The sequence below is a fragment of the Ruditapes philippinarum genome, unplaced genomic scaffold, assembly GCF_026571515.1.
Source record: "Ruditapes philippinarum isolate M1 unplaced genomic scaffold, ASM2657151v2 ctg4086_1_1_1_1, whole genome shotgun sequence".
Classification (NCBI taxonomy): Eukaryota; Metazoa; Mollusca; class Bivalvia; order Venerida; family Veneridae; genus Ruditapes; species Ruditapes philippinarum.
Genome location: NW_026859877.1, coordinates 2,461 through 74,549, shown reverse-complemented (window position 1 = coordinate 74,549; position 72,089 = coordinate 2,461). Strand labels below are relative to the sequence as shown.

Genomic DNA, 72,089 nt, shown 5'->3' with positions numbered 1-72,089 from the left:
GAAAATTGGATAAAAATATGGGAAAAATCAATTTTAAAACATGCAAAACCAGATTTGCAAAGGGTAATAATCACTCACCACGTACCGGTGGATTTAATTCAGGCACAGGGACAATTAAATATGTCAGACTTGAAAAAAAAATTGAAGACTCTTGTACAGACGAACCCTCTATTACCCAAGGCGACATCTTCAGCCGAGAACTCTGACCAGGAGCCCGTAAATTACAAACTCCTTCGAAGTCCTCCCAAAGACGATGTGAAACTTCAATTTATGTCGGACGATGCACAGAATCAAAGGTAAGACTTATTCCGCAATCAGATATGATATTAAAAGTATCAAAAATGCATATATATATTTGAATTGTTGCAGTCTATATCACACTTTTAGCCATTTATTGGTGATTTTCTCACAAATTTTAGCTATAAAACTTAAAAAATTAATCATATATACATTTAATCTATATCTTATTGGTAATATTAAGGTATCAATGCAGAAAATGATAAATAAAAATGAATTTTAAACATTTTTTACCATTAAAAACACAGTTCAGAGCCTGATACTTTGGTGTCTCTAAATCAAAGGGAGACAACTCAAAAAAGGCACATATAATAAAAAAAACCCAAGTAAATATGTTACTGTATTTTTTTGGTTCCTTTGATTTTGCAAAATTGATACATTACAATATGTTTGATAAGTATATATCATTTTCAGTGACAAAAATGACTGCTACAAGCTGTTTCATATCAGCAAACTATGGGAAATGGTCAATGAAGTCAGTCGTGAACATAGGCAAAAGAAACCAGACTGTCAAGGAAATCTTTGCTTTGATTCATCTTCGTCCATGCAGTGGGGCTTCGGATGGCGTGAAAGTGCAAAGTGCCAGATCTGTACCTATGTTTCGAAACGATATAAGCTTTACGCCGAAATAGACACCTGTAAGCGGGGAGTTAAACCAGCTTCTGTCACCCGTGGCATTTCAATAGCTCTCACTCAGACACCAATAGCTTCCTCTGGTGTCAGAAAAATATGTCATGGAGGGAATATACCAGCTCCCTCAGTTGCCTGCCTCCAGAGGACTGCAAACCTTGTCAATGAGGTCATTTGCAAAGAAAATAAAAGGGACATGAAAAGAATCAGGGAAGAACTAAAAGAAATTAATAAATACAGGGGACTGCCACAGAATGTTATAAATGTACAGGCAGATGGCATGTACAACAACAACTTGTACAGCGGTGTGGGGAAAACACCGTTTCAGCCTGCAACGCAGGCATCATATACAGTTGCGGAGACAATAACCTCTAAAAAACAAATAGTTTCTGCTGAGCAAGTGAACAAACTTTGTTCCAAGCATGGCTTCCACACTCAAGAAGAAACAGAATGCGACAACAAGTCTGGACCTTGCTCGGCAACAGCTAGCATTGAAACAACTATAGGAGACGAATACAGATGGGCAAAAAGCTGCTTCCTGGATCTACTTCATGATGGGCTCGAGGTCAAATATCTAACCACTGATGCAGATTCAGGGGCTTTTCGTGCTGCCACAGACCTTTACGACAACAAAATCACAAGCACAGAACCTGTTCATCAGCTGGACACGAGGCATCTGGCAGAAAATCATCGGAAACAAGTGAACTCCTGTTCGCGTCTTTTGAATATGATGCCCGGTCATAATGTTGAATACCGAAAGTACTTAAGAAATAGGTTTGCCCTTGACCTAAGTCGCCGGTGTACAGCTGAATTTGAATCAGTATTTACAAAGGAAAACGGAGATTTTTCAAAAATAACAGAGAAATTAAAATACCTTGTTACTGCGATAAAACGCTGTTATGCTGGGGACCATTACGGTTGCAATCTTCATTCGAGGGTTTGTAAAGGCGCAAAAAACAATAACTGGTTAGTAAACAGTGCTTTCTTGACAAAAAATTTCAAAATCAGTCTCAATATCCCTGATAATCATGACACAATGCTTGATTGGATTGAATTTAGACTAGGTGAAGATATGTTAAACAAAACTCGTCTTAATTCAAATATCCAAAAAGTAGAAGGGACGAACCGCGCTATTAAAAAATGCTTACCTAATAACACCACTTTTCCGCACAACTGTTCTGGACGATTTTTCAGTGCTATACACGCTGTAAACAATGGGCCAGGGGTATTACTTATGAAACTATGCACAGCAGCGGAGTGCCCAATCCCAAAAGGTAGTCGGGTTGCCTGTCAATTACTTCAAGAACAGAAACGCGCTGAAAATAAAAAAGAAACAGAAAAAAGTATTGAATTCAAGCTTAAACGTTCAAAAAGAAAAAGTCTTATGTATAAATTACATGAAAGTACCAGAGAGAAAAACAAATATGTAAAAGGACAGTTACTGAAAGACCGTATTAATTATTTAAGTCAAAGACGACGTAAACAAAACCTGAATAAATATGAAGAGTCGATGCCATCTACCAGTGACCATGGAAGTTATACACGCCCTTTCTGTAGCCGGGCCGGTAAAAGACATGGGGGTTCATGCCTGCAGACATAGACACTATGACCGAAGCAGTGAATCCTAGACATGTTTGTCTCATGCTTCTCTAGTACTAAGTGCCTAGGGTTTACGCAACATTTATTATTGCATGTATGGCTAACATCTAGCGACGACCCATCTGGTGCTAGCCGTGGCACATCCTCTCTTAGCAAACGCTGGTCCAACATATAAGCCAGTCTATGAGTACTTTCAATGGTCTGAAGACCATTTGGCCATTTAATTTTTTTTTCTCCCATATCCATACTTATCTTTACTCCCTATCCAGATTTTACAGTCAATTTCCCCATCAGCATTCATAATAATTGAGTGTTTGTCCATATTTTTTCTGCAAATTTGACCAAAATTGGTTCAAATCAGCCATTTTGTACATTTTGTATATAACAAATACATATTCATAGCTCATTAGTCAATTATTATCAAAACAAAACATGTTAACTTACATCATTGGCACGAGATGTTTCCTACCATTTTCAGCCTTTAGGTCAGATACTCGTATTAATTTTCCATAGGCTCACATTATAAGAAATGACCTCAAAACAGACCTTAAAATTGAGTTTTCATCATAGAGATGTCATTTTTCTGGGAGAATGACATGCCTGACACATAAAACTCATCTCGTTATATAGGGGTAGCCGACCAAATTTTTCGTAAAATGACTTCAAAGAGGATTACCCCCCCTTTACACTGTAATTCACTGCTGATCACAGGACTGACATATACTTTTTTAAAATGTAAATATCAGAGTAAAAAATTATCCTACAGACTTACAAAATACTTCATTTTTTTCAGAAAACAATGTACTGTTAGTTTCGAGAATAGTTTTTATACTTATACACAATACCTTCTCGTCCAATCACCTAATGTCCCATTGAATCTTACGGTTTTCCCTGCACTTTTTTTAGCCAATCGCTGGCCATGTAACAATACGTTACCCTGACCTTCAGTCGATTAGAGGTGTGTCAAAGGCAGCTATTTCATTGGCTGTCTCACGATTTCATGAGGCGATTAAAACCAATCAAAACGCTCGTTCTGTACGACGTTCGGTATTACAGACACTATTGCGACAACCATAGACGACGTGAATAGTTCAACATCGAAAAAATTAAACGATTTACAGCAAGAAAGTATAGATAATTTACTTTTACAGCGTGATATTTTCCTTTCTGAAATGATATCTGTTTGCAGAAGAACTGATTTGGCGATATTTTTTGCCATTGATTTTAGCAAGACACGTACAACAGTTTTTAACCGTGGGCGCTGCCATTTTGTTTCTTATTGTTTTTTTACCTCCGCTGTTGAAGAATATAGATTTGATAAACGCGATGTCATTGGTAGATATTTTACGCACCTGTTGCCGTATATCGACGCAAATCGATTCATTTTACCCACGGTTGATTGCATGTTATGTAACATGTTTATCAATCGTGGGTATGCATGTTATGTAACATTTTTATCAATCGTGGGTATCCGATGATGAATTATCTGTTGCTATTCAAGGGGTATCTACCTAATTCGCCATACAATGCATTATTACTAGCACATTTTTTACTCCTAATATTGATTTTCAAAACTTCAAAAGGTGTACCCTTTCAATATCTTTAGATTTAGTAGAACCCCAAACCGGACATGCATAATTAAATATTGAGCCAATATATATTGAGCCGTGATATAATTCAATATGATATGTAATTTTTCGCACGCCCTAGCAAATTAAGTAGTGTCGTGCGCGTAAACAGATGATCTCAGATAAAATTCCGACTACATTAATCAGCAAGGTTTATCGAAGCTCTATTATAAAAACCGTACTAGGCTTAAGTTTTTATATGAACTGTTTCAACAATCATTAAACTGATCTCTTTATTTGCTATTGTTATATTCCCAATTTTTTAACCACAAAAATTTTAATGTCATGTCTATGATTGTAAGGGGGAATTCTTAAAAAGATATCTTTTTCATGCCTTTTTATGGCAAATTTGGCCACAAAGCTGTAAAGGCATTTTTGTTGTTTTTGTTAAAAGCTATTTTATAAAATTTTCCTCTTGTTACCTTAAACTAACTTGGCTTTGTTTATTTCTATGTAGGGCGTCGCTCTTTTTACCTACGCAGATTGCACGTGCGCAAGAAAGCACTACTTCCGGTCGATTTTTCATAGCAGCGGACCGTGTCGTACAAAAGTTTTATACAATTAACAAGATTTGACAATTCTACCCTTACACTGCGTTCCCTAAGCAAATAGTTATTGAGAATTTGATAACAAAATGGACGAACAAAGACCTCAAAAAAGGTCTTCTGGGCACGCCATCCACCATGTTTTTGTCGGGTTACCTCCATATAGAATTGAAATACTATTTCATGTTCGAAACTAGCTCGAAACCAGTGTGTAGCTAGAAGACTGATACGAAGTAAACAATTTTTGGCAAGGTTCCATTAAAAGAAGAAACATTACCTCTAACAAATTTTTTCAGGAAAAGTCTATTTTACGGAAGCAAATGGCTGAATGGCGATTTCTAGCCTTTTTGTAAATGCTAATACTTGTAAAATGTCTAAAATTGTACCTACGATTGACTATTTGACTTCCTGTTATTTTCTGTAAGATGTAAACAAACTAAAAACGTACACCATTTTCATTTTAAGACGATAAACACAAACTAAGAGCACAGACCCGTATCTTTCTATCATAATTATATGTGTTGTAATTACTATTTATTTTCAGATTCTAGAAACCTGTTTCCGTAACATTATAATTGATATTTTCTATTAACAAACCACAGGGCGTGAAGTGGTTTGCACACTTGGTTAAAGCGAGGAAATTGGTTGTAAACTTGGAAAAATGGTTCATCAATGTTTACAACACCGGCACGTATTTTCTAGAGTAAATTGGGTTTGCATGTTATTTTGAAATTCTTTAATATGTCCATTTCTTAAGACAATGTTTATGGCACAATCGGTTTTAAGTTTCATCTTCCTAGCTTCTGATTTAATGAAGTTATTGAAAATAATAAATAAATAAATAAATAAATAAATAAATGAATGAATGAATGAATGAATGAATGAATGAATGAATGAATGAATGAATGAATGATTGAATGAATGAATGAATGAATGAATGAATGAATGAATGTATGAATGAATGAATGAATAACTAAATAAATAAACTGGTCATGTGTATATTTTGAGATTTGACCAGTGACTGTTCTGGTCAAGACAAAATATATTTCTGTCAATCTTGTGTAAATGTTTTAATATTCATGTTCCAAATGCAAGTTTAATGCACAAAACTATCTTGGTCAAGCGCATTTTAGTTGCAACTTGAACCTATTCTTATTATTTCTGCGTCAATATTATTACTTGTAATTGTGTGGACAGAACTATCGTTTGATGAAATAATTAATCCTAATATTATGGATTTTTTTTAATTATTTTATTTTTATTTAATTGCACTTAAAATATTTAAACGCTAAAACCAATAAGTATTTAAGGAAACGGTAATGTTATATAACGTGAATGAATAGTAATAGTTAACTTACATCAACTTCATCCGCTTTCCAAGAACATCTTATAAATAAAAACTAGTTATTTAGAATATAATGAAAAAATGAAAAAATATTTGTCAAAAAACGCTCCTTAGAAATACCATAGACATTTGACATATTTGATAACATTACTCTACCTACTATCTTTAATGTGGTTTGTGTAAGCTCTCACGATCCGGACACTTTACAATTCGTTACAAAACCGTGGTCCGAATAACTAAAACAGCAGTAAAATATTACAATAAGATCAGTTAATATAGCAGGGAATCGAATTAACATAACCAAAAAAGCATACAAAGATAATAAGATTTGACAAACACAAAATGTGGAAATACAATAACTTAAATCCCTTATGATATTTTTGCAAATCTAACGCTTTTGTTCAGATTGTAATTTGATATTTTCCAACAATCAAAGTCACCTCATTCCAAATAGCACACAGATTGATCAATAATAACCTTGAGATCGTTTTGACATGTAAGGAGTGTTTTTCTTATATTCATGTGCCATTTGATTTAAGTTTAGAAACGGTGTCCTGTTAAGGCCATCGCGACACACATTTAAAACAACGGAAACTATTGCTGAGTCGGAACACTTGTTTGCGTCGTGTTGTCGCTGTCGACAGACAGCACAACAAACCGTCAAACAAGCGCATTGTAGTGCGTCGTGTTGTCGCGATGTCACATTGTCGCTCGGATTAAATCGGAGGATTGTCTATTTTGATATATATATTAGCTAAGCGACAGGCCGACATCGCAACAACGCGCCGCATGACAAGATGATAAAAAATCGAGAAAAAAACGTTATAATTTTGTGTTTTTACCAGCGTACTTATGACCTTTCGCCATCGTGGTTTCGTTATCTCGACTTTTTACCATCGTAATTTCGTTAGTTCGACTTTTCACAATAGAACTCCAGACTTTTCACACATGTGCAAATATTTCAGATTACCATCTGATTTTCTTAAAAATCTTTAATACATGTATATTAATCACGATAACAAAAAGTTATTTCGACATTTCACCATAGTACTTCCGACTTTTCACCATCGTACTTTCGCAGTTTCATCATCGTACTTTCGAATTTTCAACATCATTTGCAAAGGACGTTGTATTTAAGATATTTTTGTTTGCTTAAAATGTCTTTAAATTAACGTATTGCTGACGAACATTGTTAATGGCAATATGTAATCTTGCCTTCATGTTCATGATGTCTGTTGGCAAAAAATATAATCCGTGATCATTATTACAATGCCCAAGTTACTATATATCTATTATACTTTATATTTAAACATTGTTTGAAGTTATACAAGCCTTGAAATTAAACCTATCTACTGTAGAACGTAATTACATAAAATTATATTAAGTAGTGTCTATATATAACTTAAAGTACTTCTTATGATCTAAATATTTGACGTAGACTACTTCACTTTTGTCTGATAAAGATATCTATATTTAGTAAACCTTGCTTATCGATATATACATAAGCAGGGAACGACGTAGTACATGCATACTTATTTCCCTTTGTAAATTCACTACATAAGGTGAACAATGTAATTTGTATATAATTCTAAATGACATAACGTATTTCAATACACCCCTCCCTCTTCCTGTGAAAAAAAACAAGTGTATTTTTCATATGTTCGAAATCATTTATCAATATATACAAATAAAGTTGTTACTAGATGTAACAGATGTAACCTGTTAATAAATATAAAAATTAATGGTTAAGGGGAAGCAACGTCCATAATTGTACCATACCACAATTTATTGTTATCATTTTATCCATTTTCTCATAGATAATGTCTTAGTATCTTGTAAATTCGTTTAATGATAAAAAGGAAATTCTACATCCTTTTCTATGTAAACAAAGTCAATTGTCGTTGTTACCATGTATTTTTTTATATCGGTATTTAAGTTTACTCTCTTTGAAATTTACATTAAACATAATAAATAAAACTTATTTCTATTAGTTACTTGCTGAAAGTTGTGGATCTTTCAATATTTCAAATAAAATAGATCTATAACTTATTTTTAATGCTTTTTCGTAGCAAAGTATTGAAATATGTTTGACTGTATCGCTGCAAGCACCCTAACACAATATCCTTTGCAAAAAATAACAAGAAGCATTTGTCATGAGAAATTTCGATAGCCACACACACACACACACACACACACACACACACACACACACACACGCACGCGCGCGCACACACACACACACACACACACACACACACAAGAAAAGATAAAAAATACCATTTACTTATATCTAGATAAAAGTAGGTAAGATAAACACAACACGTGAACTTTGAAGCATTTAATTATACTATTTGAGAAATAATTTAGTTTTGTAAAGCGCGGACAAACACAGGTTGAAATTCATATATGATCTTTACTTCAAAACTTTGGCCACATAGCCCGAATATGGAAAAAACATTGTGAACACTCTAGTGGTCACATTTTTGACTCAGTTGTCATCAAACTTGGTCAGAATGCTTGTGTAAGTAATGTTCGGATGAGTTCGATTGGTCAGGTGAGCGATCTCGGGCCATCTTGGCCCTCTTGTCTAAAAAATTGATTGTTTTTGTTGAAAACAACACCAAAATATTATAGGCAAAATTCAAAAATGGCATGCTATGTTTTGATCAAATTATGACGTTCCTTTCAGATTAATCCTAATAAAAACAACTTATTTGTATCATTTATTATTTACGTTAAAGACGATATTTGACTATATATATGAAATGTTCTCCCTTTCTTTGCGCTGGTATCTTATTTTTAACATTTTTTAATTTGCTGTTCACAAAAATGTGTATCTGCACAAAACTACATTCGTGTCGCTAGACATTTATAAAACTGAACGTGTATTGATAGTTGAATGTATGTACGCAGCATTTATAGGGCCGCAATGCCTTATGAATTTCATTTTATGATAAAAATGTATGAATATCTGACGTCATAGTGGCGCAAAATCACGCTAAATGTTAGTGTTTCAATATTGACCGTCCGTCGAATAATTTGTAAATTTATTAGTTACTAAATTTATTGAACTTTTTCGCATAACATTATTTTTTTAACTCATTCAATAAATTCAATATAGATTAAGAACTTACACCCATTCATTTTTTTTATTTATGTATTTTTGTTTCAATGAGCGACCAGATCTCATCTCATCTCATCTGGATGTAAGCTAGCCGCAATCACTTTTCGTTTTATTGATGTTTGACCAGTTGCAAATATTAAGAATCAGAAATTACTTACAAAAGATTTTAGACTTTTTTCCTTTGAAATGAAAATATACCAAGCCGTCCGTACCTTTTTAACATTTTTGCTCAGCGGAATGCGTTACTTATTTCTGATATGCAGATAAGACAATTATTATTGCACATCACGTGCGAATTTTAATGTGAAGACAACAATACACAAATGTTTCCTGAAAGTGTAGGCTTTTCTTTCCATTCTGTATTTTATACTAAAATATTATCAAACTATACATTCCTGTTTTAAAAAGTAGATAAAGGTTAGTGTATCTATTACGCCACCAGCCAGAAAGATATTTATACCCTATGATGAAGCATTGTCCAATTATTTTTCTTGCATATCAGACAGGATTATCTACCGTTTACACCGGTGCTAGAACTCTGTCTTACACCCCCCATGTAAGACAAGTCGCGTGCTTTAAATGACGTCATTGTAGCGCGCCTTTTATGAATGAATTGCGTTCTTAGGATGACGTCATTTTTCCGTTATGAATGAAGTTGTAAGTTCATACGCTACTATAAGAAAAAGTGCGTAATGAGAATATCAGTTTTTATAATTTCTGTCCCGAAAATAATTGACATGTAATATGCAAGAAAAAGAATCAAACACCGGCTGTCGGTACAGACGGGAATATCTAGCTCTCGGGTAACTGTTTAGCGGAAACTCGGCAAAGCCTCGTTACCGCCGTAAACAGTTACGTTCGAGCTAGATATTCCGGTCTGTACCGGCAGCTGGTGTAAGATTCTTATAATCTCTGAACAGACAAAAATATTTTTCAGATCTACATAATTTCCAACATACAAATAATTCATTTACCCGCCTATATGACTGAAATACTGTTGGAAAAAGGCATAAAATGAAAGAAACAAACAACAAACAAACAAACAAATATCAGCCGACTGGACAAATGGAAATCAACCAAGTAGGAAAATTCGCCGAACGTTAACACTGATATTTTGTGCGCCATACGTTATCATTTCCGGAATATGCCCCGATATCAAAGATTTACTATATTTGAAAATATTCATTATTGATACACATATAAAATAAACACACTGTAGATATATTGAGTTTAAAATTTTAAACACTATAGGTGGTTACAATATGAATACAAAGTGTCATTAGGAAAAAAAAACTGGCAATTCTTTAAGAAAAGACCAATTAATAGGAAACACAACTTCCAATACATAACATATTCATTTTTTTTTATTCAAATGGGACATATTCGGTAAAAATTACATAGATTTAAGTAAATATATGTGATAAAATATTTTACGCAAAGATGAGCATAGTATATCTTTAATATTTACGGAGGTAAATCTAGCTATAATGAGCATGGATGCTTAGATGACAACTTTTTATAAAGTCAGTGGTTTCAGTTCATATGTAAAAAAACCAGTAAGTTTGAGAGAAAAAGCCGGACGTTATCACGATTAAACCGGTGGAAATTTTCTCGCTTCGAATCTGGTGATGCGCATTTCAGATAAAGAATAGGGCGAAATATCATGATATAAAATCCTGGGTGCCCGGAAAATTGTGGAAAAGGTTATTATATATACCTTTACACAACAACATCACGAATTTCAAAGAAGAAAAGGAAAAACTTACTTTTCGACTGCATCCGCTATCATGTTTATTTGGGTAACGAACAGCCTGATTCCCCCCACCCGGTTTTCCAGTACTTTTAGTGATGGACGCTGTTTGAATACTGTTTAAGCTGTTTTAGATGGCTTGAAGGACGATATACTTCTCCATATCTCTTATGACAAGAAACAATGGAACTAGGAGAAGAGAACTGATTAATCAATCATTTGACTTACTCTTGTTTTCATTACTCTCCTTATCCATGTTTGAATACGAGACAGCATTGTGTACACCAATCTTATTGACCTTTGTGTAACCAATCTAAGCATGATGGGAACGCGCGGCTTAAACACGGAAGTGATAGAACAAAACGCAAATAGAGTCACTTTTTCAATACTCTATTGGCAAAATAGCCATTACACCATTTTACTCAAACCATGCATCAAAAACTTCTTCTGACAATCCTACTGATATTTGAGAGACCGGTGTGTATACAATGAGTGGTGAGACCGTACCACATTAAAACTGGTATATACCGGATAATGCGTTTGAATGATTAAATGCCCTTTGAAGCCTACCGTTCAGTAATATCATCTGTCATACAAAATGGCGAGAAACCTCAAGAAACATAACATCACAAAAATATAAGAAATTGAAATTCTGTTGAAGTTCTTGATTTCTGAGAGAATACTAAAATCGAACTTTAGTTGTTCTTGTGTTCATTTACTAGTCTGATGTTATTGAATCACATATATAGTTGTAATAATCTTGATGACCCTTGGAAAAAACAAACACACATAAAAACACAGAAAAAACAAACAAACAAACAAACAATTGTTTTCCCGCTTTGTTAATGTTTATAGTTTTGGTAAAATAAAGACCTAGAATTTCTGTGAAGGAAACAAATTTACCACAAACATTTTTTGATATGTTCAAGTTCAACGTACGCTTGACCGAGCATTAAGAAATGTTCGAAATAAGTCAATAGCAAAGATGCCGAGATCATAAAAATAGTTGTCACTCAATCTAAAATCTTATATTTTGTTTGCAAGATACTGGAGAACGTTATCAGTCATCTTGAGTCTTGTACACGTCCTTTTGCACGTGCGCTCATTCACTCGATAATCATTAAAAATAAAATGCCGGGTAGCAAGGCATAATGACTTAAGGTCTTGCAATATTGGTAACTATCTTAAGTTTACATGTTTATTTCACACCTTATAAATTATACCTTATGCATTTTTAATGTTTGAACCACGCGAGGTTCAGATAAAATCATTTTAGATTCCAATCTTTCCAACTTACCAACGTTTACTTTGCAAGAGTCTAAAATTTCAATATCAAATACATATTGTACCGTACCCCATATAACGATTTTATTTTCATTTCAGAGTCCAAAATATCTGTTTCAAATATCAACTCATTCTTGTACTTGAGGTAACAAGGTTCGCCAAAATGTTAAAATTATTGTGAAAAAGAGGTCACTATACATTGTTGAGAACAATACTATGTTTTTTTTTTACAAAACCTAAATCAGACATGCCTAGCGTACTGAACAATGTAATAAAAACCTCACTGTACTTATTTTTTCAAACAATATGACAATCAATAATATATACATTTGTACCTGTCATGTGTGTATATCGTGACAGTTTTGTAAATACGCAGTTCAATAAGCTTGTCTGATTTGGAACTACTCCAGATTGTTTTCGTTATGCAATTTTAAATACTGAAATGTATTTTATTGTAACGGAAAATTACTGCTGTATTTTGACAACGAACCGAACTGTAGGAAAAACTAGAACTAAATACTGGTATTCCAAAGTCAAAAAGATCGTCAGACATACTAATTATATTAACAAATGTAAAAATACCTTTTAATAGAATATGACTTATGCATAATTTCACGTTGACTTAGTTGCTACAAATAATGGCTACTATAATAAGACACAATATTTTTTTTTTTTTTTTTATATTAGCATTGACTGTTCTAGATATGGAGATGTTAAAACCAATAGACTTTAAACGGCTTTACATTATTTCAGATGTCACGAAAGCAAATGACTTTTAGATTTTTAAACTGTTTTTGTTGTTAATTGATTATTACTTTTGCTCTTGTTACTTTAATGAATAAAGTACATGAAAATATTGCAGACTTTGAAAAAAATTCGTTTATTGGCTATGAGCTTTTTGTTACTTCTTATTTCGTTGAAGGTGTTGGTCTGATATTTTCCTTTTATTTACATTTGCAATGCCTTTTTCTGTATTAGACCTTGTTTTCCATGGATTCATTTCAGTTTTCATACATGTATGATGACGTGACACTTACAGTGGATTGCTCTATAATGGGCATAAGCATTTCAAATATAGATATATACAATAGAAATGAATCATTTTAATTTTCTTATAAAATATTTTTCTGGAACAATAAATGTTGATAAGAGTTTTAAATGACCATCTATGAATATTCACACGACGAAAATAATATTAAGCTAATTGCTCATTGAAGGCAACTTATGAATTAATGATATATAATATTCTTTAATTTATACAAATGAGACAGAAATGAGTGAGTGAATGAATGAATGAATAATTGAATAAACCAATGAATCAATCAATAAATGAACGAACAAATAAATGTATGAATAAATGATTGAATGAATGATTAAGGGAATTTAACAAATGTTTAGAAAAAGGAAGTACTAAAGCGACAAGTGTTACCATGTTAAAACATCTGATATTTCTATAATTCGGTCAATGTTACAGAAAAAAACATTGTCTTGTTCTTTTCAAGCATACGTTCATAGGTTGATAACAATTAACAATTGCATATTTGGGACATCATTTAACAACTACTGATGACAACTATGTGTTTTTTTTATCAAGCTTAAACCAGGAACTCAAAAAAAAACCATGACAATACAATTTTTATATGAAACTTATGATTGCTTACCAAATGGACAACACCAAGGAATTAAAATGATACACTTTAGATACAAACAGAAAAGAATAAGTTTTTAATTCATATAAAACAATAGAGAAATCAACAAATTCTGGCTTTAGATGGTAACAAGATAATAAAAAAGAGGGTAAAAGAAAATATCAGTTATATAATCATAACATTATATTTACACTTACATTTAAAATACACCATTATTTTGTTTTGAGATCAAATTTTGATTTGTCTATACTAAACAATCATAATTGTCAAATATAAGTGTCAAATATTATATTTTTTAGAAGAAAAGCATCAATTATTTTCAAGATATTTCATTGCAATTAATCTATCATTGAGTTCTTCGGAATGTTATTTCTTTGTGGTTAACAAGAAGGCGTGCTTTTTTAGAATACAGAAATGTTATTCATAACGAACTTAATACATATTTGCTATTGCAAAGGTCTAAATGTAGCTATAAGTTTTAAAGACACACCTATTTGATGACTTGAACGGCCTTTGCAAAAGCGCTAGTCTCGGAGAACGACAAAAACCGAATAATACATTATCTTATTATACAGCTATAGTGAGTACTGGTTTCCCAATCATTTTTAATTTGACATTGAAGTACATATGTAGAGGAGACAAGGTCTTAGGAGACATATTTCTTCAACTGAGGTAAAGGTAATAAAAAATTCATTGTTTTATTATCATACATTATTTGAACATTTTTTTTCTTCATAATGTTGCCTTTCGTTAGTAATTATACATTTCATAGTATTTATGAATAAAAGAACATATTAATAAAAATGATGTTTTAACCCCTAATATTTTGTAAATTTTACATTATCTATGTTATGTAATTTTATGTTTAATGTTAAGTTTAACCCATTACTTCATGAGCATGTTGTGAAAAATGGAAGTTTTCATTAAAAAGTCTCCCGTTACAAGTTCAAATTGCTATAAAACTACAAAAACTGTTTCAATACTAATCAAACTTGGCACAAATGCTGACTGGACCATTGCGTTTGTAACAACACGCCCAGGCTTAGATATCATATTACAATGGCAACGAGGGTCATTTCGAAATTGCCAAAAATCACTATTTTGCGTTGATTTTTTTCCATCAAAATTGATTTCAAAGGCCTGCAACAACTCAATGGATTAAGAGAGTGTCAAATAATTTTAAGCGTTGGTTACACGTTAACTTATGATCTATCTGAAGTCATTTTTAGCCTCTCACAAGTCCAAAATTTATTTTCTTGGCGATGAGGGGGACTGCCGCCTCTTTCAAACCCCTTAAACATAAGGGGGCACAACCCCCTTCTGGCAAAACCCTGATGTATCGTTTGGTTGGGGTGGGGGGCGGGGCGCCGAATAAGTGGTCACTTTTTTCAACAATTTTTCTTGAACAAAAACAAGTGTAAGGGGCCTAAATAAGGGCATTTTGTCACCATTTGAGACAACAAAAGGGGGTGGATTGAACAAGGCGTTAAAATGCGTACTTATGGTGTAATGGGTTAATATAAAGTTTTGTGATAAGGATTCACAAATCACGTTATAACTTTATTCGCGATACTTTGCATTCATTCGCGTAATAACGCCTTACCTATATCTTATTTTATCTGATTTGATACTATAAGGATTTCGTTAAAAATTTCATCTCTCCGGCTGATAAACAAACTATCCCGCCTCTATTCAATCCTGTTACATGTGAACTTGTTTTTGATTCATTTTCAAAAGCAAATATTCTGAATGAATTCTTTTCTGCACAAGCTTCAATAATCAACCAAAACACTGAATTTCCTAGAAACCTTTGCCAATCTCCAAGAAATAAACTAGAAATGTGTTGCATATCCCCTCAAGATGTAGAAGACGCTCTAAGATCTTTAAAAACAAACAAAGCTTCAGGACCAGATGGAATAAATAACAGAATACTACGAGAAACTGCATCTGTTCTTAAACACCTTTTTGTTCTCTATTCAATCAATCTCTTCAATGCAGTACGTGCCCCTTATGTTGAAAGATGCAAATGTATGTGCAGTTTTTAAGAAAGGTGACCCCTCATTACCGAACAATTATCGACCAATATCTTTACTTTGTTGTATAGAAAAGGTACTTGAGCGTATTATATTCAAATATGTTTTTAACTTTTTTCGTGATAAAAAAATTTCTTTCTTCTGTACAGTCTGGCTTTACACCAGGAGACTCAACAGTTAATCAGCTTACTTATTTATACAACAGCTTTTGTAAGGCTCTCGACGATGGATTAGAAGTAAGAACAGTATTCTTTGATATAAGTAAAGCTTTCGACAAGGTATGGCATGATGGTCTTCTCTATAAATTAAAAAATGCTGGATTAAATGGAAAATTGCTGAACTGGTTCTCTGATTATCTTTCTAACAGACGTCAATCTGTCGTTCTTCCAGGAGCTCATTCTAATTGGTCAACTGTAAATGCAGGAGTTCCTCAAGGATCTATTCTTGGGCCTCTGTTGTTCCTGGTATACATTAATGATATTGTTGACGATTTAAACTCAAGTATACACCTCTTTGCCGATGATACTAGTTTGCACATAATAGTTGACTATCCAATAGCTGCCGCGACAACTCTTCAATCTGATATTGATAAAAAATTTCAAGTTGGGCTGATAAATGGCTTGTAACATTCAACCCTTCTAAATCGGAAACTATGATCATGTCACGCAAAACAAATAAGCCTTATCATCCGCCACTTCTAATGCATGATCAGCCTATCTCCTCAGTAAATAGTCATAAACATCTTGGTCTTTACTTTTCTGATGATTGCTCTTGGCATGTACATATTAATTCTATCAAAGAGAAGGCTTGGAAAAGAATTCATATCATGAGAAAACTTAAATTTACACTAGACAGAAGATCACTATAAGTTATATATCTATCATTCATAAGACCTCTCATTGAATATGCAGATGTAGTCTGGATCAACTGTACACAATATGAAAAACTTGAACTTGATAAAATTCAACATGAAGCCGCCCGTATAGTCTCAGGGGCCACTAAACTTGTATCTCTTCAGGAACTTCAAAGAGAAGTTCTTTGGGAATCGCTCGAAAGCCGTAGACAGAATCACAAACTTATTTTGTTTTACAAAATGAAAAACGGTCTCACACCAGATTATTTATCGTCCTTAGTTCCACCATCAGTTGGAGAAACGTCTATGTACAATTTACGAAATGCTTCTGACATGCAAACAATACGTACAAGAACTTCTCTTACCATAATGCATTTCTGCCATCTACTTTGAGAGATTGGAACTTACTATCAACAGAGGTACAAAACTCAATATCTTTGTCCTCTTTTAAAACGCAACTTAAAGGTAACATAAAAAAATGCCCCAAATACTATTATATAGGTGAAAGAAAATGGCAAGTCATGCATACCGGCTCCGAACAGAATGTAGCTCTTTAAACCATCACTTATTCAGAAAAAAATATGTCCCCTCACCAAATTGTCAATGTGGTCTCCTGGAAAGTAACCACCACTTCTTCTTTGAGTGTCACTTCTATAATGATATCAGACTCAGACTATTTGATGCTGTTTCTAATATTTGTACTATAACACTTCATACCTTACTAAACGGAGACCAGAATCTTAGCCATGACATTAATTCTAAAATTGTTCAAGCAGTTCATGTATATATACGTGAAAAGTAACCGATTTTCATGAGCAAATAATATGCCAACTTGACCTATCCGAATGAATCTTCTTTACCTTCTTTCTTATTCTTTTTCAATTATTTATATTCTTAAAAAAAAATCTTTTGAACAATAGATAAAATCTTCGATTTTTTTCGTTTCAAATATGTTAAAAATTAACTTCATTGTTTCAAACAATATTGCAAACACTGTCATAATTTAACTGCATTGTGCAAATATGTAGGAGAAGACCTTTATAAGCTTTATAGCTTTCGGCTCTAATCCTTTTTCATTCGTGTATCTAATTATTGTAAATGTATTAACAACATGTACTTGTATCATTGTTTGAAATAAACTATGTTTAAACCAAGGATTTCGTATAAATGACAAATTATTTATAAAATCAAATTATAGAGTGAAGTCATTAGTAAAACAGTACTCGTTTCCTTTTACCATCATAGATTCTGAAATGTAATGAAGTGACAACGTTAAAAAAGGGGGAAAAAGTAACTACCAATTAAAGTTTGACCAAGTTCATTTTAATGATAAAATAAAACCATTGTTCGTGCACCATTTTTAAGCCAGGCATTATTTTAGTTACTCTAACATTCATAATTTTAATATAACAGACATTTTAAAAAAAAATTGACATAGTGAGATACCATTACACAGAGTAGAGTCAGGGTACATTTGTTATTATATCGTTATCCAATTAGTTTCATTTGTTGTTAAAATTCGTAATAAAACAGACACATTTCCATTATAATATTATATTTGCAATGAATAGTGAAATGGGATAGGGCAATAAATATTTTTATTTGGTAAAGATACCATGCCAATGCACATTTTCAATATAATTTCACGAAATATCCTATCATAAACGTATCATAATTCGAATTAAATTCTTTGCATAATTAGTATTGTTTACATTTTTGAAAGGGATAGACTTTTGTATTGTTTTGAACAAGCTCTTTCGTCAAAGATCAAATATTTTGATATCATACATCTTTTTGTTATGCATGAAATGACAGTTGCGTGATCATAACAATTTGCTTTTTACGTATGTCTAATTTATTTTTGTAAAACACGCAATACACTTTGTCAAGACGTCAACTTTTCAAACAATCCATTCATTCGTGGTGCTAAAATATTTTAACTGATTTATATCTCGTGTTTATCGACTGATTTATTAATATATTTTACTACAAAACAACTTCTGACAATTATCATAAATAATATTTTTGAATAAAAATTGCCTTTGCTTTTCATGGTAAATGATATGGAAAATTTTAATCAAATTTCAGTGGCCTATCTACAAACGATCTGACGATTGTATTTTGTGTATATACAACAACCTGAAACGAAACAAAAATGACGATAAAGTATACGTTTGTATGTTTGTCCCTTATCATTCTACACGTCTCTGCAAAAGAACCAATAGAGTCAAAGGTATTAGTTCATAACGTTTATTTGTACATGTATTATACAATTCATACGTATATTGACCCCCTTTAAATTATTATATCAGATATAAAAAGAGCAATACAAAACTGAAAGTTTTGATATATAATTTAAATACACCGTATGTATAAATGGTACAGTGAATATATGATGAATTTAAGGATTTATACACATTTTTCCTTACTTGTCTAACAAGATACATTTTTGTGTCATCTTTTCTAATTTTCTCATATATAGATAATAAGGGTATACTAAAATATAAAAATCTTAATTAAGAGAAAAGATAACATAAGTATAAAAAATAATTATATTTAGATAATTCATTTTTTTCACTTTAAGGATGGCAGAATGGTAGGACACGACATGACTACATATACGAATAATGAGACTGTTTTACTGCGTATGTATGCTTGATCTTCAAATAACCTTCAAATGAATCTGTAACAGCAAAGATTGTGTTTATCTGAAGTTGAGCAAATGTTAAGATTGTTCACCTGTAGGGCTGTTTTAGACAATAAAGTACCACTCTTTGTTATAAAAAATCTCTTATTTTATTAATGATTTTAAACATCACTCTGCCAAAACCTCTTGACATGAATTCTGTAGATCTTTGCCAAATTAAACACATATCTGTTCACTTTACCAAAGGGTTTTTGGAATTCACATTACCTTGACAAAAAGCAAGTGACTTTTATTACATTTTCAGCGGTTCATGGTAAAGACGAAAACTTGTGCAAGATCTTTTCGTTTGCTGTCATCTTTTTGGGTTCAGCGTTTACGGTGATGTAAGAAACTGCCATTGTATTCCTTATTTCATATAAATTGTATGACACAGTAAATATATCTTAAATAGCACATGTAATTGCAATGCTTGATTAAAACATAATATAGAAGATTACATAAATTACAGAAGTTATTGAATTCAAACTTGATAGATGTTTTTAAAACTGTATTTGAACATTTTCATGAATATGTTAGTATTGGAATTTAGCGAGATTTTAACATCTTAAGAGTTTAAAAATTAGTAGAAATACAGTATTTAAATAGTGTTGATCATTAGTTCAAAACACTACATAGGCAGTTATTTCCTTATATTAACTAGTTTTTCTGTCTCGAGTCAGTATCAATAGTTGTAAAAATTTCCATAGCAGGCTAAGGAAATTATTTTTTCTTTAAACACATATTAAGATATTGACAGTTTTTTAATGCAATACTACATTATATATCTAGTATTTATAGCAATAAACTTGTTATGTTTCGATATTTTGTTAAAATGTAACATCTCGCCTAATTTTTATAGACGTTATAGAGGACGGAGTGCATCACACGTTATAACAACACAACAAAGGCTATCACTGAGAATTTCAGGCACAGGTAAGCACTTGTGTAATTTTATAAACCGAAGGCACGTTTTTTTTAAACAAATGTATGATTAAATTTAATATTTCAAATACTCAAAAATAATGGTCATTAATTTTCAACAAATTTAAGCAAATGTACAACTGAAACCGTCAATTTATGGACCAAACAGTCTTTCAGAAGTACTGTATTAAACAGTGTGACACTATCTAAACAACGACCCATTGTTCACATGGATATATGGTGTACCAATCTGCTAGAGTTTTTTTTATACGCAATTAAGAACATCATATATACAAAATTTAGATTGATACATTTAATACTAAATTATCGCAATTGATTTCACTGAACAGTATTCCTGCATGATATTACATTATATAAGACTCAAAGTAAAAGCTTTTTACAGTTTGCATAAAGTTCTCTTTTTATAGTTATTAAATACTAATATAATATATCAAGTTTATTTCACGGCGTCTCAACGCCGTGATATTGTGATGGGTAGTTTTCGGTAGCATGGGCAAAAGTCACGTGACAAAATGCCTTTCGATTTCTACAGCCGACATTTTATTGTTTTTACGCAATCATTGTACAGCCCATTTCCGTGAAAAAGTTACATAGAAACAGTTTTTTTTCAAAACCATATAGAATCTAAACAGTATTTTTATCAACACACGAAATATCAGCGTTTTATATTAATACATTTCCGGACATCCTTTCGACATGCTTGAGAAATTCGCCTTGAATGGATTATGTATGGTGGCTGATTAACGCCATCCAAATATTTTCGCGTCTTCGCCTCAAAATGCGAAAATGCGAAAACACGAAGGGACGACATATTTTGACTAATGTGTTCTCATGTCGGATCTATGTCTCTCTCGGAGTGAATCTTTTCACGTGTAAAATGTCTTTGAACATTACATTCCTAAGTTTCTATATTTGCAATTAAGAACTTAAATTGTCTTTTTTTTCAGCTCACCAGAGCCGAAGGCTCAGGGTGAGCTAATATGAAAAAGGCAAAGCCTCAAAGCGAACTCGATGTACTTTTTACGTGATTTCCAATAGTATGAAATAATCTCAAATGCAGTGACGAGTGGGTGTGACGTCACACGTACTCAGCCTGTTAAATATCAAACTCCTCACACTGATTACTTCCCTTGGCAGAATTGTAATCACTGCCTTCACAGACGTCACATGATGATGAAAGTCACATGACGTAACGTCGAAATTCAAATGTAAATATCGACCGTTACATAGAAAATCTAACGTCATTTTTCTCTGTCTGTTTTTTTTTTAACTTTTTGTACCTACGTCTGTTATATTTTCTTAAAACATTAGCAAAACCGTGTTTACTTTTTAAAATAAATGTAAAAATTGAAAAAAATCATATCGTCAAAAATCTTGACGAAAATGTTGTGATGGCAGAGATCTTATCCTGCTGTAAGGGGAGATCACTGCGTAGGAGATTGGTTAAATATGGCCCCGTCCCTGTCGTGAAACGAATAACGAGTTTTGAAAACGTTGATAAAACTTTGTTTATTTTATTTCTCTCTGTAATTTTTCAAGCGAAATAAAAATTATTTTAAGTGAAATAAATGTAAAACTTAAAACGTTTGCGACATTAAAATAGCGTACTTGATTTGTTTGTTTTGCACGTGCTGTTTGGCGCTACATTGTGACGTCACATAAACAATACTTTAAACGTCTGTACAGCGTTAACGACTCAACAAAAGATATTGGTGTTCGGATCCATTTTCTTAGTTAGACCATTTTCTTTCATTCTAGATAGTTTTCACAACAAAATTCGACAAAAAATTGTTTTTATTTTTCAGATTTCAAACAAAATGGCGCCTTCGATTTTCATTTTTTATACACAGCTTCCGTTATTCTGGTTGCCTGTCCAATTATGGTTCCCGTGCGCGGGTGACCAGTCTTCACATCCGTTTTCAGTCAGAATTCCTCAGTTTTTACCGTTATCTTTAAATTCGAAAGGTTGCGATGTGTCCAATTCGCTACTTTGGACGAAAGTTTTCAAAACCATCACTTAGCAGGTACTCGCGTTACCGTAAAGCTCGCTTTGCGAGCAGGCCCTTCGGGCCAGCTCGTCGAGCTCGCTATTAGTAACAAAGGGGGATACTCCGGCGTCCGTCGTCCGTCGTCATGCGTCAACAATCATCTTTTTCTCTGAAACTGCTGGGCAGATTTAACTAAAATTTGGTCTGTAGCATCCTTGTGATAGTCACACTTAAATTTGCTCATGTCATTTCAATTGGCCCCTTTTAGGGTTCAGCAGAGCTAAAGATAGAAAAACCTTTAAACATCTTCTACTACAGAACTAATGGATGGATGATCACCAAACTTTGTCTGTAGCATCCTTAGGTAGTCTTTATCGAGTTTGCTCATATTAATTTGATTGGCCCCTTGTAGGGGCTGCTATAGCTAAAAATAGAAATACCTTTAAACGTCTTCTTCTACAGAACTAATTGATGGATGATCACCAAACTTTGTCTGTAGCATCCTTATGTAGTCTTTTATCAAGTTTGCTCATATTAATTTGATTGGCCCCTTTTAGGGGTCACTAGGGCTTAAAATAGAAAACCTTTAGACATTTTCTTCTACAGAACTAATGGATGGATGATTACCAAACTTTGTCTGTAGCATTCTTGGGTAGTCTTTTATTAAGTTTGCTTATATTATTTTGATTGGCCCCTTTTAAGGGCCTCTATAGCTTAAAATAGAAATACTTTTAAATGCTTTTTCTACAGAACTAATTGATGGATGATCACCAAACTTTGTCTGTAGCTTTCTTAAGTAGTCTTTTATCAAGTTTGCTCATATTAATTTGATTGGCCCCTTGTAGGGGCCGCTAAAGCTAAAAATAGAAATACCTTTAAACATCTGCTTCTACAGAACTAATAGATGAATGATCACCAAACTTTGTCTGTAGCCTTCTTTGGTAGTCTTTTATCAAGTTTGCTCATCTTAATTTGATTGGCCCCTTTTAGGGGTCTCTAGGGTAAAAAATAGAAAAACCTTTAGACATCTTCATCTGCAGAGCTAATTGATAGATGGTCATTAAACTTTGTCAGTAGCATTCTTAGGTAGTCTTTAATCAAGTTTGCTCATATTAATTTGATTGGTCCTGTTAAAGCTAAAGCTTAAATGCACTAGCATTTCTTTAAATTAAAGTTTAAAGATATTCTAAGCTAACAAAGTATATTCATTCTTTTATCCAAGCAAGAATTTCATAAATTTCATTGGCTTGGGTCATGACCTGTTTATGATGTGTAAATATATTTCAGCTCTGGAATTCGGACTATTGCATCATTGTAAGGTCAGTTGTAGGTCATTAACCAGGAAAAAAAATAGGCCTAAAGAAACATAAAATTTGTTTCTCCTGTACTTTACTATCAAAGATGAGTTTATCTGCTCAATTCTCTTATTGAATTTTGTAAAAAATTGTAATTTTTTCATTTTTTTTGTTGAATTAACAAGGGACAAGGGGTTTAATTTCTGTTCCTGAATTGAATTTTGATATGAACTGGCTTACTTTTGATATATTTGATATCGCTTTACCTACTTTTTTTGTCTTTTATGTACAGACTTGAAATTTGGACTATGGGTGTAATTTGTGTAATTTTTGATGTTGAATTCAATTTTGATACCAGCTGACCTACTTTAGGTATTACTGACATCATTTGACCTACTGTCCTGTATTTTGACATTCAGATTTTAAATGTTGACCAGGTTTGTAAATTCTGATGCCGAAATGAATTTTGATATCAACTGACCTACTTTTGATATTTTTGATATAATTTGACTTTCATTCTTGTGTTCTTGACATACAGACTTGAAATTTGGACTAGGGGTGTAATTTCTGATGCTGAATTGAATTTTGATATTAACTGGCCTACTTTTCATATTTTTTTACAATGTTTGACCTATTGTCTTTTTTTGAGGTACAGTTATGTTACCATACAGAATGTATAAAAAAAATTTTGTCCCAAACTGTGAACTTCAAACATCTACACCTTACATGTTTTGCCTGTGACATTTTGTGTTTTCATTCAAAAAAAGTTTTAAAAAAAATTGTCCAATCAAAATCAATCCTGCTCTAGTGGTCAGTTGTTCTGCATTTATTCTACATAGTCTCATAGGAACACACTTGCAACATACATATTTTAACAAATCCTTTCCAAAATATTAGGGCAACATATTACAATTTTTATAGTGAATAATGAAATGATGGGTTAGATGAGTCATCTAGGGCCATCTTAGTGGTCCTATTGTTTATTATGAAGAAAAAAAGCTAAAACAATCAGTGTTGTGAAAGTATATTACTAAAGGGGCAAGTTAAAGTTGATCGAGCTGAACTGCCGAAAGAGCTGGACTTGCCTTTCAGCAAGTTCTTTTGAAAAATAATTTCCAACACTGAAAAGCAGTTGTTTCTGGTGAGCGACTCAGGGCCATCATGGCCCTCTTGTTTAATAATTTCATTTTTCTTGCGCAATTCTCTAAAATGAGACTTGGTTTTTCTATATGCGTTTCACAATTAACATTCACCATACCAGGTTGTAAAATAACTTAATTTGGTCCTTAAATCAGTTTTTACCACAACATCAAACTTCATTCAGAATTCATGTCACGTTATTGTGAGCAAAATTCTGAGTTTCCTTTAGATATGAGCAAGAAAATGTTTATTACCCCCCACCGAAAAGACGGATATAGAATTAGTCTCCATCCGTCCGTCCGTCTGTCCTTCCGTCCGTCACTCTACATTTTTGTCCGGAGCATATCTCAAAAAGTATCAATTTGAAACTTCATAGGTGGAGGTATCAACTTGAAACTTCATTTGTGGATAAATCATATTTAGGAAAAGTGCAGTGCACAAGAATGATAACTCTACGCTGCATATTTCTTCATTGTTGCCCTTTGTTATTCTTCAAACTCAATTTTGTCCACAGCATAACTCAAAAAGCCTTTGAGATATCAACATGAAACTTCATGTGGATAGATCTCACTCAGGAGGTGTGCAATGCAAGAGTGATAACTGTACCATTTCTAAATTTTGAGTTATTGCTCTTTGTTATTTTTCATACTTAATTTTTCACCTGAGTGGAGCATAAATTAACTAAAAAAAACAAACTTTGAGATGTCAATGTTATCTTCATAGGTAGATAGATCTTTTTGAGGATGAATGTTGTGCGAAAGAATGATAACTCTAACCTTTATAATTTTTGAGTTATTGACATTTGTTATTTTCTTACTTTTTGTCCGGAGAATATCTAAAAAAGTGGTAGAGGTAACAACTTGAAACTTCATAGGTGGATAGCTCTTTTTGATGAGAAGTGCAGCACACTAGAATGATAACTAACCGTGCATTATTTTTCAGTTATTGCCCTTTGTTATTTTTCATACTTAATTTTGTCCAGGGTATAACTACAAAAGCCTTTGAGATATCTACATGAACCTTCAAAGGTGGACAGATCTCACTCAGGAGATATGCAGTGCAAAAGAGTGATAACTCTACCCTTCATAATTTTTAGTTATTGCCCTTTGTTATTTTTCATACTAATTTTTTCACCTCAGTGGAGCATATCTCTGAAAAAGTCTTTGAAATGTCAACATGAAACTTCATAGGTGGATAGATCTTTTTGAGGAGGAATGTTGTGCGCAAGAATGATAACTCTATCCTTTATAATGTTTGAGTTATTGCCATTTGTTATTTTTCAAACTTTTTGTCCGGAGCTTATCTAAAAAAAATGTTAGAGGTAACAACTTGAAACTTCATAGGTGGATAGATCTTATTGGGGAGCATTGCAGCACACTAGAATGATAACATACCGTGCATTGTTTTTTCAGTTATTGCACTTTGTTATTTTTCATACTTTATTTTTGTCCAGGCCCCGTGTTCACAAAGATTCAAGGATCAGGATCAAGATCAGGATCAAATTTAAAAACCCTGATATTCTTCATTGTTTATCCTCATAGATAAATATCTGATTATAAATTTGATAAAACTGGACTTGAAATAGCAAGTATATGAAATTTTAGAATAAATTAATTGTTAATTTTGCAAGATATGGGCATTTTACAGTTGATCCAAATATTGATCCTGATCCTAAAATTGATCCTTATTTTGATCCAAATATTTTTGTATTTGTGTTGTTATTTCTTGATTTTATCCCAAAATAGTTTGTTTTCCTTGCAAATCAGCATATTTTTACATTTTGAATATTTACAATTTAATTCAACAAAACACAAATAATTTTAGTAACATTAAACAATGAAAATAAAATCAGGATCACTTGATCCTGATCCTGATCTTTTCTTAGTGAACACGGGGCCAGGGTATAACTACAAAAGCATTTGAGATTTCAACATGAAATTTCATAGGTGGATAGATCTTACTCAGGAGGTATTCAGTACAAAAGAGTGATAACTCTACCCTTCATAATTTTTGAGTTATTGCCCTTTGTTATTTTCCATACTAAATTTTTCAGCTGAGTGGAGCATATCTCTGAAAAAGTCTTTGAAATGTCAACATGAAACTTTATAGGTGGATAGATCTTATTTGGGAGGAATGTTGTGCGCAAGAATAATACCCTTTATATTTTGTTAGTTATTGCCATTTGTTATTTTTCGTACTTTTTGTCCGGAGCTTATCTCAATTATTATTAATTGAGCCTTGATTTTAAACTAAATGTGTCTGTATTTCTTACCATCCTTTACTGGTTTTAGATTATCATTATTGTTTAATAGGTTTACTTAATTAATGTTGTACATTATTGTCTTATATATATATGATTATGTTTTATCGGATTTATGTAAAGCACTCTTGAACATTTATTATTTATGAAAAGATTGCTATAGAAATGTGGTATATAATAATAATAATAATAATAATAATAATAATAATAATAATAATAATAATAATCATCTCAAAAAGGTGTTAGAGGTATCAACTTGAAACTTATTAGGTGGATAGATCTCATTGACACCTATCGTGCATTATTTTTCAGTTATTGCCCTTTGTTATTTTTCATACTTAATTTTGTCCAGAGCATAACTACAAAGGCCTTTGAGATATCAACATGAACCTTCATAGGTGGATAAATCTCACTCGAGAGGTATGCAGTACACAAGAATGATAATTATTCTGCTCTACTACATATAAACATGGCTCTTGTAACAAGTTACATGATTATGATATTTTAAAACCTTCTGAACAAGTTAACATGTCAATTCAAAACAATGCTATTTGGAGATACCTTATCAATATATTTAACTGGTTTTTTTTGTCGGTTTTTTTTTTGTGTTTTTTTTTTTTTTTTTCGCCGTGACAATCATATTGCTGCATTTCCCAGCAATTTTTTACTTGTTTTCAGTTTTCATTGCACGTATGTTGTATATATTTATGTTTCTTACAATAAGATAACTATTGGTAAACTGTACATACTAAGCAGGTGAAACTGACCAACTGCTGAATGGAAAGAAGAAACATGTAAATTTTCATAGAACTATTGATGCAACATTGTCCCGCATTGCGATGTATAAACTATTAGAGATGATGAAATCAGTCGGTCTATTATATTGGAATAACGCACCAAGGGGGACGGTGATCAGAATTGGGTCAAAATTTATTTTGACTGCATGGCACGTTATTGAACCAATTGTTTGTAAGTATAAAAGTAGCAAATCATAAGATAGGGTTTTGATCTAGATTAAAATAGAACTTAATCTTTGACTTAAATTCATTTGAGTTTAACAATTTTCAAATAAATTCAAACTTCAAAATGAAAATAATCAAGGAAACCCAGGCGCTAGATATATAAATCTAATCACATATGATGTAGGTGTTGATAATGAACGTATATTTGAAATTTAAAGTGAATTAATGGAAACAATATGAGTTATTGAATAAATAAGGACGATTCAAAGCTTAACGGGGAGACAATTCTGGAAATATGGACACTAGATTTATAAACCTTGTCAAATTATTATGATGTGGGAATTTGAAGTTAAGCCTTTAAGAAATTAAGAAGTTTGAGTAAAAATGATAATATCCAGAAAAATGCCATGCTAGAGTATTGGATCTTCTCGTACATGATTTGAGTGATAATAAGGACTATATACTAGAACGTGAAGTAGACACCTTACGAAATAAAGAAGCTATAGAAAGCAAACACTTTTTTTCATGAAAATTCTAAGTTTATGCCGGGTAATTCTGATTTCTTCTGTGCAAGAGTTGTGTGGCTTTTCAACATATGATGTTGGTGATAATCAGAAACATATTCTTGAAGTTCGAAGTAAATGCCATAAACAATAAAGAAGTTACAGCAAAAAGTATTTACAACAAAAATATTTATTCAGAAATCTGGACGGGTCGTTGAAACTGAGTGAATATGACAGCTCTCAATATACTCCAAAGTGACGTGTACAATTTCCAGACTGCCATCTACCCATATTTCAAGTTTCATAAAATGTCTTAAGTGCTTTCTGTGTTATCTCGGGATCCACTTTTTTGAAGGACATATTTGCCATTTTTAAGTTTATTCATTGCCATAACAACAAACGTTTTCGGTATAGGAAGACAAAATACGTACATACTCTCCAGAGTACCATCTACCTATCTGTAAGTGTCATAAAAGTATTTTCAGTTCTTTTTGAGTTACCACCTGATCAAATTTGTAGATAAAGAAAAAGGATGGACAGATGGAGGGCAAATCTAAAATACCATCTGGTTGAATCGGTAAGGGACAATTAAAAGTTTTTTTTTATCTTTTAGACAAATCCTCCGAAAAACAGCCATCACTCTGCAAAAGCCAATCATGGGATGTCCGGCTGTTGTATTGAGGTTGCAAAGTTTTTTTTAACGGATAATAAAGTAACGATTAATGACTTATAATGACTGAGTATACACAACCTTACTGTTAATGATTATTTTGTACATTTCAGCAAGCCCCGGGCGGATCGATAACAATGGTAGACCTAAAAATAGCGTGATTTTACAAAATTTAAAAAAGAAAGACGTTGTTAACGTTGGCTTTAATAAAGATGCTAAAAACAAAGAGCATGACTGTCGATCTGGGTTGTTACCAAAAATATGCTTTCTTGACAGAGCTGAGGATGCTTGTATTCTGGAATTAGATTGTGATAGCGCCCTCCTTCCTGCACCATTCAATGTTTTTATGGACTTTCGAAAAATGTGGGATAGGAAACCCCAAAGCAAATTCGTACATGTCATGGGACAGCATCCAACCGAAAGGATTATTGTAAGAAAATATATTTTAAATGTTTCAGATATCAATATCAAAAGAAAGACGAAAACTTATTCAAGTATTTATCTTTTTTGGTACTCTTTAGGAAAATTATTAATTCCCATTTGTATCTGTACAACAAAACACTGAGATATAATCGTATAACATAATATTATTTCTAATTGTTATATCCATAATCTTTTTAAACTAAACTTTCGAAATTTGATTGTAATTAAACATTACCTGTCTTAACAACATCTAGCAGTTCTTTAGATTCTAAAAAGAACAAGAAGTCTTGATTAAGTCATGTAATTTACAGTATAAATGCAGCTGTCAGTATTTCCTTTTTAGGTTCTAGATCCCGGCTGCAAAGTAATATCAAAAGGAGATGAAAAGGTTAAAAAAATTGACAAATGGCTCAAGAAAAATAAAAGTAAGGTTGTCAGAAACGGACACGATAAACATGATGTTGAAGAATGTTACGAGTATTATTATGAAAGTGAGGACTATTTGCTGCTTGACACATATTTAGAATTCGGAGCGAGTGGAGGCGCTGTAGTCTCATTTACACCTGACGGAGACATTGCCTTAGTTGGGGTTCTGCTACAAGGTATTCCATCTTGGTACTGGAATGAAGAATGTGTCAAACATGGCTATTCGAGTAAGGTTCGAATTGAAGTTGCATGCCCAATATCAAACATTCTAAAGTCTAAGGAATGGAGAGGTAATTTTACTAAAGAAACGTTGTTTTGGTTCTGAAACTTAAGAAGAGTACTGTTAACTTAAAATTAATTGACCCTAACCATTGTAGGTTCGAATATCGCAAGGGACTTTAATTTCTTTCATAAATATGTTGAAACTATCAAGCTAACTTACGGAAAGCCGGGGATTTACTCAGGTGCCCAGTAGTGCAAGAGATAATACATGGAGGGAGAAAGCTAGAATGAACTTTTCTGTAATAAGTAAGGAAATAAAAAAATCAGTTTGTGAAACAAATGAATTATTAATATAAAAAATAACTAAAATTTGAGCAAATGACTTTGGACTTTAAGTAATCTTTGAAAATTGTGCTTTAATACACATGTACATACATTCTTGGCAAAACATAATGAAATATTACAGTTACGTTTACTGTTTCTACTATAAATATATATACTAGCTTAAAAAACATGAGCCTATGAATTAAAAAACCTAAAACAATATGTTTGAAATTGTTTATATCGACGCCGCATTCATTCTTTATTTACCAGCTGGAAATCGTAGGTTTGGAAACAAGAAAACCATTACACTAGTTTGTTTTAGTTTTACTCATAATTATATACAAACTAACATGGTGTTTACCAAACATATTTGCCCCTCAAGGCCAGTCTTAAGCAAATGTTTTGTTTCAATAGTACAAAGCAAAACAGCAACTTTGTTTTAGTTATATAATGAAAAGTTGTAATGATAAAATAATAACTATGATAGGTAAAAGATAATAATCATTGCTAATGAAAACACTGTTAATATTACTGTATAGTATAGTATCGTTCTTTTTACCTAAATATATTTTATTCCCCCCTTATAAAACAAAACAAAAAAGTTATTTCTATTGTTCAATATTAAGACAATAAAGAACATTTTTAAAGTAATAGAAAGTATTCCAAATGACCATTATATTAGAGAAAAATCAGACCTCACCGCACAACGCCTCGGTCAGCCAATCTCTTATATAATGGACAGTTTTAAGAGTTTCTTCTTTAAATATGCAGTACTTATTCCCCGTTGGCTTTGTCTTAATGATTTAAAATACTGATGGATCGCACTATCAAATTTAGATTCAGAAAAAAAAAAGAATAATTGGAGAAGATGACATTTCCATAGAAATTGAAGAGGATATGGAAACAGATGATGGAGACAAAAATGCAGTCGATAAAATGCTCGCATCTTTATCTCTGGATGATTGAGCTCCAAAAAATATGAGGACTTGTTTGCTTGATTTAAGAAATGTGTTGCAATGTTTTATTTACAATCAACTCATTAGTAAATAATTTTTTTGCCTTTAATCATTATCGTACAAATTAATGAACTAGTTTACATACATCTTCCATTAATTCCACTGCAGTTTACATTTATCATATTGTGGTCGGTATACATTTATATTGCATTTATATATTAGAGCAGATAGATTTATTTTTTTGTATATATTATTGTAAACATTTCGTCATTCAGATAAATTTAATCCTAAAGCTGTGAATCACAGGATCTTTTAGTAATTAAAATTCACTTTCACAACTATATATACAAACAACATTATATCAACACCCGATATATACGAATGAATCGTGCCTTGGTCTTAAAGCGTTTTTTTCTACCATGTATATTGCTGTTTGGTCTTATAGTTATAGTGTTGTTTTATCAATTAATGAAATTTGTTAACATATTTTCTCTTTATTTGAAAATACATTTGTGCTTGTTGACTTGTGTATTGTTATACATTTTACTTAAATATTACAACCTAACATGGAATTATTTTAATACATTCTAAGGAAATCTATGAGTGCTAAAATTACGACAAAACATCTCTTATGTTTTATATAGAAATAATCATTGATTCCATTATACTTTTGTTTAATATTGTTTTAATTCATTCTAAGGAAACCTATGAGGTGACAAAACATCTCTCAAGTTTCATATAGAAATAGTCATTGATTTCGTAACACATTTTTGATTTTATGTATGTATTTCTCATCACTGTCTGTGTGCATTTTTCAAGGATATTAAATATAACAATCTTTTTGTACTTACGGATAGAAGAAGCAAAAATTGAATCTGTAAATACCGTTGATGGTCCGAATACCGCAAGTATTTTGATTCAGTCATGTGAGGAAGCTATCTAGCAAGCATCTTGAGGATCGGTGGTTTTACTCAGGCGACGGCATTTTAGCCTGGAATAATATATAAAGTATACCAGAAGTCTTCCTCTGCCAGTTAGGCAGGGAACTCGTCATATGATCTTTTAAGTGTCCGTTTACTTGAAATACAACAAAAAATTTATTTTAATGTTATTTTCCATTGGTGTTAGAGCATAACATAAGTCATTGCATTGTAAATTTAAGACACATTTCTTAATAAAAAAGTCATTGCATTTTGTTAGCTTGTATATTCTGAAAGAAAAAATGTTTCAATAAATAGAAATGTTGCCGTGTGAAGCCTATATAAATTCATCCTGTACATTCAAAAGAGATGTTTCATTTCAAATCATGAAGTATCGTTCAGCACGGCGTTGTTGTTTTTTAAGTTTCATCTATCATGGTTTTCTGCTAGCTGTGAGTGCTAGACTGCTGAAAAAATGCCCTTTCATGTATGATATGTCGCCTGCTATTCAAATGTGTCTTCTGACGTATCATCTGTAATATGCAGGCTTTATTCTGATACAATGTACTTCTTTATTTTGTTTTAAGGCTATACCATGTGAACATTTTAAAACATATACTCGTATATATATATGTATATATAAATGACTGTATAATTATAATCCTCATTGTGTAAAAAAGAAATTATATTATTATTTTAAATTTCCTTTTCCAAAAGCGTAATACAATCGGGTCGTTGTAACTTTTGTTATTGGTATACATTATGATATTAAATTTGTTTTAGGGTGGTGCATCAAGGTACTGTCCTAAGATGATAATTTGGTCTTAGCGGTACATGGGAAAGTCGAAAAACGGGATTATCTGGATTATTATCCGATATCGTAAAAGTAAACACTTACATATACTATATAGCATTATTCTTACAGAATAGTTTTTGTATTACCGTTATGGCTTTGTCGGTAGGTCGGAGTAATTGTAACTATTAGTGTTTTGTACTCATAGGTTCGAATCCCACTTAGTGTCATTTTATAACCACAGTTTTTTCTTCTTACTCTGTTTTTTCATCATTATTCTTCATTTATTTTTCGTTTTCGTTTTTGTTTTCTTCTAATAATATATATTTTATTATAATAGTATATATATATTTTTTTATTTCCATTCTATTTTCTTTTTGTATTTTTTTGATCGCAGTGTAATAAAATATTCGATATCATATTCATGTATGTATATGAAAAAAACGGTCAAATTTGTTTTCTGAACAATTGACTGTTCTGAAGTTTACAAAAAAAATGTACCATGTTACCAGTAGTCGAACTTCTGCCTGTACGGTTAAAACACACTGCTGTCACGGTTGCTATACCTACTGCGCTAACAAGTCATATGATAATATGTAGTTTTAATTTCAATTTTATAGGTTGTGGCATTGATCTGCCTAACCTATTTTTCGCATTGTTATTGGTCTTTGTTATGTAAACAAAGGCTCAAATTATCATCCTAGGACAGTACGAGTATGTAACGGATAAATATATTGTTTGAGTTTCGAATGAAAATCACAACAAAGTAAAAAAAAATGAAACAGAAACTCATTTTCAATTACATTCTTAGAACTTTTCGTGCATTATTTGTTTTTATGTTGACTGAATTATAAGATAATGTGACTTTAATCTAAACATAATTGAAATGATAATTTTAAATTAGAGGTTAAAGATGAATGCCACTTTCGTATCTTTTAACAATACTTACAAATTGTGCGACAGAGATTTTTCTGATGTTACTGAGGAATTCCCCAAAACACATCCAAAACAATGACTTGTAATATGAAAATCTGGAAACAAAGTGATCCCTCGGAAGCATTAATCACAACAAAATTACATAAGAATTACAGACTCGGTTTGATTGAGTAACCGCCGTATGAACACATCTGCGGATGTTTCTAAATTCAAAATTCCACCAGTTTCGTGTTTAAATGTTGAATTTTGCTTAAGCCGGTGCTAGGGGGCGTGGACGGTAACTTGCACTTTCCAGTACCGTCCATGAACATGCTCAATCAAACCGAGCCTGCAACATTTTACAATTTCGCCGTGTTGGGCTTTCTTTAGGGATTCTGTTTTTCTCTATTTCATTGTCACATCCGTGTTATTTGTGCCGTGTGGCGGCTGTAAAAAGTGTCCCCGTACATTTAATCAATGGTGTTATATTTTCGATACTTTTCGATCGTTCAGCTCGACATTTTTGTTGTGTATACATATTATATGGTATTTTTAGTTTCTTGTATTTGGCCTCATTGAGCTTCCAGTATCCCTACTTGAATACCGTATAATCACCCTTAAGATATGTTGCCTGCTTTTTAAATTTGTCTTTTGACGTCTACTGTTAAGTGTTGTATTAATGCGGTGGCATAGCATTTTCCTCAAATGCAATCTTGTTTAGAAACTATTAAAGCTATTGACTTCAACTTTGGATACCATATTTAAAGGGTAGATACTAGATAAAAAAATAAAGCTTTGCCCATATCAGAAACTAACGCAGAAATGTTCACTATTAAAAATGACACTATTGCATACAAGCAGATAATCCTAACATCCATTTTAGCAAAGTTATGTCTCTTTCGACCTAACGTGATTCTTCTTAGGTATTTTCTAAAATTGTCAAAATTAATAATTTTAATTTTGGAATAATTTATCAATTTTTAAATTAGAATGCATTTATTTATTTATGCATTCTCTTTATTTTGAATTTCTTGGCAATTATATTGTTCAGGTTAACTAAAATATATCAAAGCTCAATCATTTCAATCTTGAAATACTTGTTCACTTTCAAAATCGAACTGTATTCCTAATGGGCAGATAATTATGGAAGCCATTTTCGCCGAAATTACCTGGTATTTTCCTATTTGCCTAGTGCTCAAATATCGTCAAAGATGTTCAATAGAATTTGAAATGTTTGTTGAATATCAAGGGAAGGTACGTCTGCTACGCTTTTGTTAGAACTATGCCCTTTTGAAAGGTTGCTTTTATTTACTTTCCAGCACCGAGGAAAGTGGACAATGCTACCCGCGGACATTTTTGCACGTTTCAAATTCCCTCGGAAAAAATTTTCCTTTCAAGGAATAATATCGCCAACCGTTGGATTTACAGACGACTGAATACGACTTTTTCAACACGTTGGCTTTCCTTCCCGAAAGCTAAGTAAGAAACCGTTCTTCAATATCAGCAAAAAACTATTTAGAAGTGTTTTTTTTCAAATCCGAAAAGAAGCGAGACAAGCATGTTGTTGTGCTTAGACATCTGAATGGTCATAACTGAGAAATAACATGTCACCTTACAAACTCGCTTACATGTGTTCTTTCGGGTTGAAATTGACGTGTTTTTTGTTTTAGTTGTCATAATCGTTTTTTATATGTTTTGTTTAACTAATAGATTTAGATATTGATTCATTTTAACAATCTTCCAACACCGGTAACTTGGAATTTTGCATTTATTACGGAAATACTTCTATTCCGTCGTGACATTTTATAACAACGACATTTGAAATCTTTTCATAGCGTTACTTTTAAATATTATATAATGAAAACATAATTTTATTTTAATGACAGTTCTGTTTCTTGTAATACTACTGTAGTCTACATGCCCTAACATTTGAAACAAAAATAATGAAAATTGCACAAAAATAATGAAGTTATGAATATCAAAGTTTGACAACTGTATATCTTAAAGAGATAATGAGCGGAAAGATGAATACCTTGTTATTATAATATTACGGATTGCTAGAAAGCTGGGGTTTTTAATTGATCTGTGATGTATCGTATCTGTGATAATTATTTTGTTTTAAATGAGGGTTGTCCCAATATTCTGTGACAAGATTGATTAAAAACTAAATAAAACAGGTACGAATTTGATATTTTAATATGTTATAAACCCATATAATTTAAACATTTTCACAAATTTTCATAGATAAATATCAACAAACAACAAAAATATGCCATAAAAACCATGGCAAATAACTGAATCGCGGCGCACGTCCAACGTCAAAGACGGCGTTAAATCTATATATGGCGCCTTTCTCAAATACTCTCAATGGCTTTCAACGCAATAATGGTACCCATAAGTCGTCAATTTCTGACTTAAATTATGTGGTTGTTAATGTCTGTTGAATGTTTGGGTGGCAAACATCAATGTTTGCTATACGCGAACTTCCGGTCTCGTTACTCCTGTTTTTATAGGCGACGAAGATCGGTCTTCCTATCCGTGTTTTCCTTATTTTCGCTTTTTGTAGCGCAAAACTCTGGTTCCGTTCATGCCTTTTGTACACAAATGCTCAGAATATGTTGCTAAACTGTTATTTTTGGTATATTTGTTGAAAATCGTTACATGTGTCATCTCAAAATAGTCATGAAACCCGAGTGACATGTTCACTGCGCCGCAAATTCTTCGAACGTCGCCATTTTAACTTTCCTATTTTATATGAGATATTTTCATTTATATCTTTTTCGTTTTTTAAGTTATTTAACTAAAATTTTCAGAGATGATTTAAACATAGCAGCAGAGGAAGTCAACGTGACATTGTACAAACACATTATCAGATATTTGAAATATACGTAATTAATTTCAGCCTATTCATAACAAAATGTAAATTATTTGACGTGCGCCGGCAACTCAAACCAATGTCGTTAAAACTGAAAATTTCTAAGTAACAAGCGTATTTTTTTTGTAAATGATTTGTTGTAATGTTAAATAATAAACTTAATGGTTATATGTGTGAATTATTTTCTATTGGCGTTAAAAATGAACCGGCTATAAAATTTGTCACGGACTTTTGGGACAACCCTCGTAAATATTTAAGGCTTGTAGACAGGACGCAATTGGGGATTTCTCGCCAAAATCTGGAGAACCAGAAATAAACCCTCGATAATTCACAATTATCTATATTATATACTATATTATCTAAACAAAACACTGAAAAATACTGGATCTTTCCTCTAAAATCTGTCCGATACTTTAGAATGACAGAAAATAGTCTATAAATATGTCATTAACCAATTTAACAAATCATTACAAACTTGTTCAGTACTAGCAACCTTCATTGATCTATTGAGAAGTTTGGTTTGTCCCGTTTTAAGACCGCTATTAATAGCTATTTACAAATAGAAAATTATTTTTTCTTATTCCCCAATGGAACCAAGAGTCTCACAGAGCAAAGTCAGTTTATAACTTCCGTGTACCTTTTCCCATTTTGCAATTCACGCAGCTGAGTAAGTTATTTTCAGGGTAGTGCAACAGTAGTTTCGTAGTTCAAGAACATGTATGAAGAAATATTCTATTCACTTACAAGCGGATGATGCATGCACAAATCCATAGCTGTGCAATTAAAAACCTTTATAAAGTAGCAGCTGCATATTATTTACTCCTGATCATTTCAATCTGTTTACATACCCTTTTTTATGCATGTTAAAAAGAAGAGGCATTCTATGTTGCAACACTTCAGAGAATTTATCATAAGGATATAAAAAAACACATAATTTTACCATTTATAAATTTTATAAATAAATATTTCATTACAGCTTTAACCCTTTTAATTTATAAGACCTATGTAGATTCACCGTTACATGGTTCATCGGTTGTTAAGATCTTATCCGGAAAAAAATACAATAAGTATTCATAATGGAGTAGCAGGGGATCGAACTGCAACCTCTGGATGTCTTGATTTGCGCATTGCCACTGTACCATTAAGCAGCTCCTATGGCTTTATTCTGTTGGCTAACTAACTTTATATTTGCATCGTCATATCTCCATAATTGCAAATGGACAGTTTCTAAAAAAGGGAAGCTAGTTGGTTCCACTTAAGAAATACACGGAACTTTATTTTGAGCAGTTTCATATAATAGTTCAACTTTCTGCGAATACATTCAGCGCTACTTTTCACATGCTGATAAGGCGACAAATCTTGATATACAAACTTTGCATATGGTATTCTTAGGAATGGCTGCTTAAATAAACTATACAGATTGACGTAGCTTTCATGTTGACCATCAACGTCAACCGTTTGTATAAATCACTTCATGATAAATGGTATACATTTATATCTATTGAAAGGTTTTAGTATCAATGATAAAACTATGTTGTTTACATACTATTCTGGCAGATTCTTAAATCTGTTTTAACACAACACATCTCTGTTATTTTACAGTATGAAAATTGTTTTTAACAAAATAAACGTTCCGGAACAAAATATTATGGTGTCACTTTCAAGTATTACCGTTAAGCAGCAGTTTCGTGTATACGCCATTCTGGGAGCCGATCCAGTGCCATTCACTCTTTAAAAAATCATACATGTTTATTTCATATACACTGTTAATGATAGATTGCAGTTATTAATACATAACATCTTTTATTTCTCTATTTACTTAACTACACAGCTGATAAAATTATGATTATAATAATACTAATACTAGTAAGTCATCAAATATGGTAAATTTTCAGCGACATAAGATATTTTATATCATATAATTATAACACACGTGAAGAACCCACACAAGATGTTCATACAAAGATGGTAAATATTTTGAACAGTTGATATACATATATAAGATATTCAATGTGCTTCATTTTGCACTCCGTAATTTATCACTTCGTAACCTTGTTACCATAACTTAGCTTTGTTTCAAAAATAATCAAAATTAGAAATTATTGCTTTATTAAAAATAACAAAGCTTCCCGGTTGGCCTCTAGTTGGAAATGTTATAAATGTTTTCAATTTTAAATGACTTCGTTATCTATCATTTAGATGCATCTGTTAACTTTGCTATCAATTCTTTATGTTGTGGGAACTGTTCAAGAAGGTCTGCTCTCTTCCCTTCGATCCAATCTTCAAATTCAAAACCTACAACAAGAAATAGTAGAGACAACTGTACAGCATAGTGTATAAAAGTTATATAAAACATTACACTTAGTTTACAGATAACGATATATTATAATCATTAAAGTATCATTATACCCATTTTTGCATAGTGAAGTTGAACTTAATTGACGATATAATTCAACAGATTGATAGCTATATTATATATATCGGACCAACAGCTCATACTGGTGATACTGTAAAATATTAAGGATATAATATAAATCTACCTAAAATATAAAAGACTTTCCAACTTCTTTTTAAAAATTGAACGCTTTATGTAAATGCCCATGGCTATTAACAGAAACTTCTCTTTCATGCAAAATAAATTATAAAATTGAATGAAATAATAGCAAAATATAAACTTATTTTGACTGTCACTTTTCAATCAATATATACCAATAAATGGACATAATGTCACTTTTATAAACAGATGGTGAAAAATATTTCTTAAACGTTTAGATATTTACTCGGTTCCAGTAAATTATCCAAAAACAACTCATTGGACACGGTTTGCAAGACATAACAAAAATCATATTTTCAATAAAATGATATTTTTGCACTTACATTATTTGATGTTATAAAGAATAACAGTACCTGGCATAACTACAGCGCTATACAAACTAAACTTTTCATCTGGAAGAAGCTCAGCGGAATACCACGTGTCATGTGGTACAACAATTTGGGCCACACATTCCTCGTACTTTAATACATCTCCAAGCACGTGACACGAGTGTGATCCGTCATCTTTAATTATGTGAATCTGTAACAGAGAAATCCTCGAGCGTTTACTTTTAAACACAATAAATTTTGATTTATACAGATATATTATAGTCCGAATTTGAAGGAATCTTAAAGCTTATAGACTCACTTTTAATATGTTCATGGAAGAACAATGAGTATAAAGTTTCTTGCTTAAGGAAACAACGACTTGCCTCTGATGTCGGATAGCTGATTGCACAGGCTAATTAGTCATACATGCTATATTCAAAAAGAATGACAAGTCAACATGTATATACATATATTAGGGTTTTTATTTCATAATGTAAACTCTGGAACATGACATGATTTATGTGTATTATAGTGCAAGATACATACAAACTGAGTTTATGTCAAAATGATAGATAACGTATTTGTAAGTCGGCTAGATTTCATAACATTTTATGTGTAAACTGTCACTATATATTTTGGGCTAGATATTCAGTCCAGGGAGTTCGACTTTGGTATTCCACTCGTTCACATGTGTGTTTGTATTTGTATATTAAAAGTATGTAATATTTGTGAGTTCTTCCTCCGTTATGCGACACTGACGGGGTTTGCGACTTTAGATAATTAGATTACTAGTCTGACGCGGAAACCACTCGCCCATGCCGCTACCAAAAAGGGCCGTATTACATGCCAAATTATATTCATTACGAAATAATTTTTATCATACACTTAAATTTATGACATTTCGATGAAATAAAATGTGTATTTTCATTTTCCGTATTTTCACTGTAAAAAATTATTTTCACTGCAGCGAAATATATTTTCCGCATTTTCACTGGTGTCTTGCCGGACTACTCTCTTCCACTTGATGAAAATTCTGTATAATAGAAAAAACTTGAATATCCTCTACATATTGAAGCAAACAAAAGAAATTACCGTGTATATAGTATATATAAACGTCACGATCATCAAGTGAACAGCGACATAAGAAACGTGCAGTGTTATAAATACATTGCAATTTCATAATAACGACTTACCTTCACCCTTCCACCAGCATGCCAGTAAAATCCCTCGTCGGACAGGTGTTTATGCCAATTAACACAATTTGGGGCTGCTAGTAGAAAATATATGCTGGTTCCCGGAGCTCTTGCCCCGCCATGTCTACAAAAAAGTATATATTACCCGACATTTGCTTTAACCCAGCATCTATCCAAATTTACGCAAGTGTTTTACATTCAAGTTGTCTTTTATGTCCAATTAATATTCTTGATTAATACTATGATTGGTATTTATATGAAGCTTCAAATAATATAGTTTTTTTTTCTGTATATTCTTCATTACCTTAATCATAGTATACATATATTGTTCTTTAAAGGCTATAAATATTATGATGACCATTATCGTGACGTCAGCTACTGATGACATCATTATCAACAACATCATCATCACCATCATCATCATCAACAACGACAACAATAATAACAATTAAACCATCATCATTATCATTATCAACAACAATAATAACAACAAAATCATAATCATCAAAATCATCATCAGATTCATCACCATCATCATCATAATTAGCAGCAGCAGAAGCAATGAGAACAGCAGCATGTTTAGTCTTTGTCATTATTATCATTGTTATATTTACCTTGTTTCTGTGGTGAATGTGACCTGTCTATCTCCCTTCCACATTTCCCGGAATGCACCGTATCCACTCGGGTGTGGTACGAGTTTTAACTGTTTCTTTAACCGCTCTATTTCACTGTCTTCTGTCATGATTGTAATTAAAACAAACCTGTGGTACAAACATATTTCTCCGTGTATGTTTATGCTAGTACATGTATTTCTTATAAGGTATCTGTATTTAAAATCAGTATCCATGGCCGCATGGTATTCACACCAGAAGTCATACAGTATGTACGTATGAATAATGCAGTATATTTCCCATTTCATTTTAGTACTAGCAAGGTACGTATATATAAAGTTATAAACGTTTCTGTTACTTAAGATACTGTGTACTAAAATTTGTAAATATTTTGTGGAGTAAAATCCTGGGTAAAGATATATTATGTTATATGTTCACGTTCACTTTAATTTATTTGACGACTATACATGATTATATAATATTACAGTATAAATGACTTGCAAAGAACTCAATTTAAACTTCATCGGTGTTCTTGTTTTATTTAATAAGCAATTCACTCGGCTTTTATTCATATGTAGATTTATATATTTTCAGTACGTAGATCTCTCACTGTTAATCATGAAAATAAACAAACGTTACATATTTTCAAGCTTAAATGATGATCCTTTAAACATAAATATAAGCCTTACCTGTAGAGCCAATTTAATAACCTTTTACCTATCGCTACATATGTTAAGTATCTTAGTGTATTAAACACGTGATGGTTTACACATATGTTATCCGTTGTTTACACCTTAATATTATGTTAACAGTCAAGTTAATACTATGGATTTTAATCTACATACAGAATACATGTCAAGCTTTTACATCTCTTGAGTATAATCTTCAAAACCCTTTTAATGTATCATGGTTGAGTTTATGAGTCGCTCCACTTCTTGACCCGCACCTGTATACATCATGGCTTAAATATCTTTTTTTTTGTGCAAACGTACAACAAATAATCATTGCATATTTTTACGACCTGGAACTTGAATTTCCGCTATTTCGACAACGATTAAAAACTCTTTCAAATACTTTAATAAATAAAACCCTTCACTGTTTTGTGCTACATATTGTTGTAATCGGAACTTTTCGCCGATTATTAGTCGCCGGTAGAAACCGGCGACTATATTTGTAACAGGCATTAAAATCTGACAATAAAAGCATAACAATTACTGAACAATTAAAGACTACAATTGTTTTCAGTAATCTCAAAAAATCAAACATACAATAATGTTGCTCAATGAAATGAAATATTCAAATATTGACATCGTAAAAAGCAACATTACAATTTTTATAAAATGAATTAATGACGTATCCCTATGGATCAGTCATTGAATTTAGGGATGTTTTTCCTTTTTTCAAAGTGTCAAGCGTTGCTATTTTATGATAAATAAATCACGCATGATATTTTAAATTATCTGGTTGTTTGTTTGTTATGAGACTATTCTATCTTTTTTTATCTTATTTATTATAAACAGCTTCTCCCAGAATCACGTGACTACACGTTATATGTTACGGTTATAAAATCTATTAATAGTAACAAATGGCTGATAAGACTGACATACAGGTAACTTGTGAATTGTTGGCAGCTGGTTAAAGTGCAAATCAAAGTAATTTTGTATATGACAGTAGGGGCCGGAATCGTATTGGATACACAGAGAAAACTAATAAACTATCTTTGTATTGATAGTCTATCGCACTGAAAGGCAATTAAACGTTAACTATATCGTATGTAACAACTTCGTCATACTTACCACAAGGCCAACGAGCAGTATTAATTGATATAATTATACATGTAATTATACTTACAATAAAATCGTTAACATTAATCATAATAAGTTATGAAAGCTAACGAAACAGCTCCCGGAAGTCTCGGGTAAATATTGCCAAACAATACTTGCTTATCTAATAATGATAACAGTTTCTTGACAAAATTGCTAAGCAAGTTTGCTTCAAATATGATGTTTTATTATAACATAACATAAATTTATTGCATTACACTCTTTTACAAAGTTTATAGCAAGAAAGATATAATTGTGGCAAGTAGCCTTTTGATACCATCTTTCGAACGGTACCATCTCTCGACCAAAGTGATAAATTTTATATTTGACAAATCAAATTTATGTTGTGCAGCAAGAAATAGTTTTAAAAAGTGACAAGCACTTACATTTGCTTTGTTTTGGCAAAGTTCCATATTTACAGCTTCATTTTGACCATTCTAATAGCAGACGAAAGTTCAATTTTAAGATAATGGCAGCCTACTTTCATTTTTGTAATTGTGTATTTTTGTAAAGTTACCACTTTACTAATGTAGATTTGTGGAATAAGTCAGAACAATAAGAATACTTTATGAACCCATCTTTCAAGAAAATATGAGCGTAATTTTACTGTATTTTTTATTTGTTTTATGAACGTTGACCTAGTTTCTTGATTTATTGTTTTGTTCAATCAAATATTTAATCGAACAAGATAAATCAAGTTGAACACCACTAAATATATTTCTTCTACTGTTCTCAATATGCAATTGATACCATTATCAATGTTGAAAAGGAATAATCAAATTTCGGTTGATATAAGTAAAGCTGCTTGTGATTTGTGAAGCTGTTGTATTAAAAAAGTTAGATGAATTCTCCAGGAATGTGACAAGACATGAAAATAAATGAAAATGTGTTTGTTTTGTTCTATGTTACAGTAGACAATTTAATTAATGCTTATAGTTTCAATATAAATTGTCTCCTATTTCTACAAGTTATTTGTACACTATAAATAACTTGGTTCGATAATTGGTAGCAAGGGGTCAGCTTTGTTCTACTAATCAAGCACCCCAATGAGTTCACGGCAGCCATTTTTAAAGGTCATGTTGACAAATTTTAAGTAGGTCAAAACGGACACATTACATGCCTCTACAATCAAGAACTTTACTAACTTTAAAGACACTTAACATCCTAAAAATAATTACAGTTAAGTGAAATTATTGTTCGAGAGATGGTACAACGAGGCTACATGAAAACGTGTTTATGAATAACATTACTCAACTTATTGTTCCTATTTTCTTTATACTCGAACCATTAAACTGATATTTTCTTTTATTTATGATAATACAATCATATTTCTATCCGGCGACTTGATGCTTTAGCATCAAAATCTCTACTTGTTCATTCTAATCTCGGAATTAATACGGACCGAAAGTAGTTCTTCAACGTGGTTTTAGATGTAAACAAAAACGAACGATGTAATATATTTGACATGCAATGGAAAAAAGTCTATTTCGGTAAATTTTGATTAAAAAATATGTCTGACAATCATAATCAATTTTAAAAACGCCAACTGATGAATAAAAGTTAATGTCATCAGGTTTACTTCCACAATCATAATAATAAGTCAGAGGTACTTGAAACAAACTATTTTTATCCTCTATTTGTATCATAGTTTGGGGACCTTTCTGTTGAAAATGTGTCAGAGTTAAATCGTTTTCATATACATGCACAGTGCGTTAACTGGAGTGCAAGTATAAGTTACCCGCACTCCAGAGCATGCCCATTAATTGATTGGCCCATTTTTGCTGGGGTTTACATAGTGTGACGGCAGACAAAGGGAAAGCGATAGAAATATCATATTCTGATGCTCGTTCATTGGTTACTTTTTCCTGGGGTTTCATATTATGACAACAGGGAACATGTTTTTATGTTTGACTATGATACAAAAGAGAAAGAGCATCAAAACACTCGGCAATCTGATTAATACTCGGGGCTACGCCCCCTCGTACAAATCAGATAGCCTCGTGTTTCGATGCTCTTTCTATTACATAGGCTATATACTATACTTATTATATAGATATACATGTATATTGAACATAAAGTAGTTCCAAGTACCTGTGTAATAAGTATTATTTAAAAAAAATATTTGCTCTTTCATCGTTATGATTGTAAAAGGTATGATGTTCATATAGTGGCAATACCATTAGCATTAGCAAGACACGCAGGTTTAGCCCCATACATAAATTTATATTTTAAGTTCTTTCAAGTATCTTCTTACACTGTTTTATTCTATTTCAGAGTGGCTGAAATCAATTAGAAAATATATGTACTCTCAGTGCTGTGTTATGCCGCATATAGCTCCAAACGAATATAGCTCTCCTGAAATACCTTAATTACTTCAGTGGCAACGAATATAGCTCCGAACAAAGAGAGCGGTATACGTCAAAATGCACAATATTTATGGAAAATGCTTCCCATGTAGATGTGTTTTTTTTTTGTTTTTCATAACATGTTATTTTTATTAAAATTGTACATTATCATGATAGATAAAATCATAATAATCAGCACATCGTCTTCACCATCATCATCATCATCATCATCATTATTATCACAATCATCATCGTCTTCACCATCATCATCAACAACAACATCATCATCATCATTAAGTTGAAATCGTGAATTCGTGAATTTGAAATCATGAATTTTTGAATTTGAAATCGTGAATTCATGAAGTTAAAATCGTGAATTGGTGAAGTTGGAATTGTGAATTATAAAGTTGAAATAGCAAATTGGTGAAGTTGGAATCGTGAATTCATGGAGTTGAATTCGTGAATTGGTGAATTTGAAATCGTGAATTGGTTAAGTTGGAATCGTGAATTCATGACGTTGAAATCGTGAATTTGGTGAAGTTGGAATATTGAATTCATGACAATGAAATCGTGAATTTATGAAGTTGAAATGTCTGCACCGGTCATTCGTACGATAAAGAACTATGCGTGAAAAAGATTTGCTTGCAGTTTCCTTTCTTGTCTAATTAACGCTCTAGTCTGGGAGAGGCATAAACAATTCTTCAAATAAAAAATAGGTACATTTTAGTATTTTAGATATTTACAACATAATATACATTTACTAAGAGTATTCCAATTGAAATTTTCATAAAATGTCATTCACTCATAAATGGTTCTATGAACTAATGTAACTCGAACAATTAATCGTTTGATGAAAATATTCAACACATATCTTCTAGAATCGTAAGTTTGAAGTAATACAAAATGGTTTAACAATTCTAATAAACCAAATCTCATTATTTCAAAAATACCCAGCTGTATGATATATCAGAGAATATCTTAAATATAAACAAAATGTATGTTTTACGTACTAGTCAAACAACGGAAGGAAATGTACAGAAACTTTTGTTTTTTATCCTCACGTTTTTGTGAATTCAGTTTTCTGTTTCACATTCATCACTTCCTATATTTATCGCAGATTAAATAATATTCTTCACATATTTTCATTCTTCTGATTGTTTATGTTCTACCTTGTTTTGTTAAACAACATTCGCCATTGTTTGTAGAACGGAAATCTGAAATCTCTTTCAAGAGATATAATACGATCAGGAGCATCCCAGTAACGAACGTGCATTAATTCGAACACAAGTCTACAAATCTGAAATTATTAAATTTTATCGATATGGTTCATTATAAATGGATCTTGAAGATGAAATATTGATATCTGATTGAATCGGCGTAACGTCTCCACTTATTATTAGACATGTATTGTGTTACCGGTCTGGGGAAAGTCATATTGTCAGAGATAGTTTAAACTTTTTAAGGTCTGATATTGACCGAAACATAAATCTGTAATCGTTTACCACTAACTTAAACAGAGTATATGTGTATCTTTGAAAGACATTTAGGGTTACGGTCTACACAAATGCGAAATCGTAGCAGCAGCCAATCAGAACGGCGCTTACATCTGCGATACACGAGTAAGCTATCAGTTATACAAAAAAGATCACATTCAGTTTATATAAGTAAATAGTAGTTTATATAAGTAAATAATTGGTAGTTTATATAAGTAAATAATTGGTAGTTTATATAAGTAAATAATTGGTTAATTATATATTTCTGTCCTTGCCTCGAGAGACTCATACAATGCGATTCTTTACATTGAATAATTCTCTCTTCAATATCATAGTTTCTTTGATCACGAACGATGCCTTGCCGATGGGTATTGCTGGGAACTGCGTTCAATGAAAGTATCCTTCCATTCATATTTTATTTTCTGTGTATCACAATGTTATGTAATTACGTACCGGTTTTAAGAAAATACTTACATTAGAAGTCATCGTGCAGACGACAAAATCACATTCTGCTAACAATTGAATATCAAGAATTAATCGATGAAGTGATCTCTCGGAGTATCTCGTTTTTAACGTGTGCGCAAATACAGCTGAATCGAAATTGTATTTAAACGTGTAGTTAGGATAACTGCAAAGAAAATAATGTCTGCCATAATACATGATACTTACAGATCAGTAAAAGATAAGAGAAATGACGTACTTATTTCACGACGTCATTTACATAACCTTACGAGACGTCATTTACACTATTTCACGACGTCATTCGTGCTTCATTTTCGACGCCATTCACACACTTTTACATGACCCCATTAACATATTATTACGAAATGTCATTCGTGCCATTTTATTTCGTCATTCGTACGATAATCGTTTGATTTGTCAAACGGTTAAAATACCTATACAAAACTTTGCTACGACTCTTTTTGGTCCGAATCCAAAGTAGGACAAGATGTTATACGGCAGCTAGCTTTTCCCGCTTTTGACAATATAAGAAATAACACTTAAACATTACTTTGAAAGCATGAAAAGTCATCAACCTTCAAGAAATCTTGGTGCACAATAATATTGTTTATTTGAACTTTGCTTTCAAAAGAAACAGTTTTGTTCCTATATGTTGTGTTATTTTAATATATATGTCTACACATAATAATGGATCACCGGTTAAGGAATATATACCATTTAACAGCTGACGTACAGTGTTTCCATTTAATTTACATATCTGAAGAAAAAATAAAAGTAATAGTCACAATAATTCCAAAATAAATAAAATTGTTTAGTAGAAAAAAGTAAAATAGAAAGAGAAAAACCACGTGTCAACACACTTCACAACTACTAGTATTACTGAAAGGAACAACATACATGTACATACAAAAATGTATTACTATTTGTGTATAGGCAACAAGTATGTATACGAGTATTGTGCAAAATTGCAAACAAATAAAAAACCGTTTTATCTTACCTTTCTTTTGCTTTTCTTATAACCATGGGTTCGTCGGTAGCTAGATAAACTCTTCGCTTAACCTTACCGTGTCTTTTCTCGTAGGAGTCGTACCAGGTTCCTACGTGGCTCATATATTCATGCAAAAAGTGATATTTGGCTTCCTTACGTTTATCCGTTCTTCGAACGTGGACACTGTGGAAATGATATATTTAAGTGAAGGATTCTGATTAAAGTACTGTACGAGATAATACATTTATTTAAGTTGTATTTTTTTTTGTTTCTGTTTTCATCAAAGATGAATAAATCGTGATGAAATAGGAACACATTTTATCATTTTTTACGACTATATATTACTTATACAAACGTTTATAAATAACGGACTGTATTTACCAAAAGCAATACTGATTTTATAGTAATATGTTATCTGTCAGAAGTGCTATATTGTTATTTGACTTTTAGCTACAATTTATAATTTTACATGTAAGAAATGAAAAGACTGACAAAAAACATGAAGGTCAAAACAACAAGTCAAATTTCCACATGGCATCTGCCAGTTTTTTCTTAGATGAATGGAGTGATTGATGATAGGGTACAGAACAAATATTATATATTATATACAATAAATGAATAAATAAATAAATAAATAATTGAAAATACTTAATTATACATGTATATGAAATGGTTATCTCAAAAGAAATCAAAGTGAATAAATAACAGTTGACACTGTTGGCTGGCTCTTTTTGTTTGATAAAGAAAATAATTCAAAAAGAAACCAAACTGTTTTACACTTACCCAACTATAGGGTGAGAAAATCGAATTCTCTTTCTTTTGTCATCAATAAATCGCTTTAATGTGTTTTTCTGCCTAGTAAGATAAACTAAGAATTGTCCAACTAACCAACCGGCGGGATTCGAATGCACTCTCGTTATTTTTTTAGTAACGTCATCTGGTATCACAATTGGCAGGTACAAGGAACGTAAATTCATTTTATGAGCACGTGGGATCGTAATCGCTTCCTCTTTTTCATACTTTATTTTTCTTAAATCTGGAAAGATATGAAGTAGTTCTAAAAAATAATGTATGAACGCAAATGAGTGAAGTTAACATGTTGTGAAATTGTTTCAATAGGTTAGATAACAAAACAGACAGATTCCATGTATGTTAGGTTAACTTATATATTGCTCGGTACTGTTCTGTACCGTAACGTACTGAAGTGACGGTAATGAATACGTGGCTGCACTGCACTTTGTAATACTGTGCTCAAATTCCGGTTTTATTTCTTTGATTGTATTGTATGGTACTGTTAATCATGAATTGATTTGGAATTGTATGGTATTGGAACAAGTATAATATGATATGGGAAGTTCGTATTGGCATGGCACCCGAAACCAGCTAAAATATGAATAAATTTATAATGCATTATAAACATTATGCTTATTTTTTCCGTCGTGAAATTGATGTTAATTAGGTACATTATATATATTTCAAAAGCTTTACTTAAATGTAGTCAATGACAAAAAATTAATAATTAAAATGGTTAGGACAAAATATAAAAACTGCCTAAAATGTAAAAAGACTGCCCCACTCTTTCCGTCGATTGAGTTTTTGAGGATATTTATAAAAGTAGTCACGTAGTTTATTGATTATTTTTTCTTTGTGAAGAATACAAACATGAAGGAGGAACTGTTACACGAAGGATGTAGTTCTTTTGTGTTCTTGTGATAACTGTCACGAGGTTTGTCAGAAAACTTTTGTATAAACCACAGATGTACTCGTCAAAATGATCATTTTCATCTTTAAAAAATAATTTTCAGGTACTAAATTTAACTTAAATGATTAAACTTGCCTTACATCTTGTATTATGAGTCAAATACTAATTTATTGTCCATTTTCAGCGCCTCTTGTTTAAAATCTGGTAGATTTGGGTAAATTTTCCAAATAATTTGCAATGTCGCACGTATTGACCTGTTAATAATGCAAAGTTGCAAACGTAAAGCCGCGGCAAATTATTGCCCGATTTTTCAAATGTCCTTGAGTATTTTTAGAACGTTCAAAATGCCCTAGAGTTCTTGTGATAACTTTGTTACCACTAGTGTGCTTCTTGCGCTAAATCACTACACGTTTAAGCGTTTTTAATTATTCAATGAGGTTAATCTTTAAAGTTTAATGTAGCACCTAAAACTACTTTTTTAAATGAAAATGATCTTTTTTGACGAGTGTTTCACTATTATATAAGAAGAATTCTGATAAACTGCGTGACAGTTATCACAAGAACCCCTGATACGTTATCATAAGAACTCAATCCCTCGTGTAACAGTTCCTGCCAAACAATAAACGCAAAATCTAGGTCACTACGATATAATTGTATTGTTTATTTTCCATGTCACGGCGGTGTATATATATATATATATTAAATAGAAATGAGAGAATATATGCACGCATACCACCACATCGATATGCCTGTCCAATTACGGCACAGCGCCTAGCAGAACAGTCATGAAAGCATAGCCACTGCCCATCCACCATGTTCTATACAGTCACAAACTGCACTGCACATTGAAACAGGCTCAAAATTCGCATATATAGAGTTTGTTCTCTGTTATCATGTCTCACAAATCAACAATGACATTTTTATTGTCTTCTTCACTGATTGGGACCAGAGAACTATATATCTATTTCCGAAAATCAACTGGATCCCGTAAGATCAAGTAGATCCGAAGGATACAATGAATGTAGACAGATAAAGTAAATATAAAGGGAGATAATTAAATTCAATACAGTTATACTTTCCCCTACGTGGGATCACTTAAGATACAAGTGTGCAGATAAATTATTATAGAAATGAGAGAATATATACACACATAAAACCACATCGATATGCCAGTCCAATTACGGCACATCGCCTAGCAGAATAGTAATGAAAGCATAGCCACTGCTCATCCACATCATATATATATATATATAGTTGTCTAACTACCGTCATATGGGTCATTTCGTCAAAATCTGACTCACGTTGTGGTATATGGGTTATCAATATTTTGATCCATAACACGCCAGTGTTTTAGAAGCAAAATTTAATTGTAAATAACATTAATCGAATTAATAAGAAAAAAAAGAGTGTTTTTCATGACCCACAAGTATCTATAATCAAAGCACTGAAAGTACTGGAGTGTCGATTGTGTTGTGAAATATATAACCTTTCACAGCCCGAGTCTGTTTATTGATTACGCCATTTATTTTCGTTGCAGAACAGATATGGTAGTATTTCCCACTGTTTTAAGCATAATATATATCACCCTTAATTGGCACCCCCTACTGTTTTGTAATATATCACACTTCCCAATATACAGTATACACAGCTCCCAATATACAGCTCGTTAACTTCCAATAAAGTGCAAGCCCCTTCTGTGTGTCCATATCCCACTGTTTTATGAGGGGCTGGGATACATGGTTTGTTAACTATTTAAGGCTAATGAATTTATGTTTTAACAATTGACCAATTTTAATCACAAAGATACTTTCAACATCTCTATCTTTGGCACCTCTTTCTATATAATTATCATGTTATGGATTTTGTGTTTGTTTCTTCTAGTTTTTTTTAAATAGTATTTTTATTTGATGTGTGAAACATTCCTATACAGTTGCAAAGCTTACTACTTCTCTATAATGCATCATAAGAACAAGATAAGTTTAGTATTACTGTAAAAAGAATTTTTAGTTCAATTCTGTAACATCCGTCCCCTTCTGTACCCTTAGTTTGTAACCACAGAATAACAAAAGATTATATTTGTTATAAATTCATATAAGCTTAAGTATTATCTTAATAAACTCATAGGTCCACTTGATGTTAAAAAATAAAATATAAATTGTATTTCAAAGTAAATAATTTTGTTTTCAGAGCAAAAAATACTGATTTTTTTTTCAAAATTAAGGAATTTCGTGTTCACAAATAATATTTTTTTTATAAATACATCAATTCAGTGCTTTATTTCTGTTATTTCTTCATTTTTCATTGTAGATTTGGTGTTTTAGTGTAAAAACCCTTTCCAGTTACAGTTTATGCGAGATTTAATAAGCATCTTATATAGGGGGACGGATGTTACGGGGACGGATGTTACAGACAACTTTTATAGTATTGTATTTTTTTTCTCATAAACATAGAAATTGGCATTTTTTATAACATTTTCATTGTAAAGCTATCATTAAGCACCAGAAACATTGTTTTTTATGAGTATTGTTTTATAATTGGATATTTTATGAGAGGGGGGCGGATGTTACAGTTTTTTCATCACAAATTTTTTTTTACCACTAAAATGCCTATTTTGGTAAAAATGTTTGAAAATTTGAATTGAAAACACTTAATATATGTTTTTAATTCATATTTCATTAGATTGAGACAATAAAGTACTATTTTATTTGTAATTGCTTAAAGGTATACTTGTTTGCTTAACAACTGAATTTTGAAAAAACTGATGCATTACAAAAGTCTGATTTTACTAAAATCATCTTAACGATAAAAACCAGGATGATGTATACCAAGTATTATATATCACTGGAAAGGTTATTAAATTTTCTATGTGCATGTAAAAAAAATTAAGTGATAAATTAAAACAGATAATAGCGGTGTTTATTCTAAAAACACCAAAAAAAAAAAAAAAGATGCTAACACATTACATGTAAAATTGGACATTTTTAGGGTATAAAAATGTCTGTATCTTTATTTTGGGTAATGCTATCACAAAAAAATTTGGGGCACATTTGCTTTATAGTAAGTTCTATATAAAAACACAAAAAAATAATAGAAAATGCAATATGTTTTTTGAAAAGCCTGCATTACATGTATTTTTGAAAAATTGGCTCATTTACTGTGCAGCAGGCAATTTGATAATTTCACAGTGAAAATGATCCAAATTTCAAACTTTTCAATGACGAGACTACTTTTTAAAGATTTTCCCCATGTGGTACCTTAATATCATTTTTGCTGACAATTCTGACATTCTCAGGACTGTTTCAAGACTAACCTATCCAAATAATATTCCTCTGAATAAAACAAAATTAATTTTCCTTAAAATACACAACTTTTAAAAATGGCCGCCACTTACATTTCACAAAGCCAGGTCATACATAAATTGCCTGAGTAACAGAAATAAGGTGGGATGGTGTGACTTTTTCTTCTAGAATTGTTTGTTTTTATTATTAAAACAAGCGATTATTCATATTTTTTTAATAAAATAAATAAAATCATTGCTATTCAACGTTGATTGTCAAACTTTTTGTTCAGCCCAAGACTCCTGTATTTATGAATAATTGGACTTAAATTCAACTAAAATTGATGTTAACAGTGGGGAAAACAGATTTAATAATTATTAAAGTTAATATTGAGGAAATTTCATTAGCATAAAATAAAAAGACACTTTATTGTTTGTTGTGTAAGATGTATAATTTTATATCATTGAGGGACTTTTAAATAACAGTGTTCTCACTCGTGAGAATAATGTTTTTACAGCTCACTTGATGATATAAAATTTCATCTTACACACTAACAATCAAATACAGTTGACTCTCAACAAGTCAAAATCGCTTTACTCAAAATTCCGCCTTAGTCGAATAATTTCTAAAGTCCCGTCAAATTTCCTTCTTTATCTTTGTATTTTAACTCCGCTTATGTCAAATTTTATCCTCTATAGATTTGCATTTTTTAAAAATAAAAACATGTCTAGTCACTTCCTTCATTTGCTTCAGGTAAGGTCTCGGACACTTTGTTTCTTGCTTTCCTTCCCCCATCGCGGTCCCACGCCCAAGCCAGCCACTTTGAAACCTTTATTTCAATATCCTTCCTCGTCGCAGTCTTTGTCGGCAAGTTCCTTTGGACACATTCTATAAAACAAGCATCCTTATCCTTAAAGAATGAAATGAAATGCAGTGAAATGTAGGTATTGAAACCATTCAAAGGTCATAAGTCACCTTGTAGCATTTTGAGCATAAAATTGGAATATAAACTAATTCTAGTATGTTTTAACAAATATAGATGTTTGTGTCCCGGTTTTACATAGCTTTTAACAATATTTCTGTGATATCGCTGCAGTCAGTTGTAAGCTGAGATCATCTTATCGGTGTATCAGTAAAGAATGTTAAGGTAAGCAAATAACTTGCTATACAGGAAGGTGATTTCTGCTTATATTATGCATCACAACACAATGCATGGGATCAAAACCACACAGCATGTAAAATATTCTCTCTTATTAATTTCCATAAAAGCTAATCAAGCATTTTCTTTCATTAAAGCGATACCTGAAGACACAATAACAAGATCTTGGATAATATATCTATTTTGAAGCCTTATTTAAAGACACCACTTTGCAAATTCGCAATATATCACTTACTATACAATATATTCAGTATCTAGAGGCCCCCAAATGTTTTCTTCCCTTTCAGCCCCTTCATATTGAACATTCTTGCCAGTTCATTTGACATGGTTTCTATCATCTAGCGGTCAACAGTTTCCCGCACAACTGCCCCACCAAACATTGAGAGGAACCGCACCTTAAATAAAGCAGAACATAAACTTTTTTTAATGTTAATTTTAACACTACTAATTTTCAAAATTTGTGATGCGCTGCAAGTCACCAAATGACAAATAATTGTCAACTGGACCTCAAATACATGATCTGCCAAGAAAACTGTTTGAATTGACAAATTAAAAGACCTTTCCTCATATATTTACAGCCTAAGTGACTTGTGCCTTTTTGTTTGTCCCCTCCACCGAGTGTAATGGGGCACATTATCATTGTTGTTTTTTTAACACGAGTTTATACAGTATGAACAGAATAATTTTTGATATTATAATAACAGCGCAATTCCTGGATTTTGTGGGTACTAGTCATTTTCCTGGTATTTTGAAAGCTGCCAGCATTTTGACTAATGAATCGACTGTCTTGTCTTAATAATCAATGTTGAAAACGAGGCCAACTGCCCATGTCTTGTGCTCATGGCTATTATAGCATATCTAAATAATAAGATAACTGTTTCAATATGAATCAAAAAATTAAAACAAGCCAGTTTTTAATTCCGAAAGTAATGCAGTAAAGTGTTTGTCCATTGTGCAATATTGTCCTACATAAGTATAGCAGAATGATAATACATTATCATCAAGTGCTAACCACAGACCATTATGTTATTTCGCATATAAGCCAGTGGATATGAGGTATACTTTTTTCAGTTACTAATGGTGCAATAATTACATGACTAACACTATGCTTACCACAGATGACAGCTTTGTCTTATCTCCCAGAAGCTCATCGAATGTTTCCATCTGCTAAGGAGAACGAATAGGGAATGAGATATCTTCAGGAAGCTGCAGCGGTTGGTCATCTGCTGCTGACCTTGACAACAATTGCTACATCATCCTCTTAATTTCACTATTCTCCTCCCGCATTGTCTCCAAGACTCAGAGAATCTGTGTAACAGCAGCTGCAAAAAAGGATTCATAATTCTAGGCTTTATACTTTTAGAGCTATGTGAATTACAAATGAAAAAAATCCAGTATTTTAAATTTTTCCTTGGCTTTAACAGTAATTAACGCTAAAATCTCAAAAGGATTGTTGAGTGTGCAAGGTCACAAAATGTGAAAATGATAAGAAATCATGAATTAAACTTAAAATATTTTTGAGCTAGGCATGTCATGGGGTGAAAATAAACATTTTTGACTATTCCAAGGACCGTAACTTTGGATAACAGTTGTGGGGTCAGACAAGAATAGGCGAACATTAATTCACATCATGATAAAGACTAACACAAGTAATCATCAATTTCTTTTGATTTTTTTTTTAACTAGGGGCGTCATAAGGTGAAACCTTCCATTTTTGGCTGTGTCACTCAATCCAGCTTGTTACAACATTTATTGGCTTGTTTTGAGGATAGAACATTTAATAAGTATGTACTGTAATGAATATATTTACAGCTCTGAAGTTTATACTTACTGGGCCCAATAATCTGCCCACGGGAGGGCGTATCAGAAGCACCTTGTATTAGAGAAGCACTTTGCACATCACAGCTGGCCTCTCGCAATGCCTGTGCAGATAAGCAGATAGGCGGAGGTGAAAGTAGGCTTCGTGCCTGTTTGGGCGTTGTTGCTTTGTCAATAACTTGTGATGGCCTACTCTCGGTGTCTGTCTCATTCTCATCAGTGTCACTATCTGATTCATACAGCCTTTTTGATGGCCTATTGACAATAAAATGAAAATACATTAATAAGTAGTTAAAAAATACATATACATTAAGTGAGTTATTGCACCAAGTGACAATATGATTATGACCTGTACACGGCTGACAAACATGTATTAGTCTATGTTTACGTACCAAATTGTTGTGCCGCAATTTATTCTACCAAGGATTTTTAGCACGAATGCGCTCGTTTCCTGATAGGATTATTTCATGAACAGGAAGGGCTAGAGACTTGGAGTTGGTCTCCTTTGGAAGCTTATTATACAAATGTGAAATAATGATAAAAGATTTTTTAATTGTCTGGACAATTGTTTTCACAACGGCCCGGGTAGTGAATCCCTTGCTCGTAGGCTCGAATCTAGAGTTTCCGGCCTTCTCTTAACTTATAGTATGTTTTTAAAGGGGGTCATAATTTACATTTTTTTTGGTTTTCGAATTTTTAAGATGAACACAGGTTTAATTATCTATCAGGTCATATTTTTTCTTCTGAGGTCCGATACTCATGCCTGTGCAACAGCTAGAGGGCTTGGTTGGTACTTGGAAAAAATACTTGAATTTGTAAAAATAAGTATTTGTATTCAATATTTTAAAATGCTTATGAATGAAATGTTGGTACAAAATGGAAGGGACTTCTAAGGCTAGGGGGGTGGGGGACACTGGATTTCAAATGATGGTGTCACTTTAAAAAAAGATCTCTTAAAATTTAGTCTAGATAGAAACAACATTTTTAAAATGTTAGTGTCGACTCCGTCACAGTTAAGTAATTCAACAATAACAACTATACACATGCATAGGTCAGCTAAAGTGCCTAAGAGTCAGGGCGTAAATTCTAGAAAATGTCGCAAATTAAACGACTATTGGGAAATTACATGGCAAAGGCAAAACCAAAAACTAAACAGCCTTTACAGCTTACCTACACACACAATAAACATGTAATGATATAATATGAAAAGTCGTTATACGAAATCGTGGTTAAATGCTCGGAATCGAAAAGAAATATTTTTTTCGTGTACAATTTTACAATTTAAATACACAATTTTATTTTAAGCGGCAGCGGAAATCACGTCTGCACGTGCTCGAAATAAATTTTTTCATCAAAAACTGATTTTTATAAATTATTTCTGAATTTATAGTCTAAAAACACATTTTTATATTTAAATAATAAAAATTAAAACCAATATAAAAACTTAACAAATTAATTTCTCGCACCTGCTCAGGCAAAGCCGCATGCTAATATTTATCGGGTTGCCCAAATGGGACCCATATGGGTCCCTCATGGCTTGTATAAATGTTTAAAATAATGCTACGATTTTATATAAGATAATAGCAATTTATGCCAAGGTGGTCACACTATAGCTCAAAGTAAACGAGTTCTAAAGAAATAAATAAAAGAAAAATCGTTTTTCCTTAAAGTGCTGGAATATGGTACGCATATGGGTCTAATATATAGGCGTACCCAAATGGACTTGCCAATATTGGATCCATATAGGTCCAATATGGGCATACCCATTAGCTTGCCTAGATATAGCCCATATGGGTCCCATATATGCATGTTTGCTGGGTATGTATTATTCAGTACAGTACCTCCAAAATCTGCATATTCTGCACATATGTCAATAAGTATACACATTGTGACAATAAGAAATATTTAAGGTTAAATGTGGTAAATACTCTGTGATTACTTCTCACATTTACTTGATATTAATAACCAATACTCGTTACATTAAAAAGCATACTAGTGACACCGGCGAGCAACTCCAAAGCAATACTCGTTAAACTGACATGTTTATTTATTCTCAAAATGCACTGTCATCTGAAATTTTATTGTTGTCAGATTGAACGTTTACCTTGAATTTACCTTTGTTCATAGTCTTGAAATGGGAGGAAAGTCCTCGTAATATCGAGCAATATCCGGCGGTAAAGGCTCCCACGTTTACATTTTTTTGTAAACCTTTACATGATTGCTAAGAACCGAATCGATACCGTTTAAACGGTGGTACTTCTTAATGCACTATACTATACCATGTATTCGAGTCGCCAAATGATGACTTACTCTCTATACAAGTAAATAATGTTCAGTGCTCATCACGATTTAGGCGGCACACATTTTTTTGCATTGTATCCGCATTTCGTTATTTAAAAGATCAAAGAAAAATCAACTTTAACAAAAATGAATTATGTCACAAGCGATTATTGCACGGTGATGGTGTGTGGTCCGGGTTGTAAACACCCATTTTCCATTTTTACTTTGATAAACCAATTAGTATAGATAAAATCCATGATTACAGGAAATTATTAAGATAATTTGTAAGACAATATGGTCATCTCGAATAAACGGTAAAAAATATCATAACCGTTTATGAATGAAAATCGAAACGAATCCGTTTAAAAGTGTAACCGTGGGGGCCTTACCGGCGGTACGGTATTCCTCAGTGGAACTAGTTTTGTTGCTCTATGTTGAATTATGTATCTTTGTTTCATGTGTTCATACCTTTCATTGTTTTACGTTTTCATGTCATAATTTATATACCTTTTCTAATTGAAATTGTTATTGATGAAAGTGTGTGAGGGAAGAATTTACAGTTCATAAATGTTTAGGCTACTGGTTGGGGACCACCAAAACCGGACAACCACCAAAACCCGGACGGCCCTGAAAATGCTTAATTTAGTATTTTCTTTGTTCAGTGGTTGTCACTTTTTTATCAACAATAAATGCATGTTTCTTCTAAAAATAAATAAATAAAATTTATTTCAACCACCGTAAATGGTAATATAATTTTAATGGCTATTTCAAGAATGTTGACGTTGAAATTTGGGGGGTCAAGAAAACAATGCCTGACCTCATATACCATCTATAATCATTTGCAGAGTAAACAATAGAATTTCCAAAACTTCAGCATTTGTTTCTGAATCATTGTCTATCATGATAAAAATTAAAACACCCAAGCTGTTATCTGAATTAAATAACGTCATGTACATAAATGTCCGGACACATGGTACTGTAGTTGTAGACAATTGAGGTAATTTTGATACCTCCTTGTCGAGCCTCAGATATAAGTGTCAATACAATCAGACAAACAAGTTTGTTAGTTAGGGGAAGAACCTAGCTGAACCTTGTCAATTTTTTTGGTCTCTAGGTTAAAACTTATGAAACCTGTACAGAAAAATGTTCAAAAAGTGTCCGCGGTTGATGGTCCCTGACCCTGTTGTATTAATCACAACATCTCATCTTAACAAAGATATTGAACATACAGACCTTTTCAATTATTTTTAGTATATGTGATCTACCGCCGGATGTTCATCAACTAAACAATCTTAAGTGATTTCTTTTTTGTTGCGGACCGAGTTGGTTTAGTGCCGAGTGGACACTTATCTTATACCTCTTCGTACACATTGATAAGATAAGATAAGTTTTATTTCAAGTCGGCAAGCTTTCAACAGTACAACATAAGCTCTAGGAGCTTTTATAACCGACTGTATATAACATAAAGTATAAGATCAACAAAGATAAAACAGCTACAATAAAAAATGATTAGACATGATATATATACATCACATACATAAAATAGACCTTTTTAGATATTTTTATAAAAATGAATCAGATGGTAAAAAACTAAATGATAGTCAGTGTTCCCATTCACGCACAAATGTGAATTCCGTATAATTTACAAAAATCACGCATGAAATTACAACTAGGTGCGTGCATGCACGTATAAAAATTGAAGTAAAACTGCCAAAAAATTATCCGCAAATTCGAAGCACAAATCAATAATCTACTCACAAATCTCTGAAATTGTTTACAAGACCGTAATTTAATCCGAGGTCATAACTTGGGTTTCCCAGCTGTGCTATCTTTAGCTCATGGACTGGTTTATAATTATTAATGACGGCTTCGCACGCTTTGCTCATTCTGGGACAATTTATTTTGTTTATTAGTCAAAATCGCTGTATGAGTATCCGATACTTACAATTTCTTCAAAATAGCCTGATATCTGTGTCAAATAACGAAGTCGAAACTGCATTTCAATCTGCTTGAATAAAAATGGCGTCGTTGTTGAAGAGCCAATCACGTGATTCACTCGCGCATTAATATAATTTCTGCGTACAGTACAAATTTAAACTAAATTGTAATTTTAATTTTCAATACTTTAATACAATTATAAATGTATGACAACCCCTTCTATATTCAATGCATGAATGGATTTTCTAACTTGTAACCGAACATACGGAACTATTTTTTTTGTCAACGAAATTCGGTTGGCAATAAGAAATAGTTCGGTTAGCGCTAGCGCGCGGAGCAAATATACCGTATATCGTGAAATGGAAAGGCAGAGTTGCGATTGTTTGGAATTGCGATTGTTTGCCTGTAGATGGGTGGTTATACCTTTGTGTCGATTTACAATCGACACAAAAATGACCCACAGTGCAACATCTATTTATAGAACACGCTTCAAGGAAAGCTTCTTTGCCAGAAATGAAAACCCACAACGTTATATATGTGCCCGCTCGATGACCCGTAGAATGGTATGGTATAGCCGCAGTGCATTCTTGGAAACAAAATGGCGGCGCTCTCCCGGGGGAAAACGAGCGGTAAGTGAAAAACATCAAATTCTATCATTTTGGCATTCAATTTGCACATTTAGGAAATTATTTAAATAAACATAAACAAATTATTGAAAGTCGATAACCTTTGGGGCGTTTAAACGCAGCTGTTCTAGATAAAGTGTGTTGATTAGGGGTGAAACAGAAGTACCGCATTTTTGGTTACGGTTCGTGCCGAGGACAAAAAGTAAATCCAATAAAATTTGCGTAAGTAGGCATTTATCAGGTAAAAACATGCTTAAAATATGAGATTGTAAGAGAATCTGCAGTGAAATCATTAATAATACTGTTAAACAAGAGGATATTTCACGCAAAGAGGTGTCTAGCCGTACGGCACTTTTCAAAATTATATGGAAGTCGACTATGCATATGTTATTTTGTACCTCATGATTATAATTTGTTGTTTTATTTGTATGAAAGGTGATGTTTTGTTAATTAAGCACTTGGATCGAATTAATAATAATCGGGGTGGAATAAATAAAAAGAACATTGAAAACACAACAACAACCCCCCCCCCCCCAAAATGATGAAAAGCAAAAATAATTGTATTGTTACAGGGACACAATTTGTCAGTCTATTGTGTTCAGTTGAGCTCACATTTTTGATGAAGAGACATGCACATTGTCCTCGTGGTTTTTAAATTTTTGTGATTTATTGAATATCAGTATTATTTATAAGGTATGTAAAGTTTAAATTGGTTTTGATGATTTCCAAAGCATTAAGTATTGTTTATCTTTATGTTGTTTTTAATTGAATTATGATAGTGAATTTAATAAGTAATGTAATAAATGGTTGCTGTGTCTTATTTTTGGATTCTAAGGTTAAAGGACTGGTTTAATATTGCAGTATCATATATTTCTTTTCTCAATTTATAAATGAATAATCTCACATTCTATTCAAACTCTATGTACATTGTCACTATAATTTGCAGGAGAGAGAGAGAGAGAGAGAGAGAGAGAGAGAGAGAGAGAGAGAGAGAGAGAGAATTAGTATTTGGTCACACTGTCCGAGGACCCTTAAAACTTCTAAAAGAGAAATTCCTGTCTGAAGATGACATATCTTTAAATTTGCTTCAGTATGTATCAGATTTTCGAAATAGGTTGACTAATGCATGCGAGTTAGCTAGGATTAAATTAAAATCAACACAAAGTAAAATGAAATCAAAGTATGATGAGAATGCCCAGGAAAGAAGTTTCAACCCTGGTGATAGAGTACTTGCTCTTTTACCTATACTTGGAAAACCATTAAAGGCAAGATACTTTGGTCCTTATACTATTGAAAAGAAAGTCAGTGACCTTAATTATTTTATTAATACTCCTGGGAGGCGAAAGCAAAAACAAATGTGTCACATAAATATGTTAAAAGAATATTTTGACAGAGATAGCAAAATTAGTAAACCTATATCTTTTGTAAACTCTGTTCCACAAAATCAAAGTTCAGTTGAATCTAACAGTTATGAAAATTTTGAAAAGTCTGATCCTGGTTCAGCAAAGCTTGAAAACTCTGATATTCTGAAAAATCTGGATGAAAAACTTGCTCACTTAGAACCGTCAAAACGAGATGAACTGAAACAGCTTATATATGAATATAAACACTTATTTCCTGATATTCCCACACGGACTGAAAAAATACATCATGATGTCATTCTTGAAAACTCTGAACCAATAAAACAACATCCATATAGAACAAATCCTGTAAGACAAAAGTACGTAAGACAAGAAGTTTGGTTATTAGGTAATGACTTTATTGAACCAAGTCAAAGTAATTACAGCTCTCCATGTATTCTGGTACCGAAATCAAATGGAACATATAGAATGTGTACAGATTATCGTAAAGTGTACTCTGTAACAAAAACTAATCATTTCCTATACCAAGAATTGATGACTGTATTGACAAAATTGGAAAAGCAAAGTATGTAACAAAGTTTGATCTTCTAAAAGGATTCTGGCAAGTTCCACTTACTGATAGAGCTAAAGAAATATCAGCCTTTGTAACACCAGACGGCTTATATCAATATAAAGTCATGCCCTTTGGTATGAAAAACTCACCAGCAACTTTTCAGAGACTTATAAACATGGTAATATCTGGTCTACACGGATGTGACGCATACATTGATGACGCAATCATCTACTCTGATGAATGGGAGGAACATCTCAAAACTATAAGAGCATTCTTCGACCAACTTAGTGATGCTAAATTGAAGTTAATCTTGCAAAAAGCGAATTTTGTCATGCAATTTTAACATTTTTAGGACATGTAGTGGGACAGGGTAAAGTTAAACCAATAGAAGCTAAGGTCAAAGCTATCTCTGAATTTCCTGTGCCTACTTGTAAAAGACAACTGATGCGTTTTCTTGGTATGGCAGGGTATTATCGTAAATTTTGTAATAATTTTTCGGTTATTGCAGAACCATTGACAAATTTGCTAAAGAAAAGAAACAAATTCATTTGGAATGACAAGTGTCAAATGGCATTTGACCGCCTTAAAGCCATACTTAAGAGTGCACCAGTCCTCTTGGCACCAGATTTTAATAAAAACTTTAAGTTAGCTGTAGATGCTAGTGACATAGGTGCTGGAAGTGTATTGATCCAAGAAGACAACAATGGTGTTGACCATCCTGTTTGTTACTTTTCTAAAAAGTTTCATTAACATCAGAAAAATTACTCTACTATAGAGAAAGAGTGCCTTGCTCTTATTCTTGCTATTCAGCATTTTGAAGTTTATCTAACTTCTTCAAAGTTGCATGTTATTGTCTTTAGTGATCACAATCCCCTCACTTTCTTGCATAAACTTAAAAACAAAAATCAAAGGTTGTTGAGGTGGAGTTTGTTTTTGCAAGAATATAGTCTTGACATTAGACACATTAAAGGGAAAGATAATTTGATCCCTGATGCACTTTCACGTGTCTAAAACTGTTATTTTCAGTATTTTAGATTTAACTTCTATATGATATGATTGATAATTTTTTTTGTTGTTTGCTATTGTTTATAATACACATATATATGATTTTATGTATAAAATTGTTTAACATTTCTCCTACGTTATTCGTAAGTTACATTGTTTGGATTTATGTAAAAGAAATATTCATTTCATTCATATTTCTTTTTCTTGAAGAGGGGAAGTGTTATGTATGCAACATATTACATGTATATAATTTATATCTGACCAGTTGGTATTTCCAATATTATCATTGTTCTATTTTTAGAACATAAACTACATGTATGTACTAGAACTTTCTTAACTGTTGTAGAAAACTCATGCATTATAATTAGATAGAAATTTCCGGAATGATCTTTATTGTTGAAGTTGTTAGATTATGATAGAACATAATAGACTTTTCTGGAATGTTCCTAGTTTATATATTATACGGGATATTTTTCATTTGCGGAGTACCTTTTAAGTCATCATTGATCTTTTAAGTCATCAGTTACCTTTTAAGAAAATTACATTTGGAGTATTATTCAACTTGAATATAAAGTGATTTATTGGAGCTTGGATTATTTTGAAATAGTTTAAATTATTCTTGTGGATTTTATTGTGGGAATTTATTCTAAAGAGTTCTTGGATTTTACTTGGATTTAAATGTGTTGTCCAAAAAAGGATCATTCCAGGATCAGACTAGACATTTAAGATTTCATTTTTATTTGGACTTCAGGTATTTGTAAACGTAATTTGTTATTTATTTTTCTTTAATAGTTTTTCTGTAATAAATTTGTTATTGTTACAAGTTTGTTGCTGGCGTTTCTTTCTCGTTACGCCTGGCTCGTAACATTAGACATTGCAGGAAGTAATGGAAGAAGAAGCTTGGTCATTTTCCGGGGGGGGGGGGGAAATGTTGTGTGAAGCTACGCTCCTGCACAACAAAAAACGAAAACTATTAACTAGAACCACCCTTAGGCAGACGTATATTTTAAAACGGAACATTGACCTTACATCGACCTCTAACAATTTGTTCTCTATACCTTCCATCAAATATAACGGTAACAAGTGATGAACTTGAGAGTATTGTTCGACAATTACCATCACCTTTCCTTCTCTTAGGCGACATTAATGCTCATAATCCTATGTGGGGCGGTATATCTACAAATAACAAGGGTAATATAACTGAAAAATTGGTAGATAACTTTCAGCTTTGTTTATTAAACAATCGGTCACCTACATATGTACATCCAGCTACATGTACGTTTTCTTGCATCGACCTCTCGATTGTCCACTCTGCTATATACTTGGACTTCGATTGGAAAGTTTAGATGACCAGTACGGCAGTGATCATTTTCCATTGTTACTAACATCAAATGCCTCTTTACCAGATGAAAGACGTCAATGTTTTAAAATTTAAGAAAGAAGATTGGAAAACATTTTCTAGGCTCTGTTCAATTGATCTAACAAAAAATGAATTTAATTTTACTTCTGCTGTTATAGCTGAAACGTCTTTTCAGCATTACGTACTATTTCCTGCAAAGTTGTTCCATTAACAAAATATAATTTTAACAAAATCAAAAATCCATGGTTAAACGATGAATGTAAAAAAGCTGTTCGCATATGGAAAGCTTCACTAAAAAAGTTTGAACATCGCCCTACAACAGAAAACCTTGAAAATTATAGAATATTTAGAGCTAAAGATAGAAGATCAATTCGTTTGTCTCAACGCCAGTCCTGGCAATCATATGTTTCAAATATTAATTCAAATACTCCTATTTAGAAAGTCTGGGACCAGTACGGAAAATAAATGGTAAGTATAAAAAGAGTCCAATTAATCACTTAAAAACTGGTTATGGCCAATATGCCAAAACAAAAACGGATATTGCAGAAACTTTGGCTTAAAAATTTGAAAAGAACTCTTCTTCAAACAATTATTCAAATGAATTTCAACAATACAAATGTAAAGCTGAGAAAGAACATATTAATTTTACTTCAAGAAATGATGAAGATTATAAGTCCCTTTTCTCTATTGATGACTTAATTTATTCAATTAAAACTGCAAAGGACAGTGCTGCAGGCCCGGACGAAATTTACTACCAGTTTCTTAAACATCTACCACCCCAATCTCTTGACTTGCTTCTTGAAATTTTTAACAGAATTTCGGTTTCTGGTGAATTTCCTAACACTTGGAAAAATGCGTTGGTTATTCCTATCCCTAAACCTGGAAAAGATTCAACTGACCCTACAAACTATCGCCCAATTTCACTAACAAGATGCTTCTGCAAAACATTTGAGAAAATGATAAGTAATCGGTATCTAGAAAATAATTATTACTAATTTTTAGTCAGGTCTTTGTAAACAGCGAAGTACAAACGATCATCTTGTACGACTTGAAACTTTTATTAAAAAAGCCTTTGTAAATTAACAACACCTGGTATCAATTTTCTTTGACCTTGAGAAGGCTTACGATACTACTTGAAAATATAGTATCCTAAAAGATCTAAAGGATGCTGGACTTAAAGGCAGACTTCCTCTTTTCATTTCTGGATTTTTAAACGATAGGCACTTTAAAGTAAGACTTGGTTCAACATTTTCTGAGAATCACCAACAAGTCAAGGTGTTCCTCAAGGACGCATACTTTCTCTTACACTTTTTGGCCTTAAAATAAACAATATTGCTAGCGCTCTTACACCAGGCATAGATTGTTCTCTGTATGTAGATGATTTTCTTATCTGATATCGATCGAAAAGTATGAGAACAATTGAAAGGCAACTTCAACAAAATTTAGATAAAATCCAAAAGTGGGCAATAGAAATTTTTTTTTTTAATTTTCAAAGTAAAAAACTCAATGTGTTCATTTTTGTCGATTGCGGAAACACCATAATGACCATGAACTTAACATATTTGATTCTAAAATTCCAGTAGTTGATGAAGCTAAGTTTTTAGGAATTATATTTGACAAAAAACTTTCTTTTATACCACATATTAAACATTTGAAAAATATTTAATACCTTAAAGCTTTAAATTTACTCAAGGTTTTATCAAGTACAATATGGGGATCAAATTCTTCCACATTACTGAAATTATACAGAAGTCTTATCCGATCGAAGTTAGATTATGGTTTTGTTGTATATGGGTCTGCAAGGAAATCATATCTTCAAATGCTAGATACCATACATAACCAGGGTTTACGGTTAGCTTTAGGTGCATTTCGCACCTCACCTGTAGAAAGTCTATATGCGGAAGCTTGGGAACTATCGCTTCAACTTCGTCGAAAAAAGCTATCACTTCAATATGCAACTAGAATTTCATCAAATAGCAAAAAATCCAGCCAAAAATATTATTTTCAAAAAAAATTATTGAAAAATTTGTTAGCAAACCAAAGGAAATTAAACCATTACGCCTTCGTTTAAAAGATGAACTTAAAATTAATCCTGTCAGTACCCTTCAAAATGACGATCAGGATGATCCACCTTGGACTTATAATTCCCCGAAAATAAATATTAACCTTTCAAATATGAGAAAGTCATCAAATTAACATGAACATTTCACAGAGAAGTTTCTAGCAATTAAGGAAGAACATGAAGATTTTATACATATTTATACGGACGGTTCAAAGGAAGGTTGCTAAGTAGGTGCGGCTGTGTATGAAAATAATTTTACATCTAGTATGAGGTTACCAGATAATGCATCAATTTTTACTGCTGAAGCATAAGCTATAGATTTAGCATTGTCATACATAGAACAGCATACCTAGATAAATTTGTAATATTTTCTGACTCTCTTTCTGTTTAAATATCCATTAAGATAAAAAATCTGACAATATCATGATAATGAAACTTCTTTTACGATTTCATGATATACTTAGAATAAAATCTGTTAAATTATATTGGATGTCAAGTCATATCGGCAAAAAAACTGACTTATTGTTACCTGCTTGTGATTTTAGAACGGCTTTAAATAAACTCGTTTCATCTGAATGGAAAGCAAATTGGGACATTGCGTCTTTAATAAACTTCATGATATAATCCCATCTCTTGATGTGTCACCATCTCTGTCTTTGTCAAACCGCCATGATCAAACAGTTCTTCTTCGATGCCGAATTGGAAACACTAAAGTTACCCATTCTTATCTAAACACGAATGACAATGCCCCTTTCTTTGTAGGTGGTAATGAAAATTTAACTGTCAAGCATCATGTTCTGGAATGTCATGATTTTTCACAGGCCCGTAACAGATTTTATAATGTAAACTCACTCAAAGAACTCTTTAATACAATTCCACCAAAAAACATCATCGATTACTTAGAAGAGATAAACTTGTATTCAAAGATCTGATTGGCTCTTTTTTATTATCATTTACAAAGTTTTACATAATATTTTAAGCCTATTTTAGCATTCGGCACGATATGGCCATTTATGTGTTGACGTGCCTTAAATTCCAAACAAACAAACAAACAAACAAAAACGGCACATTGAGACACGAATTGACAAGAAAAAATATTTTTTTCATTATGTTATATATTCCACATTTATCAACATAATACACATCTCTGATGATAGATAAGCAATAAGATAGTTTTAAATACATACATACTTTATATTTTTTTGTAAATTTAAGAATTACAAAATGTCTGCCTAAGTCGGGTTTTTGGTAGTTTTGACAATATATATGGAGATGATTTTAACAAACAAAAAATTGTATTTTATAAAAATATTTAAATCAAATGACATAACTTATCAAAAAAATGTACCATAATTATCTGTCGAAAACAAAACTTCCGTAAATAAATTACATCGAGATCATAGTTGAGGTCCAAAACGTAGGCATACATAAAAATTCTTCCTAAGTTTCATAGTCTGCCTAATGCTGATTTTAATATACTTTAGGTCTGTCTTAAGCTGTTTATTAACATATAAACACTAAGACTAAACACCAATATTCTTGGTAGGTTTAAAAATGAAAATGTTATAACACAATTCATTCTTAAATATCGTGGTCTGATATAATTAACTGTAAATTTAGTTGTGAAAATGAATTTTATTTACTAAAATATCCTGTGGTTCACAGCTTTAAGGTTGAATTAATCTGAATAGCGAAATATATCTTCAATAATCACTACGGATAATATATACTGTGTTGCTCTAAGAAAACTTTTGCAAAATAATCATACACCGACCAAATATGATAAAAGTAGACTACATGTATTATAATACAATGGCATTAACCGAATATTGATTTAAAATTATTTAAAATATAAATTAAGGGAGACACAGGCAAAATTTTCTTTTCTTAGTTTTGAATTTTTTCATTCATTATTCTGTAAATGCCCTCTAAATGAATATATTAAGACAGTCAAAGAAAAAAACTTTTCTCAATATAAAGAATAAAAATGGTGGTTTCCTAACTTGACCCGCGTGGGTCAGGTTAGGGCGCTAGGATTTCACAAAATTGTCAAAGGAAACTCGGGAAAAACTTTAAAAGAACATGTCAAATGAGTTTTAGTTTGTTTAACATAAATATCAAATATTGTTGTTGAATTAAAGGGTTTTGTTAAGTACTGATTTAAACCGTGTGTTCTTTGGCGCTAAATTTTGTTAAAAATATATAGAAATATTTCGCTTAAACCCCAAAATATATGAATAATTTAAACAAAAAATTTAAATGCTGAATTTTCAGAAATGTTTTTTTAGATATTAGTAAAAAAGTCTTTAAATTTTTGTATTTTTTTGCCTGAATACCCCTTTAAAATGACAACTGATTTGATTAAAAATGCATGCAACACTTTCCCAAAAATAAAAGCAAATGAGTCGCTATTTATTTCCATTTTTGAACTCAGTAAAAATTGAAAAAGACAAAAAGTTTTCGATTGGATTTTTGTCAACTACTTATTCCATATCCTTTCGATTTCTTCAGATATGTCATTCCGTCCGAATATTCTTCGTTTATCCGATGCTAAATTTGAAAGTGTGATCCATCAGTATAGTTAATTATTGTAACATTAGAAATGCATATGTTTGGAACTGTTCATTAGATAGACAAAGGGCGATTATTCTGAGCGACGAGGGGTTTCTTTTCTTCTCATAAAGGCAAATTTTTGAGTTCATTTTATAATTTTTTTTTTGTCTTATTATTTAAAACAGCTTTAAATTTTGCATTCAAAAGAAAAACTGGAAAATTTTAAAATTAATTAAACAAAACTAGAAATAACTCGCTCTCTGAAAGGGGAAAAAGGAAATACATGTTTAAATGCATGATTTCTGAATTTGTTTACATATACAGGAACGTTAAATATGGAAATCGGTATGGGGCCTTTCCGCCGTTAATATATAATTCAATGTAAATGTTTTATGACGGAAATCCGCGGTTAGAAATACCCGCTCCGCCATAAGCTATCCAGATTCTGCTGTTATAATGGAACTGTCGAAAATCTGCCGTTTAAATTCCCGCCTTGGCATTATAAATAGCCACCTGGCCATTAAATATATCCATAATTCGCTGTTAATTTTCAAATAAATTAACGCCGAATTGACCTTCTTTCTGTCTAGTAAACACTACTCCGCTATACTGCCCGTAAGATAAACTACCGTAAAATCGATTTAACCTCTACGCTGAAAAGCTCTTTGCTTCTCACAGGAAACTGTTCTGTTCTAATATACACTTCACTGGTATTGTTACTAAAAATAGTAACTTTTCCGGCCAAATGAAAACTTTAATTCGGCCGGGGGAAATTAATAACAAAAGTAACAACACCCGGGAAAATGAAAAGGGTTTAAAATGAATTGAAAAATTTTTTGTTGCTTTTAATATTATATCTAAAAAACGGGATTTGTAAAAAAGTTTTTATTTGGGAATGAAATAACGCCCCCTTCCCCCAAGTTTTTTATAAATAAAAAAAAAACAAGCTGGGATCTGTCTGCGAAAGAATGTTATGGAAATTTTCAAAAAATTGTCAAAAAAATTTTTTTTACAAAAATAGGAAAGTGGAGAAGTTTTTTATTCTAAAACTATTACACATGAGGAAGTGAGTAATCATAATTTCTTTATTTGTAATTTGCCTAATTTAATTTAAAATGAATCAAAGTAGTGGTTGGGGTATGGCAATTTTTTTGAAGTTTTATAAAAAAAACTTGAAATAACGTATTTACGTCCCAGACAAAATACAATTGCGTTATTTGTGTGGATATTACATGTAGGTCATATTTTATAAGTCTAGCAATTAGCAAATAAAATAACTAGTTCATTTGTGATTTGGTAGTGCTGCTCTTGTTTCTGCACACAGAGTCTTTCAAATTTCTCTTGGAGAACATGATTAACATAAACTCCACTACCTAATACTTTTTTTCAATAATATCATTTGAAAAGTCACTTTGTTGTGGTGGTGATATTGGCAGTTTTCAATTGGATCCGGATCACGGCAGTGGGTCACATTTTATTTACCAAAACACAGGATCATTCCTGGGCAGACTGTCCAGCAGTTTACCAGTAATTCTTGCCAACACTGTTGTAAGAAACTGTAACTTACGTTTAAAAGAGAG

General features: G+C 32.1%; 3 protein-coding genes and 1 long non-coding RNA gene across 6 annotated transcripts; 1 reads left to right on the top strand and 3 right to left on the bottom strand.

The window, feature by feature from the left end:
* The first annotated feature begins 18,829 nt into the window (after positions 1-18,829).
* On the top strand, positions 18,830-30,866 carry LOC132758174 (uncharacterized). 3 transcript variants are annotated; one of them, XM_060749722.1, is made up of 7 exons: positions 18,830-18,970; positions 19,322-19,382; positions 19,689-19,767; positions 20,283-20,356; positions 27,805-28,017; positions 29,297-29,613; positions 29,950-30,866. In XM_060749722.1, exons 1-7 carry the CDS (start codon positions 18,893-18,895, stop codon positions 30,355-30,357), a joined length of 1,230 nt encoding a protein of 409 aa, XP_060605705.1. In that variant the 5' UTR covers positions 18,830-18,892; the 3' UTR covers positions 30,358-30,866. The 3 variants fall into 3 exon arrangements, with proteins under 3 accessions (XP_060605705.1, XP_060605704.1, XP_060605706.1); XM_060749721.1 differs by having other exon boundaries at positions 27,802-28,017; XM_060749723.1 differs by lacking the exon at positions 27,805-28,017.
* A 7,937-nt stretch (positions 30,867-38,803) lies between these two features.
* On the bottom strand, positions 38,804-42,537 carry LOC132758167 (uncharacterized). Its single transcript, XM_060749707.1, has 5 exons — positions 42,393-42,537; positions 41,707-41,853; positions 41,093-41,216; positions 39,945-40,110; positions 38,804-39,332 (listed from the first exon to the last, which is right to left on the bottom strand). Exons 2-5 carry the CDS (start codon positions 41,832-41,834, stop codon positions 39,229-39,231), a joined length of 522 nt encoding a protein of 173 aa, XP_060605690.1. The 5' UTR covers positions 41,835-41,853; positions 42,393-42,537; the 3' UTR covers positions 38,804-39,228.
* Positions 42,538-46,598: 4,061 nt separating this feature from the next.
* On the bottom strand, positions 46,599-49,845 carry LOC132758173 (alpha-(1,6)-fucosyltransferase-like). Its single transcript, XM_060749720.1, has 4 exons — positions 49,598-49,845; positions 48,824-48,997; positions 47,839-47,992; positions 46,599-47,168 (listed from the first exon to the last, which is right to left on the bottom strand). The coding sequence occupies exons 1-4, from the start codon at positions 49,789-49,791 to the stop codon at positions 47,037-47,039; spliced, it is 654 nt and encodes a 217-aa protein (XP_060605703.1). The 5' UTR covers positions 49,792-49,845; the 3' UTR covers positions 46,599-47,036.
* Positions 49,846-53,675: 3,830 nt separating this feature from the next.
* On the bottom strand, positions 53,676-57,208 carry LOC132758172 (uncharacterized). The gene is made up of 4 exons (XR_009629544.1): positions 56,785-57,208; positions 56,067-56,275; positions 55,189-55,348; positions 53,676-54,682 (listed from the first exon to the last, which is right to left on the bottom strand). It is a non-coding gene; the product is annotated as an uncharacterized LOC132758172 (long non-coding RNA).
* Between the last annotated feature and the right edge of the window lie 14,881 nt (positions 57,209-72,089).

Excerpts from the sequence above, each read along its gene's own strand:
- LOC132758174 (XM_060749721.1), top strand. The coding sequence starts at position 18,893 with ATGACGATAAAGTATACGTTTGTATGTTTGTCCCTTATCATTCTACAC. Across the intron at positions 18,971-19,321 it reads AAGAACCAATAGAGTCAAAG|GATGGCAGAATGGTAGGACA; the intron begins GTATTAGTTCAT and ends TTTCACTTTAAG. Across the intron at positions 19,768-20,282 it reads GGTTCAGCGTTTACGGTGAT|ACGTTATAGAGGACGGAGTG; the intron begins GTAAGAAACTGC and ends TAATTTTTATAG.
- LOC132758167 (XM_060749707.1), bottom strand. The coding sequence starts at position 41,834 with ATGACAGAAGACAGTGAAATAGAGCGGTTAAAGAAACAGTTAAAACTC. Across the intron at positions 41,217-41,706 it reads ACATTCACCACAGAAACAAG|ACATGGCGGGGCAAGAGCTC; the intron begins GTAAATATAACA and ends ACTTTTTTGTAG. Across the intron at positions 40,111-41,092 it reads ATGCTGGTGGAAGGGTGAAG|ATTCACATAATTAAAGATGA; the intron begins GTAAGTCGTTAT and ends TCTCTGTTACAG.
- LOC132758173 (XM_060749720.1), bottom strand. The coding sequence starts at position 49,791 with ATGAATTTACGTTCCTTGTACCTGCCAATTGTGATACCAGATGACGTT. Across the intron at positions 47,993-48,823 it reads ATAAGAAAAGCAAAAGAAAG|TTATCCTAACTACACGTTTA; the intron begins GTAAGATAAAAC and ends TTTTCTTTGCAG. Across the intron at positions 47,169-47,838 it reads TCTGCACGATGACTTCTAAT|ATTTGTAGACTTGTGTTCGA; the intron begins GTAAGTATTTTC and ends TAATAATTTCAG.